The sequence below is a fragment of the Cibotium barometz genome, chromosome 28 (assembly GCF_041138505.1).
Source record: "Cibotium barometz isolate CiBa-2024 chromosome 28, ASM4113850v1, whole genome shotgun sequence".
NCBI classification, from domain to species: domain Eukaryota; kingdom Viridiplantae; phylum Streptophyta; class Polypodiopsida; order Cyatheales; family Cibotiaceae; genus Cibotium; species Cibotium barometz.
Genome location: NC_141073.1, coordinates 12,248,713 through 12,320,801, shown reverse-complemented (window position 1 = coordinate 12,320,801; position 72,089 = coordinate 12,248,713). Strand labels below are relative to the sequence as shown.

At 41.4% G+C, this 72,089-nt stretch overlaps 1 protein-coding gene across 1 annotated transcript; it reads left to right on the top strand.

Annotated features, from left to right (window-relative positions):
* Positions 1-28,092: 28,092 nt before the first annotated feature.
* On the top strand, positions 28,093-31,379 carry LOC147622491 (uncharacterized). Its single transcript, XM_086822064.1, has 4 exons — positions 28,093-28,676; positions 28,799-29,632; positions 29,743-30,087; positions 30,266-31,379. The coding sequence occupies exons 2-4, from the start codon at positions 29,270-29,272 to the stop codon at positions 30,884-30,886; spliced, it is 1,329 nt and encodes a 442-aa protein (XP_086678190.1). The 5' UTR covers positions 28,093-28,676; positions 28,799-29,269; the 3' UTR covers positions 30,887-31,379.
* Positions 31,380-72,089: the final 40,710 nt, after the last annotated feature.

The following is a 72,089-nucleotide window of genomic DNA, read 5'->3' as shown; positions in this document are numbered from 1 at the left end:
GCTTGCAGCTTGGGAGCGATTTTGCATGTCACTGAGGATCACTGATGCATGGCAGCATGGGACCTTCTCCCGCTCTCAGGACAGTCTTAGTTTCTCTCGGTCGCGGATCGCCGGCGGCAGGGAGGGACTAATCTATCATGGATTGATCGCTTTTATGTGGGCGACTGGTTAGGGGAGCGAGGGGGCTCCGTTGGCATTCTCGCTCTGCTGGCACCTCATTTTCAGATCATGTGCCAGTTATTTTGACACTTGAGGAGAGGACACTGGAGCCCAGCTTGCAGTTGAGGATCCCAGAGAGGGTACTTACAGATCCTAGTCTCGCTGAGGACATTGAGAGGATCTGGCATGATAGTCAGTGCTCTGACCAGGATGCAGCAGGCCAGTGTGCCCAGGGACTCATCGAGCTTAGCTCTTTTCTGCACGCTGCAGCTTTGACACAGCTGGGAGAGATTTGCGAGCGGGAGCATTGGCTGCGAGATGCAGCCTTGCTTCGCTTCAGCGCCTTCAGGAGCAGCAACCTGCATGTGAGTGGGTGGCATCCCAGCTGAGCCAGGCACGCCAGGAGGTTAGAGAGGCAGAGGAGCAGAGACATGAGTTTTACTATCATCGCCAGGCCTCTCAGTGGGGACGCAGCTTGGTGATAGAGTGATTGGGGAGTTTTTTGAGATTACTGGACCCTGCCATGCTTGAGCAGGAGTCCGTCAGCTTGGGAGGCCGGACGGATCGGTAGCTACTGAGCCCGGGGAGATCAGAGCCATTGCCACTGGGTTCTATAGAGACCTGCTTTCAACGGAGCCAGCCACGACTGAGGCTTGGGATGCTTGCGGAGAGACTGTGTGGGCCCATGTGCAGAGGAGGGTCACAGATCGTATGCGTACAGTTCTTGGTGCGCCTCTTTCAGAGGTTGAGCTTGCTGAGGCCTTGAGGGTCCTGCCGCGCCATAGTTGCCCAGGGGAGGACGGACTGCCTTTTTTATGCGCTATTGGGACCTTTTGGGGCCAAGCCTCCGCAGGGGCTTTCAGTATGTTTTGGACAGTGGGGTGATGCCACAGAGCTTTTCAGAGGGCTTGATCTTTCTTATCCCCAAGGGGGAGGGAGTATCAGATGATATTCGGCATTGGAGACCTATTATGATCCTCAATAAATACTGTCTACAAGGTCTTAGCAAAGGCCTTGAGTTTGAGGATCCAGTCCTTCCTGGGAGAGTTGATTCATGCTACCCAGACAGGATTCGTCAAGGAGCGTAGTATCCTTGACAACATTTTCACCTTCTGGGAGGCGACGGCCCGAGCTAGATTTCTTGGTGAGGACTTGGTCGTGATGCTTCTCGATTTTGAGAAGGCATACGATAGAGTCGATTGGGGTTTCTTAGAGGGCACTATGCTTCGCCTGGGCTTTGAGCCAGGTTGGATTAGAGGGGTGGCGGCTCTATATTCCACAGCTCGTAGCCAGGTGTTGTGATTGCAGGACGGGGGCCGAGTTTTGAGTTGACCAGATCAGTCCGTCTCAGGGGTGTCCCCTCGCCCCTTTTCTTTTTCTCCTCTTTGCGGAGGCTATGAGCATGTATTTGACGGCAGAGGAGGTCTCCCAGTCCGGGGGGAGGACCTGCTCGATGCTGAGTTTGCTGACGACACGGGATTATTTTTGTATGGCCAAGAGGCCAATCTTCTTCGGGCAGAGTAGTCGCTCCAGGTTTTTAGTGCAGCTTCGGGAGCATTGATCAATTGGCGCAAGATAGTGGCGCAAGACAGTGACCTTTTGGATCAGTAGCGCTCCCACTCCGGCATGGAGCCCAGACCCCAATTTTAGATGGATTCCTCCTGGCACAGCAGTGCGGTATTTGGGATACCAGATTGGACTAGATTTGTCACCTGAGCAGCGGAAGAAGCTTTTGTATTGGAGTACAGCTCGACTATCCTTGGCTGGGAGGGTGGTGGTGGAAAATCAGGTGCTGTTAGTGACCATGTGGTACATTACGTCTTGCCAGATCTTCTCGAGCTCTTGCTTTAGAGGCTGATCAAGAACTTTCTTTGGTCTGGGCAGGACGGTCAGCCAGCTCGGGCAAAGGTTGCATGGGCAGTTATTACACTTCCGCTAACTTAGGGAGGCTTGGGCATTATAGATCCAGTTGATTAGAGTAGAGCCTTATTGGGGAAGCTTATTGTTCGAGGGCTGCTTCCAGGCACGCTGAGCCTTGGAAAGAGCTTCTCTTGCAGCAGCTCTGCAGGCTTGGGCTCCCCCAGCAGGGGGCACTTGGGCACCAGAGATTTGATGGATCTTCATAGAGATGAGGAGGACAGGCTCAGTAGAGGATGGGAGGACAGATTTGCCTTGAGCATCCTGAGAGCTTGGGAGCTGCTGAGACCGGGGCTCTCTCAGCGATCTCCTTCTTGTGTTGAGGAGCGGGCCAGACAGCCGCTCATCTGGAGCCCAGCGGTTCGCACAGAGAAGGATCTTATGCTGGGTTCTCGGCCTCGTCTAGCCTGGGGACCTTTGGCAGCAGGCCTAGCACATAGCTTTGGAGACTGGCAAGCCTTCTGCAGTCTCCCAGAGGAGATCTAGGTGGAGAGGCTGAGTCACTTCAGAGAGGGGGGTTGATTATGAGGGATGGCATTCACAGAGGAGTGGTTCACGCCTATCGAGCTAGTGGCCCCACTGTGGATGGGAGCCTTTACACAGTTGGAGATCCTGATTGCTGTCAGAGCTTGCACTGAGGATGGCAGATGCCTCTACTATGAGATTCAGGATGAGGGTAGACTTCAGAGAGTGGAGGTGGAGTCGCCTTTGGTTGCAAAGTGCACCTTTCAAAGGATACGGGTAGTGGCCGCCGCTTCTCGGAAGTGGCATATTGACCCAAACCCTGCAGATGTGCTCCCGGATTAGCGCATATGGGCATATGCAGTGCACCCCTTGGCCCCTTGGCCCACCAGTGAGTACGAGTTGCATGATCCTTATGTATTCCTTGAGGCCACAGAGATTACCTTTTTTCAGTATAATGTTCGGTTGGGGCGGCATATTTTGACGGCGAGGAGGATGGTCTCTCCAGCTGCAGCGGGGCACTGGCGGCTACAGGGACTCTTACAGGAGTTCCTGGAGGATTTTTGGGCCCGGCTCTGGGCTAGTCGTCAGGCCCGCAGGATCTCGACTTTCCAGTGGATGGCAGGTCGCCCACAGGGGCTCAACAGTTGGCACCTGGCTTGTCTACAGCAGTCTTCCGGTAGCCTGTGTCCGATGCGGCCACCCTATTGAGAGACAAAGACATTGCCTATGGGACTGCCCTCAGGCGTAGCAGATTTGGCTACGGATGCTGCGTATTCTGGCCCCCCTCTCTCCAGAGGATATGTATACGTGGGGTGCCGCTGCTTGGTCGACTTCGTCAGGGCCTGCTATATGGGGGCTATGAGACGGAGCAGGACAGCCAGGCCATCAGATTCATTAGGGGCCAGCCTAGCCTTGTTCCTTTTTCTCGTCCGCCAGCTGGACACAGGAGAGGGATCTACGATGGGAGCTCCTCGCAGCCTCACCATCTGGTTCACCTGGAGGTCCCGGTGTTTCAGGGCCTGGAACCACCAGCAGAGATTGTTCGGGGGATTTGGCACCTTGCGAGGACAGTATGACCGCATCTGGGGCAACTCAGATTTACGGCGCCAGGCCTTTCACACCACCTGGGGCAACGGCCCCTTCTATACCCTACACGCGGGGTCCCCCGTTGGCACTACAGGCCACCTGTTTGGCTTTCCCCCCCTCCTATTGTATGATATAGCCCCTCAGTTCTTTGTACTGATACTTGTACTTTTCAGCACCTAGGGAGAGTCTCCCTGGCTGCCTTGCTTTGTTCTCTGCTCTGTTTTTCTTGTGAGCAAGAGAGGATCTTTTGTAGCCCTACGGGCGTTTTTTTATAACTAATGAAAGGATCTTTTCTCGAAAAAAAAAATTTGACTTGGAAGCTGGATGAGACCAGGTTGATGGCATCACATGGGCTCATGGTTGAAAAACTACGCAGGAAATGTTGGTTCGACAAAAACCTCAAGCAAAAAGAACTGGAAATGGGGACCCTTGTCCTCACATGTATGGTGTCGGTAGCACCAGGAAAAAGAAACTTAAATACTGAGGTCTGGGACCGTTCCGAGTGTCGAAAATCACACCTCAAGGATCTGTCCGAATTGAAACAATTGACGGCATCCAAATGGAGGGTTATGTCAATGGAAGTAAACTAAAAAAATATTTTGGACCACTTACCCTAGAGATGTTCTTACAACAAGAACATCTCTTAAAACAACAGAAACAGCTTGCAAAAGAAAAAATCCAGCAAGCGCAACAAGAAGAGGCTAAGGTTAGGGAGGCCAAGGCCAAACAATTAACGCACAAAAGACTAATACATGTCAACATGGCATCTGTTACCCTTTTGGATGAAGGGGAACTGAATATTAAGCCAGCACGACTCAAGGTGGGAATTGACTGTACCTAAGAGCCATGCAACAAGTATTGCAGTAATCGATACAGGGTCAAGTCATAACTTGATCTCCTATGAGACTTGGGTAGCATTAGATAGACCACATCTTGAACCCACTGATGCACAGGTTTGTAGCGTTCATTTGACTACCACAAAAGCCGAAGGATATTTAAATGTTAATATTTCCATTAGAAATAATTCCTTGGTCGGAAAGGTGTTTGTCATGCCTATAGGTTCCATGGAAGAAGAGATGATTCTAGGACGATCCTGGATCTGTGCCAGTAAATGCAATATCCAATGGGAAGAGAGAACAGCATTGCTCAGCACAGGTGAGAAGGTCATGTCCATACCCTTATGGAACTCGACAAACAAAGGGAAGCACATCATATTTGATAAACAAATACCAAGTACAAAGGCAACACATCAGGAAACAGCACCAGCACCCGCTCCAAGAAGCTCACCCTCACAATATCGAACATCTAAGGGTATGCATAAGTGGGTGCCTAAGAACCTACTTAGGGGTCAACCAGTCAAGAAGGACACCATAAATAGTATAAAAACCCAAAGAAGAACCTACACACAATTCAAAAGTCTCACCTTGCCAACACAAACCAAGTGGAAGGACTCCAAGCACCCAAAGAAAATCCAAGGATTCCATAAGCAATGGGTCCGAAAGGACTTAATGCAAGCACAAGGCTACTATCGAGGCAATGGAGCAATATGGGTACCTAAACCCAATCCAGTGGGTCAATACCGTAAAAAGTTCAAATCATCAACAAAAGGATGGTAAGGGTGTGCAACATCAACTCCCAACCCAAGCTAGCACCACGCCAACTCTTGTGTGGAGGAAGAAGAAAAATCAGCCAATTGGGATGAGGAGGGCCAAAGCAATAGAAGTACCCACCCTAGCTACAAAGCTAAACAAGGAATCCAAAGATAAAGGCAAGGAAGTTCAGCAAGGATAGGCAGATAGAAGCCCAGAAGTTCAGCAGGGAGATGCAGACAGAAGCCCTCCACAACCAGAAACAATGACAACATTGTTCAGTTGGGTGGAAGGAACAATAAAAAAACTCTCACATGGAACTAAAAAGACTACATCAACGAATGCCCAATAGAGCCTAGGTGAACCCTTGATTCTCATGGCAATAAACAAATAGGTATCCAATTTTTGCACAAATGGGTATAAGGTAAGCTCTATATCACTCACTCATCATGTGCATGATTGATTGCTTGTTGAGCATAACGAAAAAATGAGAAAAACTCGATCTTATGCACTTCGACATGAAACTGCAAAAAATGGTTTCACGCCGTGAAAAAGTCCAACAGGAAACTACAGAAACAATTCAAGTCGTGAAACGGTAATTTTCACGCAGTCACTCACGCAACGCCACATGGCTTTGTTCATTAAGGTAGCTGCCCTGCTGACCTACGTTATAAAATCGAATTCTCTTTCTTCTTTCATCATTTCATCGTTTGCGATTATCGTTCTTCTACATTGGATTGCGTGTGCATCGTGCTCCTATCCTCCTTACAATCTTCTCGACCATTCCCTTCAAGGTGGGAGCTTGACTCTTATTTTCTTTTCTTTTCTTTTTTGTTTTTGTTGTTTGTGAAGAATCATAGGTATCAATTATACTGTGGAAAACATCATTAAAACGTTTCTCACTCTTTCACGATCGCATCACATATGCACAAGAAAACTCATAAAAGTATAAAAATGCTAAATGTAGATTCACAAACAATGAATTTTAGTTACACAGTAGGTCTGCACTTTCATGAGTTTGCAATTTCACGACCTTACCATTTCATGGCCCACCATTTCACGGCCCACCATTTCACGGACCACCATTTCACAGGTCTGTAATTTCATGACCTTACCATTTCATGGCCCACCATTTCACGGACCACCATTTCACGGGTCTGCAATTTCATGACCTTACCATTTCATGGCCCACCATTTCACGGACCACCATTTCACGGGTCTGCAATTTCACGACCTTACCATTCAACGGCCCACCAATTCACGATCCCACCATTTCACGGGTCTGTATTTTCATGGACACCCATAATGCACCATTTCACGGGTCTGCATTTTCATGGTGGCCAGCCATTTCATGGCCAACCATTTCACGATGCACCATTTCACGAGTTTGCACTTTCACGGGTCTGCAATTTCACGACCTTATCATTTCACAGCCCACCATTTCACGGACAACCATTTCATGGCCCATCATTTCACAGGTTTGCATTTTCACGGACAACCATTTCACGACCCACCAATTCACGGCCCACCATTTCACGGGTCTGCACTTTCATGGGTCAACCCTCTTCACACCCTGTGGCTTCACGTTGACTACTAACATAAAATTACTCCTGCACTAACGAACTCTCTAACCTATTCCACATCAAAATATATCTATATAAACATATGTATATACAAAAAAAGAAAAAGAAAAAAAGGAAAAGATGGTATCAAGCCCCACCAGTCATGAGACTGATACCTTGTGACTGATGGTATCAAGAAAAAAAGGAAAAGATGGTATCAAGCCCCACCAGTCATGAGACCGATACCTTGTGACTGTACAGACGGAGTCCGAAGCACACGAAACTCTGGCCGCATCACAAGATACAAGTGTTACGGGATCCCTGCCTAGCCGGAGAAAAAGGAAAATATATAAACCAAAGCTGAATTTCTTGGGTCCCTATTCCCAAGCCTTCTAGGGGACCATCATCACCAGTGAAATGCATACGCCCCATGGAAAAGTAGCTCTCCACTACCACAGCCCCAAGTGTCTGAAGATATTGGAAGAACCTGAAGTTCAAGGAAAGCTAGAAAAAATCAGACTAAGTGCAATGGCCCAAATTCTTCCCCGAACAATCGACACAGAATTATGTGCAGAGTAAAACCTACAATAAGGGAACCAAGAGAGTGAGAATTACAAAGGCCAATGGCACCACTCAAGAACTCCTCATCACCAACAAGGACTTGATAATAAAGGGAGGCTCTACACCTTCCAACTGCAACTAGACACCATTCACACAGCATTGATAAGATACCAATGGAGGACATGCTCAAGAAGATAGCATACAATTCAAATGGTGCTGAGTATGAAAATATTAAAGATGAGGCAATAGAAAAAGCTTGCAGAGCAATATCTTTGATGCTACAAATAAAGCCAGTAGATAGCTACAACATGTGAGCCTCCACAGAATCACCAAGTGAAGAGAAAGAGGAAGATTGGGCATATTACCTCCACAAGAGATGGAAAACTATTTAAAATCTCACCAGTCAAAGCTAAGTAACCTATACCTCCTCACATAGGTCCTCAACCATGTAGCAAAAAGGCCTCTCGAAGAGCCCGAACCAGAAGAACGACTGTATAGTTAGCACTACTACAGGACTAGCCCAAGGTAACAACTAGAACTGAAGAAGAAGGACAAGCCATTTTGATGGATACCTAGGACATCTTAAAGCAGATCAAGAAAGATTGCAAAAAGAAGATAGCTAAAAAGATGCGAGGGTTCCTCACCGATGTTGCAGCAAAATCACAAAGAATAGAAGAGGAAGTCGTAATCGAACTTACCAGGAGGCAATACAGGAAACCATCTTCACTCAGATAACACATGAACCCCAGCAAGGTCCCACAATGTTCTCTATTAATTTCGCAATACTCTTAGCTTGAAAGATAGAAACATCCAATGTAGTAGTGTATGTTGTTGGACAATGGGCACACTGCAAAAAAACTTAAAATTATGTGTGTAAACCATGAAGAACATTTTCTTAACATGCACTATCTACGTAAGCTATTTATCTAGATAAGAAAAATTGGATACAAATTTAATCACAATTTCCTGTTGATTTATCTACGTAAGCTATTTATCTAGATAAGAAAAATTGGATACAAATTTAATCACAATTTCCTGTTGATTTCTACACACCCCATCAGTTGGAAGGTCTAAAATCGTATTTAGCATGATCTTGGCCTCCATCCACAAATGTGGCCATTAGGTTGCAATGCAACTTTGGTCTTAATACATCTAATGTCACTAAAATCATCTTATGTGATCGCTTCCTAGGAACTTGTAATTTTAAGTACACTCTTGCAATAGAGGTCCTTTAGAATACCTAATGGGAAACCAAATGGATGAGACTTTTAACCATGAAATAAAATCACTTACTGTTTGACATGGCCATGGATACCCACATCTGAATTTAGTAGGTAGTATTTTCTATCTGCTGGAAGATAAAAAAGAACCAAGCTCCAATGGGAACTACAATTGACATGTTAGGCAGTCACTGAATTTGTGATGAAATGGTGAAAAAAGTACAAACTCAGCACTTACTCTTCATGGTATATTAAAACAACAACTCGTGTGTGCTCAAAATCTATATACTAAAACCATATTAGTATGTTGAGATACGATGAGTTATTGGAATGAAGGTGGCCCAAAAATAGAGGGTCTAGAACCCACATGCATGGTTGCGTCAAAATTGGAAGGTCACTGATAATCAGAATATGTAAACAGATGTACAATAGTAGGCTAAGCAATGTGGGCTAACTTGCATCAAATTGGTAAATTGTGTAAACATTGTATAATACTTAATTTAAAATAGATAAAGGATAGTGTAATTAACCTCTCTCATGTCATTCTTGAGAATCTTTATTTTATCCTCATGAAATAGATAAAGGATAGTGTAATTAACCTCTCTCATGTCATTCTTGAGAATCTTTATTTTATCCTCATGAAATGGGAACCAGCCCTATTTCCTCCAATCATCAATCTAACCATGAAGCTGGGCCCTAGATACTCCAACACAACTTTGTTTTCTTGCATTATCTCCCTATAGGCCTCCATCTTCAGCTCTCGTTGCCATGCCTCCTCTGCTACCTCTGCCTCTACTTGTTGCTATCTCCTCAAATCCTCATCCTCTCTTTCTTGAGCTAATCTCTTGCCCTTTATATGGTCACTTAGCGTTGTGTGCCAATCGTGAGTGACCTCTTCTACTTCTACCGCATCCCTCATCCTTGTGAGAGGAGGAATCTCTAGAATTTGCCTCATCCTTCTATCAGATATGGCCACAGGCAGCAAGAGCAGACCCGGTGGAGGGAGTCCATATCTCTGGTCATCACAATAGCTATCTTGAAAGACCTTGACAAGGAAGTTTTTTGCTGCCTCTTGCAAGCAAGTAAGGGCAGATGCCTACTAGCGTACTCCAAGGCCATGAGACTCACATATCTGTTTGACAAGCCTTTGGAAAGGTAGCTTTGCAATCACCATCTCCATGCACTTTTTTACTTTGCACAACTCCTTGAGCACGTAGCTGTGCTACTCAATCCTTCTTCTTTTGGATGACCCTTGCAGTTTTGAAGGCTTTCAAGATGCCTTTGCTGCTGCTAGATCTAGATTCAAATTCTCATCACCTCTTCTTGCCGTCTTCTTTGTGTGTGCCATCTGGACACAAATAGCCCAATAGTAAACATGGAAAGCAAATGTGAGATTGGCCTATGTAGGGTTTCACCATAATGCGAGACAAGCCCCTCCAAGCAGCGTGCAAAGTCCCTCTCACATTGTGGTGAGTCCCTCTTGCATTGTAGTGAAACCAACATAATAACTTGAGATGTTTTAGCATAAGGTGAAAGGGCCCCCCAAAGGGTGTGTGGAGGCTCTCATGCTGTGGTGAAATAAACAGACTCGCTTGAAAAGTTTCACCACAATGTGAGGGTTTTCCCTCAAGGGGGATGCAGAGTTGCTTTCATGTTGTGGTGAAACAAACGGATTGGATTGACATGTTTCACTACAATGCGAGGGGTGCCCCTCAAGGGGGGGTGCGGTGTCCCTCTCACATTGTGGTGAAACAAATAGACCAATTTGGTAAGTTTCACCACAATGCGAGATTGGCTCATGTGTGAGGCTTGCGAAGCATTTCAACAAAATACTAGTCGGCGAAACTGAACATAAAACTTAACAACATATGCAATGGAGCACTAGATAATTGTACCTATATGTACTCAGCAGCTTGAAAGGTTTCTTAAGGATAATGGATTGTTGCTTGTCAGTGTGGAGAATGAGAGTGAAACCAGGGAATGATAGTGAAAGAGAGTGAGAGGAAGAGTATTGCCTTTTCAAGATGGTGCACACATGGCTAGCACCCAAATATATTGATGGAGCAGACATGGCCATTGGGGCTGCATGTAGTGTTGGTGCTACTTGTACGGTTAGTCCATTTAATGCATATGGGGCACATCGCATACATGCAATGATGCATGTATAGACGAACTACTTTTTAACACATGGCAGAAGGCTTGACTCAGTAACTATATAGATCACTTTCACCTCCCGTTTTTGGTTTTTTACGTAGCTGCTCAAGACGTCCCCCTTGCTCTCTCGACATAGTTTCGTTGTTGCATCGCTCCTCCTTGTTTCGACGTGTTCTATGGTCTCTCACCTAGTGTCAGTATGTCATTCTATACCTTTCTTAGTTTGTAAAAACGTGTTGTTCCTTTCACATTGTGGTGGTGAGTTTATCTCATTTGCATTGGATTGTTTCACAGAATGTGAATAGCCTCTCTTGGCCACACTACTTGGTTGTTTTCGTGTTGTGGTGAGTTGATTTCACTTGCATTGGATTGGTTCACCATAATGCGAATAGACTCTCTTGGCCACACGGCTCTGTTATTTTCACGTTGTCGGATTTCACCACAACGGGAGAGAGGCCCCTCCAAGCGGCATGCGGAGTCCCTCTTGCATTGTGGTGAAACAAGCGAAACAACTTGAGATATTTCAACATAACACAAAAAGGGCCCCCCAAAGGACATGCAGAGTCCCTCTTAGATTGTGGTGAAACAAACAGACCGACTTGATAAGTTTCACAACACGAGGGGTGCCCCTCAAGGGGGGTGAGTCCCTTTCGCATTGTGGTGAAACAAACGGACTGGCTTAATAAGTTTCACGACATGTGTGGATTTCATTTCGCATTGTGGTCAAACAACCACCCCGGCTTGATAAGTTTCACAATGCGAGATTGGCCCGTGTATGAGGCTTGCAAAGTGTTTTGGTAGTAAAATAGTCAGAAAAATTGAACATAACAAAACTTAACAACACAGGCAATGGAGCACTAGATAGTTATAGTACCTATATGTACTTGGTGGCTTGAAAGGTTGCTTGAGGATAATGAACCACTGCTTGTTGGTGGAGAACAAGAGTGAAAATAGGAAGCATTAGTGAAAGAGAGCGAGAGGAAGAGTATTGCCTTTTTGTGATGGTGCGCATGCAGCTGGCCCTCGGACGTTGCCCTCGGACATATTGATGGTGCAGACATGGTCGGTGGCTACATTTAGTGTTGGAGCTACTTGTACAGTTAGTTCATTGAATGCACACGTGGCATAGCATATGCATGCAATGATGCATGTACAAACAAACTTCTTTTGAACATGTGGCAGAGGGCTTGACTCAGCAAACTATATAAACCACTCTAACCTCCCATTTTTGTTTTTTTACACAGTTGCTCGACATGTCTCCCTCGCTCTCTCAACATAGTTTCATCGTCTCTCAAAATAGTTTCATCGTCTCCCTCGCTCTCTCAACATGTCTCCCTCGCTCTCTCAACACAGTTTCATCGTCTCATCGCTCATCCTTGTTTCGATGTGTTCCACGGTCTCTCACTAGTGTTGGTATGCCGCTCTATACCTTTCTCAATTTGCAAAACTATGTTGTTCCTTTCACATTGTGGTGAGTTGGTCTCACTTGTGTTGGATTGTTTCACCACAATGCAAATAGCCTCTCTTGGCCGCACCGCTTGGTTGTTTTCGCGTTGTGGTGAGTTGATTTTAGTTGCATTTTGGTTCACCACAATGTGAATAGCCCCTCTTGCCACTCGACTGTGTTATTTTTACATTGTGGTGAGTTGATCTCGCTTGTATTGGATTGGTTCACTATAACGCGACTAGTCTCTCTTGGCCGTTTGGATGTAATGTTTTTGCGTTGTGGTAAGTTGACTTCTCACACATTGGATTGGTTCACCACAACACATATAGTCTCTCCTGGCCTCACAGTTGTGTTTTTTTCGTGTTGTATAGAGCTAATCACTCTTGTTGTATTAAACATTCTTGCATGTGCAGATGAATCCAACACCCCTTGTGTTTGAAGAGGAGGATGATGACACCATGCTTGCTCCATCGGAGCTTTTGCATGAGTTTCTACACAAAGTGAAGCAGCACGGTTGCTATCCAGAGATGTACAAGATGTTCAACAATGAATTTCACGTTGGTGAAATCCTCAGATCTATCCGTCTCTGTATATTTGAGAGCAAGAAGAAAAGTTCTCGAGAATATCCAAAGGGGGTGCTATGACTATAGGAGGTAACCAATTTGTTCATGTCAATGACTTAAAAGTATACCCTTCTAGTAGTGTCTCCCATAAGCAAAAGAGGAATATCACACAGAAATTGAAGAGGAATCTACTCAAGGTTCCAACCGTAATGAAATTTTTTGAAAACAAGTGCCCCCCCACAATTAGAAATGTGAGCTTGTTCGAAAGGACCACAAATTGATTTTCTACTTGCAGCTTCTCCATGAAGAAGGTGGCATGCAAGGATGTAGGAAAAGATGTGCATACAGGTTCTGATGGACATCCGGGATGCAGAAGATGAGGAACCAGAAGAATCGAAAGAATAGGAAGCAATAGACCTGGTTATGGAGAAGAATGAATCTCAATTGTTGGATATTGAGAGACTCAAAGAAGAAACATTGATTAGGCTAGAGGAGGAGAGAAATGTGGCAGAGGATTTAGACCTTCCAACACTAACACTTCCCACCTTCACTATTGGCAATTCCCAATATGTGCTTTTATTAGATATTCAGTCTGTTTTTGACATTAGGGAAGACTATTGCCTCGCAGGTGTTACACAGAATCTTGGGGTAGATAAAAAAAATTGTGTCAGAAGAGATTGATAAGTACCTCCGTATTGACTCAAATGTTAAAGACATCGAGTTCCTGGGTGTTGCAGACACTCTAGTAATGATTTCCAGAGATGTTAATAGGATGCCGACTGAGAAGGAGTTCAAAATATACAAAAAAGTCTCAAGATTTATGACATGGGGAATAATGTTGAGCGGGGTGAATCCTCATTGTCAAGGGGGTGCCTCCTCAACAAAATTGTGGACAGAGAAGCTGCTTATTTTGCCGATTTGAAAATCAAAAGGTACTTATGAATAAGTCTATTTTGTGTTGTATAGACCACTAGATCTGCTGAATCATTTTATTGCTTGTGTTACAGCTCTTTGTTTATGAAGATTTTGTCGGTCGAGGCAAAGGGAAACATGTCGGATTTAGAAGGGACTTTTCATTGGCGACCTATTTGTCAGTTTTGAAGTTTCTGCAATTCATTGTATACCACCATAAGCTCTCCAATTATAATGCAACCTTCCCCCTTTTTGCTTTAAGCATCCTATCTAGATATCTAGGCAGGTTTATCATACCATGGAATTGCGGCAAAGTCATGTTTTTGAAGAAACAGACTGCTTTGCACACCTTTGGTCAAGGACCTAGCACTTATGCCTTTAGTAGTTATTGTCTTTACATATACAACATATGCACATTCTGGCAAAACACAAACTATTAAGATATCAGAAGCTTGAGATTTCTTCTGAATTTTGAATAGAAGACAATGTAAACAATCATCTATTCCCCAAAAGAACAAGGTTTTCAGTTGTAACTTACTTTCTTTTCAATATATCCTATAGCATTTTGTGACTTTATGAATAATGGCGAGATAGAATGAGTAGAATAATTTTATTGCTTTTATAACACAAGTTAAAAAATGAGTCTTTGTGTCCTAATAGTACAACTGCATCTAGGATGTAATATGCAAGTCATAATTTTTTGTAGGCACGAGTTTTTGGTTGTGGTGATGCTTCTCCTCTTGTTTTCTTCCTCCCCTTTCCTGGTGTGGAATGTACCTTCTCCTTTACGGCATCACCTACAGATCAAAGACTATTTTAATATCAATAATAATAGTAATTAATAATATTCAGATTGCCAAAATATGTTTGAATCCTACCATCAGTAGATGCATTCTTCGACCGCTTCTTGCCATTTCACCTAACATGCAATCATCGTGTCCGTCCACGTCTTGCGATTTGCATAATCCCTGTTTGACAAAACAAGACTTTTTAGGAGTTGCTGGATTTTCTAAGAAGGTGTGACATCAATTTAGAGTTAAGATAAGGACGACTATATATTTGATGATACTCACCTTCTTGGCACTACTCTTCAGACATCTTAGCCTGTTGCATCAATTCACCTAGTGATAATTGGTTATCTGAAAACACACTTGAATTCGTTATACTCCAAATAATTTCATAAAAGACACGGACGTCTAGAATGTAGTTTATCTACAGAAAACCTTGACACTATTCTTGCATCGTCGATTTTCATTTCATCCCCACTCTTGCTATCTACAAATGCATCACAAGTTATTCAGTGTGGGGAATCTTGGTGTGAGGTGGTAAAAAGAAAGGAAAGCCTGCCTATACAGCCCTTCCACCTCGCAAACTTGGAATACACACACGAACGGGGGCACCACCAGCCACCGGCTGGAGCAATTCTCGCACTTCACCACCCAACCCACGCCAGACAGACTGCATAAAACAGGGGCACCGTACTCAAAGTAAACACCCAGCAATTTATATTCCCAGATCAAAACATTTTACAAGCTTCTCCCGACACAGAAGCTTTACTCACACAACTCACAAACAAAACACTCAGGCCTGTCAGCCGAGGATACACCACATCCCTGATCACCACATGATCACACGCCTGCCTGCTGTACCAACTACACCAGAATGAACCCGGCCACTCTCACTCCAGAAGGCGCCCACACCAGCTAACCCTCGAGTCCCCTGCGACCCATCACTTCTGCATGTGTCGTCAGCAGCAGCTACACCATCATCTCTCTCACTCTCTGTGCTGATCCTCTGCCAGCTTCACAACAAACTGAGGCAGCTTATCTGCCCTGCTACCGGCCCACCACCAAGCAGCAACACTTGTCCCTCTCTGTGCTTCACTCGGCACCCACTCTGTCCACTGTCCTGTCTCCTAGGCGGCCCACACCAGCCACCGGCTTTCACCATTCACCTGCCCTTCAGCAGCTGCACCCCACTTCACTCCCACTCGAGCTACATACTCTTGCTGTCCACGAAACTCCAAAACCCAACAGCTCCATGGTGCCTTCCACTTCCGGCTTCAGCTCTCTCTCTGCTTTCGAAGCCACTGCCCACCATCTAGGCAACCTCCATGTCCTTTGTGGCGAACCTGCCACCACTGGCCATCAGCAGAGCTGCACACTGGTCCTCTCTGTCGCCTTATGTGTCTGTGCTCCACCTCAAAAGCGACCTCCCAGCAAGGTTACCTCACCATGCTTTTGGTCTGCGCTGCAGTTGTTTCCCTTGGCTCTATCCACTCACAAGAGCCAACTGCGCCTGTCTTGCTCATAGGCGGCCTCTACACCAGCCACACCCCAAGGCGATTTGGCCACGCCAGCCACTCCAGCAGCTCTTCGACGGCTTCCACACGGCCCACACGTCAGCGTCTCACCAGCTGCACTCCACGCTGCCAGCACCTCTACGCTGCACTTCTCAACTGCTCTCTGCTGCGCCAATCACCAGGCTACCGGTTGCGTTTCACTAACCTCTCCGTTGCCAACGCCCATTGCCAGCAGCTCGGCTTCCTTGCCTTCCACCTGCAGCGCCTCACGCACCGACCACCAGCCCGCCCACGCACTCTTCACCAGGGAGGCCCAGCAGCCTCTGCAGCCCGTTTCAGCAAGGCGACGACCCCAGGCGCCTCTCACTTCAACTGCGCTCCACAGCTCCAGAGAACCCCCGTCTCAAAAACAACACGGCCTTCGCTTTTTCTTCTGCAGACTCCGCTAGCTCGACACCACGATCCTCTGCAGCTTCTGGAATTGCACGTTGGCAGTCGTTCACGCCTCCATGTGGCTTTCACACTTATGGCCACGTTTTATCCCTTTTAATTTTTCTCCTAAGGCCACCCTTCCATACCATTTCACACCAAGTGCCCAAGGCTACATTGGCCCCATTACCTCTAAATGCCCATGCCTTCCACACTTTCAAACACAGCTTCTAGTGCCCACTTTTTCTTTGGGACGCCCACACACTTCAAGCCATCGAACGGCTGAACAACTGCAACTGACCATCTTCCAGACAAACCTGTAATAAACAGGCTCAAATCCAAACCGATCCACACTACACACCTGGCAACGCTCTCCTGAGCAAAACTCTGCACAACTGCCATGCACCCATATGTACACTGACGAAAAAGACCACTCAGAAAAAAGCCTGACACTTGGTATAAGGCAAGATGGCATGGAAGGTAGCTAGCTGGTGGTGGGGCTAGTTAGCTGGTTCAAAAACTAGTGGCTTGATTAGGAGCCTAGTTAGCTCAGCTATTTAATTGGTTCAAAAATGAACACCTTCTTGGCACTACTCTTCAGACATCTTAGCCTAGGGCATCGATTAGGCTTTTGCGATACTTGATTGTTTGAAAATACACTTGAATCTGTTATTCTCCAAATAATTCAACAAAGACATGTATTTTACCTCCTCTTGCATCATCAAACCCTTTGGGCCACACAAAATAAAGAGATTTTATTATCTTTTGTTTGGTTCGTGGCCCCAGCTTCATGGTGAAAAACGTCAGAAATACTACTTGTCGCTTCGTCTTTGTGCCACTGTGGTGAAGGAGTCTAGGGGAGAACTTGAAGCTGCCCACCTCATCCTTGGCTGCCAAGGTCAGCGTGGCAAGCAGGGTGGTGGCAATCAGGGCTGCGGAGGATACCTTTGTCACCATGTTAGTCATGGAGGTTGAGATAAAGAGGAATGGGCACACGAGAGTGACAAGAGGCATCTCACAGCTCATCTTGGTGCTTGTCTTCGCTACAGCTTGTAGGCGGCAGAAGGAGCAAGGCACTGTTGTGCGAGGGAAGCCATTGTCTTCTGTCTCAGACTAGGGGAGCTTGCTATGAGCCTTCGCTTCTCTCCCACTGGTGCGCTACTTAAAAAACACTCCCAACTAGGGTTTGCTTCTGCTTTCTTTCTCAAGGAGGCAAAAATTGGCCAAGAGAGTTTTTACCTATCCTAGTCAAATTAGACCTACTTACAAAGAGCCTAGTCAAATTAGACCTACTTACAAAGAGCCTAGCCCCTAGGAGGCTCTCATACCATGTTAAAAATACATGGATCTAGGGTGACTACTAATAGCAAGTGATTAAAGTCATCTTTAATGACTAATAAGATGATTAAAAAAATGATTAAGATATTAAAAACACAATGGCAATGCTCACATAAGAAAACCACACAATGTCATTCCATTAGAGTTGATCCAAATACATCTTTTTATAGCCCTCATGGAGCTCCCAACTCACAAGATTTGTGCACCCTAGTGCCAACCATATGTCCATAAATGCTCACACTACATGTGTCTCCTTGCACTTTCCATGTGCTACTTTTTTGACCTTTGACTTCACCTTTTACGAACGACCATACAAATCAACCTTTGCCAATGTACCCTTAGTCTATTCCTTTTCTAATGTGCATGCTCGTCCCCTTTTTCTACACATGTTGCACCCTCACACATTACATTTCTCAACACCACAAAGGTTAATGAATTGTAGGGTAAGGATTTGGGCAGCAGGGAAGTTCATGGTGCATTGTAGGGCAAGGGGTAGTAGGGTAAGGATTTGCACTGTACTACCATGAATTATTAGTGCCAAGCTTAAGCATTACTATCAAAGAAAGGTTGACAAGAAATGTCCTGACCGATCGATTGTTTGGACTTGAATGCTTAAAAGAAGCTAGATTGCATGCCATGTACAAAATGATAGTCAAAAAGTTAAGGTGCAAGGAGTGGTTTGATGAAAAGCTCAAAGATAAAGATATCAAAGTCAAGGATATGATTCTCATGTACATTACAAAGAACCGAAATTACAAGCTAAAGTACAAAGGGATGGGACCATTCCTTGTATGCGAACTCACCCCATAAGGATCCGTATGCATTGAAACACTTAATAGTGTGGAAATGAAAGGATTCTTCACAATGGTAGAAAACTTAGATGCTACCATGGCCCTTGATTGTGTGAATGCCTTGAAGGCCACCATTCATTAGAAGAAAGACGAAAAAATAAAAGAAGTTGCAATAAAACGAGAGGCCCAATAACAAGATAAGGCTAGACAAGAAAAGTTACACAACTACCACGTTTCTGTTAACATGGCCCAAGTCATTGACTTAGAAGAGAAGGGCTGTGAGGTGAAGCCCGCCACACTTTGGTTGGGCATGACCACAAAAAATTGTCTAGAATAAAAGCTACCTTGGCCCTCATTGTGGTTGTTGTCTTCTATGAAGCCTTGCACTTGCCCCACGCTATAGAGCCCTACTAGAAACTGAGTGGAGCACAAGGGATGATCAAGGATATCATAAGGGGCCCAGTTAACAAGGATGGGGTCAAATGGGAAGATATTTCTTGACCTGACTTGCTTATCCAAGCTTGAGTCCTCACCATGCTGACCAACCTTGGATGGACAGACAAGTACAAAAGTAATAGGTGCAACCTCTCCCTCCTCGCCCATCTCAAACAAGGTTCTCAAACAAGGTCTGCCAATGAACTGGGGTGAAAATTTTCATCATGAACTCCATAGCATATGTGCGAACCTGGCTGGTAATTTCAGAGTGGCCATGGTTCTTACCAAGGTCCTTCATTACACTGTAGGATGGAAAGAGCTTCCCGAACCATATAGCTACCAGGATGCAGCCACCTAGAGCAACAAGCCTCTTCCACAACAAGCCCAAGTAGATCACTCTCTTGAAGGCTAGACTATCTTAAGCTCAAGAAGTAAAGGTTAGATTAGGAAACAACTGCCACCAAGGCCTTTGCAAAATTCCAGGAGACAAGCCTGATAGACAACCCACATGGCCACGTCGCCAAGCCCCTGAAGAGCAAGCATAGTTTGGTGGCCCACCCCACAAATCATTCCCTAGGGTTGAGGAAGTACAGGGAAGAAGTGCTTTGCACTGCACGGTCCATTTCAAGGATAACAAATTCTTCATTTCACAAGAGGCAGAAGTAGAATATTATTGAGACACAGGTGGATCCAAGAAGGACATCTCACCTCAGGAGAAAGCTTCCCCCACGCCATCTTAAACTCTGCGGGCTGCCTTTCAAAATTTCCCGCAACCGTTTCCTCCATTATCCAAAACCTTGCTAGGCACATGACCAAATTCATGGCACAACAAAAGGAGCAAGTGGATGTGGCCCAACAAGCGCTCCTCCTAGCATATGCTAACATTGCCTAGCTAGAAACTTAAAAGAATGCCGCCATCGCACTCAATGATAGGGTGCAAGTGTAGGCCCTTGAAGTTGACTCTAGGATCAATCATCTACAAGCAAGAGATGGAGGTACTGCACAGAAGTTGAGGGAGCTAGGGCTGCCAGAGTGCAAACACAAGAGAATCTCACCTAGGCTACCACTACACTCTAGAGGGATGGCACGCTATAGACAATAGCTCATGGACGAGGTCCATAACTAGATGTCCAAGTAGCATAAAGATTTTTGAAGGGGCATTGAATCCAAGGACCAAACCAGCTAGAACAATACATTATAGAAATGAAAGGTAGGTCCCAACAAGAGTAGGTCGCCTCTGAAACAGAGGAAGTTCCATAACTTGATGGATGCGGCTATTGACCTACCAAACCTCGCCATCCCTCCCCAACCACCCTTTGGCTACCTCGAACTATAGCACCGGACCCTCCAGATCAACCTCCTCAAACATAACATCTTCATTGATGAGGAGATTCCCACATCTAGCTTTTCCACAATCCTCTCCAAAGTCCCTTACGCTTCCCACTAAACACCCTCGCCATGCTCTTCTTCTAGAACACAATCTCCTTCATTGAGCCCTCCACCATCTTCTGTTTCCTTTACCACATCATCTACCTAAACCTTCAATCCTAGTGTGGGTCCTTAACTTTTCCAACCGGCTAGACGAGGGATACTACATCAAACTTTTTGTTCCCGTTGAACTATGTCCATACCCCACATCCATAGATATTAGCCCTGGCCATTCATAAGCGGGATGCACACACATGGCTTGCATGTTGTGGATGAGTCCTACCACCATCTCATTGTAGAGGCCAGCACTATCTAAGCATCCATTAGCATCCTCACCTTGTATCATAGAATTTGGAAGTAGTTGCAACTTATGAGAAGCACTAGCAAATGCCACTATTCAACACTATGCATGTGGCCTAACCCCAAGACATCTCAGATGATGAATACAAGGAGGCTCGCACATTGTATTGATCCATGAAGCCACCAAGGGCAAGGACAACACAGTGATGCATTTGGTAGAGCAAGGACATGTCTGAGGAAGATCCCCTAGTAGGATTAGCGGGGCTTGTGGGCCCAAATGAAGCTTTCCAAAACGACCCTTCAACATTAGGCCCCTTTTTAGCTCTACAAGCCTTTTATGATTCCACCATAGAGGAAGACTCCCCAATAATAGGATCAACAAGGCTGGTGGCCCCTGAGTGAAGCTTCCCATGGCCCTTTAGCATCAAGCCCCTCTTTAGTTCCACAAGCATCAGATGCTTCTGTTAAGGGCAAAGTAAAGGAACATACATTGACCTTCCCTTTCCTTGGACCAACCCTCAACATTAGTTGCCTCTTTTGTTGCCTTCACCTCACTACCTGCCACTCCTCCTTAAATTACCCCCTGCATCTCCAACGTCGCACCCACACCCTTCTCACCTCCCAAGCCAAACCCCACCACTTATCTCTCTAGGGGACTCCTAAATGGACTCAGCAAAGCCTTAACTTTTCTAGCCGATCACCCCTCTCTCACATCACAAGTCTCAAAAGAAGGCAAGATCCTAGCACCCCCTGTCAGAAAGCAGCAGTCATGCACCCCCCCATCAGAGAGGAGCAACAATAGATGCACCCCTTGACTGCTCAATCAATAATGTGATCCTCTCAAGATAGGATTGACATTGACAGAGCCCTTAGGATCATGAAACAACACCTCAACCCTACCCCTAATACTAATAGGATCATTGGTTGCCTTGATATATGTGTCATGAAGCTTTATCTAGAACCAAAGTTTGATTAATGGTTTATATCTCATTGCAAAAGGGACCGAGCTGGATACAAAATATCACAAGCTAGGGCAGCCCCAATAACGTACGACCTCATGGATGAGCAGCCAATGTGGTGATGGGGATGCCTAAACCTATTTGAGCAAGAGCTAGAGAAGAACTCAAAGCTACAGTTCAATTTTCCCTCGATACCTCTACCTCGACCACCCCTCCTTCTACATAAACAAAGGATGCTTTGCACATTGTGCAAGTTCATTCAAGATTATGATGCAGTGCTCGACCCTAATATGGTCATTACCATCCACTTTTTTGCCTCATCATCGTCTTTTGGGTAGAGTTTCCAGAATGGCATTTGATGAAGGTCAACATGGCATGGCCTTTGACATCAACAAGAACCCAACTCTATAAGTGAGAACAATGGGTGTAAGGTTGGCACATGCTCACATTCGAAGATAATTTTTGAAATGGCCTTTTGGACATACTTCAAAGCCTTTTATCAAACCACCCCAAGACACGAAGTCCCACTTTGACTTTTACTAGAACTTCAGAGTAACTTCTACCACCACTAATCTCCCACTGATCTTCACTACCGATTTTGAGGATGGAATCGTGATTAGGGAGGAGGGTATGTTAACCAAATTGGCTAACATTACTCATATCATCAGTACATGCGACAACACTTTGAAGCCATATTTTTGTACCATCATGCAATGTGTTTTATGTAAAATGATTATGGGAAATCTTCAAGCTTAAGACTTGTGTAATGCCAAAAGATGGCCAAACACCAAGCTTACGACTTGTGTGATGCCGATAATATAGAATTAGACTAGGAAATTAGCCTAGACTAACTTATTAGGCCCCCGGACCATATTTGGTCGGGCATTGTATATAAGATATTTTGACTAATGATAGAAAACACATAATCACATTCTCACAATTGAGTTTGAGTCTTCTTGCTCTTGTGATTGAAGTTTATTGTATGCTTTCTCTTCTTCTTCTTAGTTGCATGCATGCTTAGGGATTGTGTCAATGAGTGATGGTGTTGATGCATGTTCTCTTCTCCCTCCCTCTTTCTCTTGTCTACTCTCTCATGCTCTCACTCACCATGGCATCGAAGTAGAGGTTAAGCTTTCCATAGCTCGTCTCTCTCTCTCTCTCTCTCTCTTTGCTCCCCACCCTCCCTCTTTACCTTGTCTACTCTTTCATGCATGTTCTCTTCTCCCTCCCTCTTTCCCTTGTCTACTCTCTCATGCTCTCTCACCATGGCAGTAGAGGTTAAGCTTTCCATAGCTCTCTCTCTCTCTCTCTCTCTCTCTCTCTCTCTCTTTGCTCCCCACCCTTCCTCTTTCCCTTTTCTACTCTCTCATGCATATTCTCTTCTCCCTCCCTCTTTCCCTTGTCTACTCTCTCATGCTCTCTCACCATGGCATTGAAGTAGAGGTTAAGCTTTCCATAGTTCTCTCTCTCTCTCTCTCTCTCTCTCTCTCTCTCTCTCTCTCTCTCTGTGTGTGTGTGTGTCTTTGTCTGTGTCTCTGTCTCTATTTACTCCCCACCCATTTGCAAAGCTCCTTTGGTGAGGTGACAAAGGAGGCAAGGTTGAGGACCCTAAGTCTCCACAAGAGAGAGTTACTCTACCAAGAGTGCGGCTAGAGGTACAAGTCACTAAGACCCATGCATTCTCCTCTCCTTCTTGTAAGGCTCAAGTGTTCTCAATTGGTGAGAAAAAGGAGTGGGAAAAACTAGTGAATTATAAAACCCAAGGAATTGCTCCTATAAAGCAAACAAGACAACAATTTTACAACTCCACGACCAGGCATTTAAAATGCTAGAAGTAGGATAAGTATACCCATAAGCTCATGTTAGAACTGGTTGAAGATAATTAGGAGCTTCTATTAGAATAGGGAAAAATTACAATTAACACTACCAGCCAAACTAGTAGTGGTGGACAAGTTTCTTGGATTATTTAAATGGACATCATGTATACATTAAGGATGACATCATGAATACTACAATCCCATATTAAATGCTTGCAAAATTCACTTCATGAGAACCTTCAAATCACTTGCATTTAAGGGGTGTTTTAAATATAAAATATTTTTATGAATTATAATGTTTTAAATTAAGTTTGTTTCAAAATAAATTAGGTTACAATTTGCATGATATTTATCAAAAAGCGCATACTGTAAATCATCATTTATATGTTGCTTTTTTCCCTCTAAAATCATACTAGAATTAGTTAATTTTTTTAACTCTCTTTTCCTATATGTAACTTTAGAATGACAACTGATTAATATAGGCTAAGCATAACCTATTTATAGTTGGTTTCACATCATTTGAGACCACTATAAGCAGCATATTATAGACATGATTTCCTTCATTTTGAAGTTAGCGTATAATTGAGAAAGAGTGGAGAATGACTAGTATGTGATATGTATACTTTTTTTGCCAAGGACTATAAGATATTGTGCAGTTTCACAAATTTTGTTATATGGCCAACTATGATATCACCTTTTTAAAATTTTAAGCCATGTAATTGTTCTTTTTACTACAAAACGTTGCTAGTTTATTGACTTAAATATATCTTGATGAAAAATCACACATGAAAAATGTGATATTTATGCAAACACACTATGAGAAACCAATGTGTAAAAAATTGAAGTTATTAAAACTGGCAACTTTTGTTAGGTTGTAGGAAAAAAAACCTTCAAACTTTATAAAGTTTATTTAGCAATACTTTCCTTATTGTTTAGATGAAGGTTTGACACTTGAATACATTTTTTTGCACATTGTCATTGGGCACTCTAGTGGTGGCTAAGTACCACTACCACTATGTCACTTTTCGATGGGGCACATGCATGCACTTTCAAGTTTCAAGTTCCCACCAGTTTGAATGTGAAGCACATGCACATGGTGGAGGTTAAAGATTTAACATTAGAACTCATGGTAAAAGGTATATACTATATAGCTTGTAAACATAGAAAAGTACTTGGAGAGAATACAGAACCATGCTAGACTCCAAGGTAATGGTCTCGTTAAAGGTGATGAGTGTGCTAGAATGGAAACACTAGAAGAGAAAAACCTAAAGGTCTAACTTGTTGTAACTTGTTTGTTCTTCATGCCGCTACATTCTCTTCACCGATATACCCTTTAAACTATACAATGTAACTTGTTTGTTATTCATGCCACTAAATCTTATATACACTTTAATCTTACTGTCTAATTGACAAGTTATCATTCCCATCTAGGGAAATGATATTATAAATTGCATGCTTAGAAAAATCAACAAAATGAAGAAGTAAATATAATGTAAAAGCCTTTTGATGGATGATTTCTCAAAAAACTAAACCCTATGTATGTTGAATTAGTTGTTATATGTGTTTCTTTGCTCTTATTTTCGTTGTTAGTTATAGATTTTCTGATCTTATATACAAAGTGGATGTAATTATTTATCCAAAATATTCACACAAGTTCTCTTCAATCTTTAAACTTTAAGTAAAAAAGAAAAAAAGTTCTCTTCAATTTTTAAACTTTCAGTAAAGAAGCAACAAAGTTTTTTATTGTTTTGTAAATACCTTTTTGAGATCCTCATCACAATAAGTTGTTCAAAATTTTCTAAAATATATTTATAACAAGAATTATACACATGTATTTAGATATGTAAATACAACAATTCTTTTAGAGATGCAAAAACATGTAAAACTTTTATAGTACTAACTTTACAACTATAGCAACAAAGCTCATATAGATGCAAAGCCTTGACCGTTTCTTTAATTTTCTAATACCCCTTTTCTCGAGAGATGGAGATATCAATCAAGTTTTGGTGCCGAAATGTTACAAGAAAGAAGCCCTACATCTACAGAATACTTTTGAATGAAAATGGGTATCATCACTCTTTTTAAATTTTCTCTCTAGATGAGGTTGACAACTTTAAGCTCTATGTTACCACGATAGAGACCCATCATAGCTATTATTGGTGGAGGGGTGATCAATAATGGGAGGGAGATCGAAACGCACCCAAAACACGATTCTAGCCACAAAAGTTTAGTACAAATTACTTCCTACCTTACAAGCACCTTTAAGCCTGTAAAGATAGCTTCTCAATCCAGAGATGTGTAGCTCCCGGACCTACCCAGGGGGTGTTGTACCTAAACAAGAAGCGGAAGAGATGACGATGCTCTTACTCATGTACTGCTTCCTTGCTTGCTTTGTTCTTGCATCCTTAGATCTCACACGAACCGGAGCTCTAATACCATAAAGAGAATGCAGGGGAGAGGGAGAGTTTAAGTTCCTTACAAGCAAACACACACATAAGAGAGAGCAAGATAAGAGTACATACTATAAGGGAAATTCCTCTCCTACAATAACATAAAATGATCAGTAGTTGCAAGGGTCTTTGTCAAGTTTCTATGACCTTTTTGTAGCTGTAAGACTTTTTGTCAAATTTGCATCCCTTTTAAGTTTATGTGACCTTTTTGTGGTTGCAAGGCTTTTTGTCAAATTTGCAACAAGTTACCACTTCAATTGCTCGAGAGTCGAACTAGCAACATATTTTTGGCCTATTTTATTTCGAGCCTAGCTTATATTTAATGATGAAGGATTGATCACATCTTAAAAAATATTCATTAGGTGTTTTTTATCCTCTTTGCATCATCTCTTTTCCATTGGGCACAATCTCAAAACTGCTTGGTTTTTTTATTTTTTGAATGGCGTTGCAACTTTCCACACAATAAGTGGAAAAACAAGCCCTTGTTGTGAGGCTCGTTTTGTTACTGTGAGAAAAAAACCTAGGTTTAGGGTGATTGCAACTTTTAATTTTGAAAAATACATGTAAAAATGAAGGTTCGAGGTCTCGAAACTGGCAGTTTGTGATAGGTTATAGAAAAAATAAACAATATTTTAGAAATTTTATTGAACAATACTTTCCTTATTTTTTAAATACATATACTTTTTTTAAATTTTCACACACTACTCGATGGGCCGCAACTTTGGCACCCTACTAGACCCCAGTGGGCAAGTAGCATTGCCACCATGTCACTTTTGGGATAGGTCTGAATATGGGGCACATGCAGGCACTTTCAAGTTTCCACCAAGATGAGGTGCCCCGAAAGTGAGTAACTTCTAATGGTAATTATTCCTATGTTTACTACTGATGTGTTTACTAGGAAGGCTCATGTACATGGTGAACTTTGAACTTTGAAGGTTAGAAGTTTGAACCTTTGAAGTTAGAACGCATGGTAAAAGCATACTTTCTATCAATGGCTAAGGTATAATACCTTCTTCGACAATAGATAGGTAAAACATAGAAAAGAATTTGGGGGGAGGTTGCAGAGTAGGTTCTCTTTATCTTGGAGCTTGCTCAACTTCAGGAAAATCCGCCTCATTTTGAGAGAAGGAAAAGTGCGGCCTTCAATTTTTCAAAAATAGCTGAAAGTATGAAAAAAATACTTGCTCAAAATTACCTTTTCATGGTGAGAAGCAGTGTTTATTTTTTAAGGTTGTAGAGCCCTTCTAAGGGCAATTTGACCAGCTAAAGCAGTATGAAAAAGAATCGAGTATTGCTCTTGAAGTGCTATAAAAAAAATTTCCCCTTCACATGGAAGGGTGAAAAAAATTGAACCTTGCACATGAAGGGCATGTAGGTAATAGTTTGTTGCTTCTTTAGATACACATTACACATTAATTAGTTATTTTTTTGAAGACATTTGTTGATAGCTTATTGAGAAAACTGATGAAGCTTTATAGCAGAACCATGGTGATCAAGAAAAACAAACTTCATATAAGCAAAGTGATTGTAGTAGAGTGAGTCAATGGATATATTGTTACCACAATAGGTCAATGACATAACAATTTCATTTCATTTGTAAATGTTTTATCAAGGAACTTGAAAGATAACCTTTATGTTGGGCGTCTTTTGAAGGGCAAAGAAAAAAATATGCCTTTCATATTGAAAGACAAATTTGAAAGAGGCCTTCTTAGGAAAAAGCACACCCTACTTGCAAAAATAAACACTGGTGAGAAGGATTCATGTCCGGTAACATTGCTACGGAGAGGCCGGAACTTTGGAACCATGCCAGACTCCAAGCCAAAGGTTTTTAAAGTGATGATGACCCGAGTGTGCTGCCCACTCGGCCAAAAGCGCTTCCTTAAATGGCCGACAAAGTAGGCGTGGCCGCTAAAACTGTGGGCCACAAGATAAAGAAAGAAAGCAAGAAACGAAAATGAAGGGGAGGAGCGGCCTCTGCCCCGCCTTCGCCCGCCAGGCTCCGGGCTTGTGCTGGGGATGAAGGGGGTGGGCGGCGGCGGCGGCGCGAGATGATTGATTGGAGGGGACCGCCAAAAGTAGGTGCTCATTTTTTCATTCTCTTTTGGCGCTTTGGCAGCAGAGCCTAGGCCCTACAGGCGCTTCTGCTGCTGCTACTTTTGGTGGGCCTTGCTAATCATTTATAGTTCATCATCTGTTCTCATCAGCATCACGTTCTCCCATAGCCAGACTGATCTGTTCCCCCCCACCTCCAACGCCTTATCCCAATCATTTCCTCCACTTCTTCTCATTTTGGGCTTCTCTGCATTTTGATGAAGCTCCTCCCTGTGTGGGTAACCTCCAAGTCCCAACCCTTTGCTTCTGCACACTCTAGAAGCTACACTATTTGTCCATTGGATATTGTATTCCTAACACCCATTGGATGCTGCATTCCGATTGTCCATTGGAAACTGTCTCGCCACCATCATCCTTTTGCAAGCTGCTCTCTAACCTGAGAGCTCCATACAGTCTCCTGCAATTTGCTCTCTTTGACCTTTCTTTGCCCTTGACACTGGACAGGGTCTAAGCCAACTGCTTTCACCTAGAGTAGTGCAGTGACTACACACTTCAACAGTATTCTGACTTCTGCACCCTCTGGCTTAACAAACTTTGAAGCATTCTATTTCAAAGGCTAGCTAGCTTGCTTGCTTGCCTTTTGAGCTTCGCTCTCTCCTTCCTAGGACCAGCTTCCTAGCCTTCCTAGACAAGATACTGCAACTACTACTGTTCCATTAGGGGCAGCCTATACATGAAGGGTCAGTTTACTAGGCTTTTAACCGTTTCTTGTGCCTAGGCATGCAGAGCATCATTGAAGGGAATTTAATATGTTGTGGCTCCTTCATGCTTGTAAGGCAGCTCATTTTGTGAGTTCTTGCAGGCTCTTTGACAGGTGCTACCAATTTTACAAGGGAGTTCAGTGTGTAGGCTTTTCAAAGGGCATGCAGCTTGTGGGTTTTAGAATTGTAAGCATTGTGCCAGGGATTTCATAGTTTGCAAGCAATTTCAGGAGAACTGAGCTTGTGGGTTCCTAAACACACCTTCAAGCAGTTTCATAGGAACCTGCATTGTTGGGTCTCTAGTGCGTGCAAGCATAGGTGAAGAGATTTTTGCTTGTGGACAGTTGAAGGTTCTAGCTTTTGCAAGCATTGTCCTAGCTTATGGGTTCTTTTAAACTCGCATGCCTAGCTCAATCAACTCTTGCTTATGATTTCTCTAGCAGATCCTATGAATATCCAGATTGTGGGCTTTAAGTCATAATATTGCAAGCTTTTTTGAACTCAAGAAAGCTTAGCCACTTAGAGAATCTTGTCTTCTGAGGGTGTGAGAGGGTGAATAATTCCCATCAGCAATGACTTCTTTGATGATGATACTTAAGAGGAAGCAACAGACAGATGATGAGATGCAGGGTTGTGGCAGCACAAGGGGAGGGGGGGAGACACTGGCCCCACTGATGGAGGGGCCCACACCAGAGAATTTCGACAATGGGGGCAGAAGGGAAGGGAGGTGGGGGAGCCTCCAGTGGGTGAAGGGCCAGCTTCTCACCAAGACACCCTCCATGTCTAGGGCCATCTCCGGGGACACACATCCAGAGTCTTATTACAAACGCTCTGACCTTCGCCTGCTCTTGGGTGTGCTCGGGGCACCCCTTGCCCCTGTCGCGGTTGTCGATGCCGAGCCCATCCCATTCCTCTCAGTCAAAAGCATCCCCATGGTAAGTGTAGCCTTCCACTCCCTTGTGTGCTTTCCATTGCTTGAAAATGCTTAGTTTCTGCTTGTTTAGTATGAGATTTCTCTTACCCTGCCATTGTTTCACATGTGCAGGAGACTTCATCTGCCCAATACATAATTCAACAGTATGTTTGTGCAACTGGTGTAGCAAAGCTGAGCAATGTCAGAAATTCATATGCCATGGGCAGGGTGAAGATGTTGGCATCAGAGTTCGAGACGGCCACACAAGTGGTGAAGACGAGGAACTCGTCGAAGTCATCAGAGACGGGCTGTTTCGTGTTGTGGCAGATGATGCCCAACATGTGGAATGTGGAGATGGCAGTGGGGAGCAGCAAGGTGCATGCTGGCAGCAACGGCAAACTGGTGTGGAGGCACACTCCATGGCTGGGATCGCATGCAGCAAAAGGTCCTGTAAGGCCACTAAGAAGAGCTCTCCAGGTTTGTAGATAAAAACCGTGTATTAAAGCAATGTTGGTGGTTAAAACCCAGTGTAAGGCATGGTTGATGGCCTTAATTTGCAGGGAAATGTTGGTTAAAATCCAGTGTAAGGCATTGTTGATGGCCTTAATTTGCAAGGAAATGTGGTGGATTAATATTACGTTTTCATCTTTTGCAGGGCTTGGATCCAAGGACAATTGCCAATGTGTTCTCAGCAGCGAGGTGCATTGGCGAGAAGAAGGTGAGGGGGGAGGACTGCTTCATCCTAAAGCTCGCAGCTGACCCCGCAACGCTGGCCTGCAGGAGCGAGGGCCCAGCGGAGATCATTCGCCACGTGTTGTTTGGCTACTTCAGCCAAAAGACAGGGCTGCTGGTGCACGTGGAGGACTCTCATTTGACAAGAATACATGCAACGGGAGGGGACGCCCTGTTCTGGGAGACCACCATAGACTCGTCCGTGGAAGAGTACAGGTGCGTAGAGGGAGTCATGATTGCACACGCTGGCAAATCGACAGTCACTTTGTTCCGATTTGGGGAGGTGGCGATGAGTCACACGAAGACTAGGCTTGAAGAGGAGTGGGCCATTGATGAGGTGGCATTTGACGTGCCGGGCCTGTCAGCAGAGCTCTTCTTACCGCCGGCTGATATCCACGCTGCGGCCGGCACAGTCAGCGAGATCAGCGAGCTGCCCCATGAAGAGAAAGGAGGGGGCAAGTGCTTACTCAGCAAGAGCAAAGTGGCCGCCCTAGGCAGACCACAAGAAACCCTTGATAACATCATTTGGAGAGTGGAAGTGTGAATAAGATTAGTATATATCTAACTAGTAAACTACCTAGTTTGCCTTGCCATTCTCAATTTGTAACTTTGTATTATTCCTTCTTTTCTACACACAAGCCAAGTGCCAAGTGGTGTGGCCATCTCTCTTTCCCCTCACACATGCTGCCACGGACTTGATGTTGAGTGGCTCTTTGAGTCTTTATTGAGACTAGTGGGCTGTCCCGTGCTTCGCACATTTCCTCGAACCTTCAAATTCAAATTCTACCATTCCTCGAACCTCCTCCTCCTTTTCCAGAACCTCCAAATTCTTGCCACGTGACAACTTTGTGATACTCTTCCTTTATATAATATAGAGATAGAGATGAAGCTAGGCTTAGCCAATGCCATTGCGATCGTTTACTCTTATATGTACTTCAAATTTGTACTATGCCAAGCTCATGCATTTGGCTTGTTTTTCCAACTACTTGTACTTCGCTACTCATACGAGGCTACATGAGGCTTATTCTTAGTTCTTCTACCTTAGCCTATGTTTTTAGTGTGAAGTTAAGTTTGGTCCAGAGTTTTGCCTTTATAATATAATGTTATATAAACTTGTATATATTTGTTGTGAAGTTAATACAAATGTGCTCTCTCTCTCTCTCTCTCTCTAAAGTGGAAGCCTTTCCAATCTCACACCTATGAATTCTTTGAGCTTAAATTAGTCCCATGTGGTGCTTTTGAGCAATTTCATCACAATGGAATTCTAATAATGCAAGAAAGAGATTAGAGTTAGGGAAAAAATGCACTTAAGTGGAGTACAACACATATGTACTCAATGCACTTAAGTGGAGTACAACACATATGTACTCAATGGGAGTACTACCATAGCCAAGAGCTCAAGAGTTCTATGAATGTTTGTTAAAAGGTAATTTTCCATCTCTCCTAATTCACTTATATAGGCCCATGGTGTGTTTACATGACCTTATGGTTCATTATTTATTCACATGTTCGGGCGCCTATGGCTAATTGCCCAATTAATGTGTTCCCCTTCATTACAAACCATCCCCATCCGAATGTTTCATCCTCAAAACCCTTGATTGGAATCATATAATTATAAGGGTTGGGTACAACATTAGAGAAGGGTTGGTTGAATACCTAGCGGGATAGGTATTCAACCAACCCTTCTTCATTTAAGCAAGGCAATTCCTCATGAACAACTACTTCTAGCCCCACATAAGTTTTCAAGTGTGATACATGGAAAACATTGGAATCAAAAATACATATGAGCTAATTTGATATTAGTATTGCATTTGAGGGATCCATATCTTGATTTTGGCCACCTCATAAATACATAGTCGTCCTCCTTGAACCCTAAGTGCCTTTTCTATGCTTATCTGCATAATACTTTATACTCTCTTGGGCTTGCTTCATGTGCAGCTTGCATTGTTGAAGCAAAGCTTGCATTTTCTTAGTCTCTTCTTTTGCACTTTGATTCACCACATCTTACTTAATGACCATCATTGGCACATTCACTTTGTACCCATATAATGCTTCAAAAGGAGACATCCCAATACTCTCATGATGGGTGCTATTGTATGCAAATTCAGCAAGAGGCAACCACTCATCCCATGCACTTTGTGTCTCATAGCAAAAATGCCTCAAATAGGTCTTCACCCACTTATTCACCCTTTCTGTTTGGCTATCGATCTTTGGATGATAAATGGTACTCGGTGTCAACTTACTACCCATAATAGTAAACAATGTGCTCCAAAATAAGCTCATGAATTTGACATTTCGGTCACTCACAATCTCCATAGGCATACCATGCAACTTGAATACATGCTCCACAAATTGCTTGGCAACCAAAGATACATGCAACCAAAGATGAGTGAATCTAAAAATTCACTTTTTAACTCCGTGAAACTCAACCTTAAGACGATTGAAACTTTGTTGTTGATCATCACCCCAAGCAAAGTTGTGACCCTTAGATTTTAATTGGTCTGTCACATCGAAACTACTAACTTAGCATAATCTCGGATGAATTTACGATAGAACCCTGCCAACCCAAGGAATAGTTGTAATTCCTTGAGATTGGTTGGATGAGGCCACTTAAGGATTGTCTCTACTTTTGCAGGATCCATTTGAATTTCCTTTGTCGAGATTATGTGACCCAAATAATGGATCTCCAAGGCAAAGAACTCACACTTTCTCTCTTTAGCGTAAAGTGTGTTTGCCTTAGCAGATTGAACACTAATTGTAAGTGTTGCAAATGCTCTTCCTCGATGCGGCTAAAGATTAAAATATCATCAAGAAATACTACGAATCGACCAAGATAAAAGTGTAGCACGCTATCCATAAGCGTCATAAACATAGCTGGAGCATTAGTTATACCAAACGCCATAAATAAAAACTCATAATGCCCAAACCCGATACGAAAAGTTGTCTTACGGACATCCTCCATGCGGATGCGAACTTGATGATAGCCCGATCTTAAGTCAATCTTTCTAAAGTATCGTGCACCTTGCAGTTGATCAAAAAGCTCAGTAACTCATGGTAACGGATACTTATTCTTTATTGTGATTGCATTCAAACCATCATAGTCCATGCACAAATGCATAGACCCATCTTTTTTCTTCACCAATAAAATTGATGATGCCCATGGCGAGCTGCTAGGCCTAATGAAGTCCCTGGCGAGGTAGTCAGCAAGCTGGCGCTCACCTCACTGACTTCACCAGCACTAAGCTGACACAGAGGCTTGCACACTAGTTTAGCATCCTTGAGCACTTTAACGGCATGCTAGACATTGCGCTTAGGGGGAAAACCAGATGGCAAGTTGCTTGGAAACACATCACGAAATTCAAGCAAAAGACTTTGCAAGGAATGAGAAACTTGTTGAGTGAGTTTAGTAAAAATTTGAGCTTGTTCATTATTGTGTAAAGCACTAACATGTTGTTCACATAGGACAGAATTAAGAGATTTAATACACTGCAAATCATGAAGAGAAGTATCACTTTCCTTACCCTTGGTAGATATACACAAACTGGAATTAAAATTAGCACCGCTAGGATCATCATGAGACAAAATTGAAGGAGACATGTAACACAAAAAGAGATTTTCTATTTCATGAGCATGTACAAGGTGGTCCATTTCAGCAGAACAAATGAGTGGAGATGGGGGCACATCACGCTCACCTTGCAAACAAACTTGTTTACCATTGACCTTAAAATTGAAAGTACTATCTAGATAACTATGAGAAAGAGATGGTCCTAAATGAAACAACCATTCACGAGCCAAAGTAACATCACCTCTAGTAATATGCATAGCTTGAAAATCTAAGTGCATTTCATGTCCCTGAATAATGAATGGTACTTGTTTAATCCCACCGTGCCCCATACATGCTTATCATGCCCATTAGCAAGAGATACCATGTGTTTATGATTACTAGGGGTTTGTGGCAATTTTAATTTTTTAACTAAGTGATAATTCAGAAAGTTATGTGTAGCCCCATCGTCAACCATGACATGAACTCGTCATCCGTTGATGTGTCCATGCATTCGAACCAAATCATGAGGTCTGAAAGAGGGTACCCATATCGTGGAGGTTACACAACACTCATGCGTGGCATTGGTATGGCATACTTGAATCTTAGAAAACTTTTGAGAATCATCAAGTGGCAAGACCTACACCATGTGCATTGCCTTACTGCCGCCCTTATCGACATCCTTGCCACGGTTCTTTGGACAATTCTATTTATCGTGATCAGCCATGCAAATAAAACACAATTTTTCCTTTTTAGCTCACTCATAGTCTTACGGAGACAAGGGACCCCTTGGCCCCTTAGCCTTCTTAACTGCATCACTACCTTGTTTGGTCCCCTTCCATTTGTTTCCCTTAGAACTAAGGAAGTCGGATGCTCCAACCCAAGGTTTCTTGGCTGTGCGTTTCTTGTCAATATTATCATCAAAGATCTGTGCACTCTTTATAGCCTCTTCTAAAGTTTTAGGGTATTGGGTTTTAATCTTAGTCTTATATTGATTATCTAAACCACTCAGAAAACCTCATACTTTCTGAAAATCATCCAAACCCTCAAGCTTGAGAATTATTTGTGATACTTAGAAATATATTGGTTCAATGTAAGACCTTCCATCTTACAGTTGTCCCAAGCATTCCAGTTGCAATCCTTCTCATTCTCAAGTAAGAATTATCTCCGAAAAAGTGTCTCAAAAGCAGCCCATGACGTAGGTCAATTGCTCTCATCGAGGCTCATTCACCACTTGTGGGCCTTGCCCTCAAGTATAAGACTTTCCTCGAGAGCGCGAATAGCATCAAGAGAACACTTCAAAGGTGCAAGTCCGCCCACTTTTGTAAAAAAATGTTCACTGCATCTTTATTATGCTCCTTGTCTTCCCCGCAAAACACATGAGGCTTCATGCTCTTGAGTATAGCTAACCCTTCCTGATTCGTGAGCGTTTCGGTGTCTTGAGTTGACCCCCTAGGGGTAGTTGGAGTATCAACCAGGACACTCCGAAACCCTGAATTAGTGACCAACTGCTTGAGAGTCACTTGCATGGTCTGTAAACTTTGAGAAAGAACAAGTAAACTTTGTTCAATACGTTGTGTGCATGATTCTAATAAAGTGTATGTGTGTGTGTGTAAATCCACAAATCCATGATCACCTGCATCCAAATCAGCCATATTGGTATCCATAGCTGGATGGCCGCCATGCTGCTGACCCTCATGGTGCTCAGAAACTTCAGAGGTCACGGTAACAAATCAAATTCATGTGCAAGATGAAGACTAGTACCTGACCAAAACCAGCTCACCAAAAATCTGAGCAACGTACAGAGAGAAGAATGGGCTCACAATCGCGCGCATGAGAGAGGAAACACTATCTGAAGAGCACACCCTGCATTATCAGACATGCCTTGCAAGTGATTTTGATGCCACGCTCTTAGAAAATCAACACACTGCTATCTTTCTTTCCATAGCCATAGAGAGCGTTCTCGTGTGGCCTATAGTGCTTTTTTTAAACTTTCCTCATTGGTTGCATGTTGCATGTTGTTTGGCATGTCGATCGCTTCCTCTCGGCCTTATTGTTGACGTCGTGCAGTGCCATTGTGTTGGGTGGGGCTTGGCCGCTCTTGTAGTGCCAGAACAAGTAACGAGAGAGAGAGAGAGAGAGAGAGAGAGAGAGAAAATAGTTACTCTCCTCACGTGGCTGCACGTGGCTTGGCCTTGCTGTTGACGTGTTGCCACGGCATTGCTGTTGCCCGTTTCACGCGTGGTCTTCTCATGCATTTGTCATGGGTGGTCTTCCTGCCAGTCGTTCTTGGCACTATTGTGCCATGTTTGCGCTGCAATGGGGGTGGCTGTGGTGTGGTTTGTGGCTGTTGATTGCCGAATGTGGCTTGTGATGTGCGGTGGTTTCGTGTATTTGCATCTGATATGGGAGCTTCCTGTGGAGAGAAAGGTAGAGGATGGAGGAAGGACTGCGCTCTGATACCAGTCTAAGGGCAAGAGGTGCTAGCTCGCGCAACCTCCTAGAAGAGAATAGGCAACTCTCCACCGGGACTGCCGGATATAGACGCTAACCGGCTAACTATAGCCTTGGTCGTCCACACTAGTCCGGACTCCCCTGAACCACCCAACTCCCCCTAGCCTTACCCTTTTCCTGACAGAGTCCATTTGCCTTTGTAGAAGGTAATGCTGTAATGCCCTCTTTGTAGAAGGTAATGCCGTAACAAAGTCCATAGAAATGTGAGTCCATTTGCCTTTGTAGAAGGAAATGTCGTATAACAAAGTCCATAGAAATGTGAGTCCATTTGCCTTTGTGGATAGGCAAAGGTTGTAATAAACCATTTGGCTTATGAGTAGGATCTTTGCTGGCAAGGCATACACTTTGACACAAATGCATGATGTCCTTCCACATTCCCTTCCAAAAGAAGCTCTTTCTAATCTTGTCATAGGTTTTGAAGATTCCCAAGTGGCCCGCCATAGGGGTTGCATGCATTTCTTCCAAAACCTTTTGCTTTTATGATGAGTGAGGCATCAAGTAGACCTTGTCCTTGTAGTATATGAGACCATTTTGAGGTCGAAAATGTGGCAACTCATCATGAGTACCTTGCTGTAATTTCTAAAAAATCTAAGACATCTCCTCATCCAACAAGTACTTCTCTTGTATGTCTATATTTTAATCATTATGCACCTCACTAATGGTTGAAACCAAGCATGCCCACATTATTGAAAGTGCATCCTCTACCACATTTTCTTTCCCCTTGGTGTATATAATCTCTAAATCATACCCTTGAAGTGTATCCAATCACCTTTGAGAGCCTATATGGTGGCTTGTTAATGGGCTTGGCATTTGGTTCAAGCACTATAGAATGATCCACTTTTCTCCTAGGTGATAGACTCTTAGGCATTTGAAACACATCCTTGAACTCTTCCAAGAGTATTGACATGCCTTTACTCTCTTCTCTTCCACATTGTTCTTCTCTTGGCAAAGCTGTAAAGCATACACACACCCCATTTGCTTGAGCTCCTTCTTAAGCTTAGTGGCATTGATCAAAGAGACCTTTGAGAAAAACAAGAACCATGCAACACAACCTCTTGATCCCATACACAAAGCTCATGAATCCATGCTGTAAATTCATTGAGAAGGTCCCAAGTGTGGATAGCCAATCACATCTAAGAACACTGTCAATTGAACCCATGTCCAATGCAAGTAAATCCACATGGCATGTGTACTCATTAGAAAGCATGACTTATATCATTGTACAATCCATCATTGATCCATTATCCACTTGCACCATCATATGAAACTTTGAAAAGGATTTGGGATGAAATTTTAGATTGCCTAATGAACTCTTTGTAGCCATATTTGGTAGTGATGTGTGTGAACACACTAAGACTATGCGGGGTACTTTTTCTCTCTTTAGGAGGTTTTTTCCCTGTGGTAGTATACATCCATCTTGGGGTATACTTATCATCTTTGTATATCACACATCATTATCTATCGATCATCCCATTGTGTGCTACCTTAAGCTTCTCCACTGTGTGTGTGCGTGTGAGCTCATGCAACCCTGTTTCCAACATTTGATATCAAAGCATACACTCCTCGCCCCTGTTGTGTTGCTCCCTACCCTTTACCCCGAGTCGTTTGTCTTCTTGAATCGGATCAAGGAGACCTTTTGGGAGAAGATAGAGGACCTTGAAGTGTGGAGTACTTTGTACTGAAGTTTTACGACGATCAGATTTTCTTTTCGGGTGAATTTTGGGGCCCGTTCGCACGCAATTTTTGGCTTTTTGTTGCAGACATCTTTGGGGACCATATTTGCACTATTCTTCATTAGATTCTGGGGTAGTATTGCCAGATCTACTATAGACGGGTGTGTAGATATATGTGAAAGAATCATCAGACAATAGCAAACCAGATCTTGTTTACGAGCTACACTTCAGTGATATCGATCTCTACATCTTAACACATTTTATTTCCCCTTGGTGTATATAATCTCAAAATCATACACTTGAAGTGTAGCCAAATCACCTTTGAGAGCCTATATGGTGGTTTGTTAAATCAGCTTGGCATTTGGTTTAAGCACTATAGAATGATCCACTTCTCTCCTAGGCAATAGACTCTTAGGCGTTTGAAACACATCCTTAAACTCTTTCAAGAGTCTTGTCATACCTTTACTCTCTTCTCTTGGCAGAGCTGTAAGACATACATGCATCCCATTTGCAAAGCTCATGAATCCATGCTGTAAATTCATTGAGAAGGTTCCAAGTGTGGAGAGCCAATCACATCCAAGCACAATGTCAATTGAACCCATGTCTAATGCAAGTAGATCCACATGGCATGTGTACTCATTACAAAGCATGAATTTTGTATCCTTGCATATCATTGTACAATCCATCATTGATCCATTATCCACTTGCACCATCATATGCAACTTTGACAAGGATTTGGGACAAAATTTTAGATTGCCTAATGAATTCTTTGTAGCCATATTTGGTAGTGATGTGCCGGGGTACTTTTTCTCTCTGGAGTTTTTTTCCCTGTGGTAGTATACATCCATCTTGGGGTATACTTATCATCTTTGTATAGCACACATTCATTATTTATCTATTATCTCATTGTGTGCTCCCGTGAGCTTTCCCACTGTGTGTGTGTATGTAACCCTATTTCCAACATTTGATATCAGAGCATACACTCCTCACCCCTGTTGTGTTGTTGCATACCCTTCACCCCGAGTCGCTTGTCTTCTTGAATAGGATTAAGGAGCCCTTCTGGGAGAAGATAGAGGACCTTGAAATGTGGAGTACTTTGCATTGAAGTTTTGTGATCAAATTTTCTTTTCGGGTGAGTTTTGGGGGCCGTTCGCACGTAGTTTTTGGTTTTTTTGTAGACATACATGGGGATCAGATTTGCATTATTCTTCATCATATTCTAGGGTAGTATTGTCAGATCTACTACAGAAGGGTGTGTAGATACATGTGAAAGCATCATTAGACACAGCACACCGGATCTTGTCTACAAGCTACACTTCAATGATATCGATCTCTACATCTTACAAGTAAAATTTTTACTCTGCATTTCTTTCATACACCTTGTAGGTCTCCATTGTCAGTGGCCTTGTTAGCACAACCACCTTGGTTGCTTCAAAGGATCAGTTAGCACTTGTAGGTTGCGTGATTACTTGATTGGGAACTATCAAAAATGGTAGACAGTGATGTATTTTTAATGTTGTCTACTGAGAATAAGCTTGATGGAACCAACTATCTATCACTTTCTCAATCTGGTGTAGTGTCCCATTGTTGATGTGCTTTGGCATTGTACTGAGATGGTAGAAAATGCTTCTTTATTAAGAGGTTTTATAACTCTTTCCAGGTTGAAGGTCTATGTTCACCTTGTTTGATCACATTCCACCATAAGACAACACTTTCGATCAAGTAATTACAAGCACATTTAATTTTATCCTTTTTTGGGAACTTTTCACAAGAGAAATAGTCATCTAGTTGGCTAATCCATGCAATAAGAACTCATGCATCCTTCTTGCCATTATAATTTTGGAAAGTGAACATCTTTCGGTTGATTCGTGAATCTTTCTGAGAATTTTGAGCATGCAAGGTAGCTTTAACAGTGCGTCTAACATGATCACTTTTCTCCTCATCTAAGTCAGAAGATTTGGAAAAATCACGTTTGCGTTTGGAACGCTTCACTTGATGCTCTAATATGCGTCGGAGTTCTCGCTCACTGCAATTTGCTCTTGAAGTGCTAAGATTTGTTCTTTCACATTGGGTGGTGCAGGTAAAGAAGCCATTACAATTAAAGAGATAACGATAATGCAATTTAATAATACAAATAAATGAAGATGAAAGACTTAGCTCTTGAATTCGTCATCTAATAGTTGGCTTAGATACCGTCCTCCAAGAATTTTACGAAAGCCAATACTTCTTTGATGCTGAAAATTTAATAGCAAGAGGCTGCCAATATTTTAGAAAAAGAGTTGGAATCTTTTTTTTTGGAAGTTTTTTTGCAATCTCACAAAAAAAAATATGTTTGATAAAACTCCCTTCTTGGCTTTTTGAGAGCTTTTAGAAGCTTCAGGAATATAAGCTTTTATTAAGCTTATGTTATAAAGCGTTTAGGTATGGGCTTTAAAGCGTTTAGGTATGGGCTTTAATATTAAGCTTTGTGTAAAGATTATAAAGCTTTCTCTTTTTTTCATGGATCTAATTTTCTAGAAAAATAGAGTTTTAAAGAAGATCTACCTCTAGCTCTGATACCACTGTCACGGATCTAATTTTCTAGGAAAATAGAGTTTTAAAGAAACTTTGCAAGAATTGATTTAATTCAATTAAATCATCAAATACCACATGCTCAACAAATTCAATAATTCAGAGAAAAATAAATAAATAAAAATACTTATCTCACAAAGCACGACTCCAATACTTATCTCACAAAGCACGACTCCAAGATTGGGTGCAATCATCTCCCCTCATGTGTGTGGCCTGTTCCCCACACATGAGTATTTATGAGATACTTTATTCCAAAGTAAGCCATAGCCTCCAAAATACAAAAAGGTGCTTTTCTTGCATGACGCTCTCTTATGTTCAAAAATAAAGTTTCCATAAATTGAGGCTAGGGTTTAATGTATATCACGCTTTATAAAATATTAAAGCTCAAGTTTATGCTTGATAAATTAAGGCTTTCCAAGTAAATAAAAATGTGCACAAGCTAGCACATGTATACATAACGCTTGTTTACAAAAATGGTGTGCCAAGTAATAAATTTGTGCAATTTCTCCTCAATCTTCGGAATCCTCTTCACCTATAAAATAATCAACAATAAATTGGTGAAACAAATATTCCATAAGTATACAAACCATACCCACACACATTTTTTCCAGGCGTAACTAACCCGAGAATCACTCCTCCCATACAAACCAACTGAAACAAACATTGGAGACCCCAAACATACGTTAATATCCACCAAACATATTAATATTTATAATGGCATGTCCCATGATATTAACATAATTTGGCTTGATGCAAAGATAATCCAAGAGTCCCTGAATTATCTAAGAGGGTAGAATAATATTTTTAAGAGGGCTTAAAATATATTCCCATAACAAGAGTTCTCTCCTACTAGAACATACAAGGTTGGTCCATAGTGTGAACCCGACTACATGTTATAACTATACCATAACTCTAGTAAACCAAAGTGGTTATCACATAGCCTCCTGTAAACCAATCGCAACATATCACCTCTATAATCTCACCAACCATGCAAGTGGCATAAGTGTGGAGCTGTCATTCTAGCGTGTCATCCATATTTGCACTAGCTGAGCTCGATATCTCAATAGACCATGGTGGGCTTAACTGGCCCATAAGATGACCCATGGCATAGAGACCCATCGACTATGCAAGTATCTCCACAAGGTTAGTGCAAGCAACCTCTAATTTGACCATGGTGGGCTTAACTGGCCCATGGTGTGACCCATGGCCTAGAGACCCTTTGACTATATAAGTATCTGCAAGAGCTTGAGGTGGTCACTCAAGAATACGTGAATATATCACGTGAGTGCATAAAAAGGGTATAATTTATTTAGATTTTTCATAGAAAGAAGGGGCCTGTAAAAATAAATTCAAAAAAGTTTACAGATTGTATTGAAAAAGGGTTAATTTTAATCGTTAAAAATTCACAGATAAGGGATTTAAAAAATAGGCCTTGAATGCACAAGATATATAGGGTTTACATATAGTGACCCCCCCCCCCCCCCCCCCCCCCCCCCCGAGTGCAGCAAGAGCAGCCTCTACTTTGACTTCGATTCCATGCATCTACACCTTGCCCTAGTGGCTAACATATCTACAACAAAGAAGCCCACTCTCTAAGTATCACGTTGTGAGTTCTATGCATAATATCATGCCATGTGTCAAGAAGATCCGGATCACTATCTACCCATGCCCATCATTAATTGGTGGTTGTGGCATTCATTCCAGAAATCAAAGGGCACATATGAATTAGAAGGGCCAATACCATTTCCACAACAAAAGGAAGCCTTACGTGAAATACTTCTACTTTTTGCATCTACCTTTCATGCCACCTTGATATAAGATGCCTACCACTAGGGCTACCCGAAGCTTATCACCAATATGCCTTACATCTAGCTTATCCTGACCCTCACCAATATGCCTTACATCCAGCTTATCCTGACCCTCACCACTTAACCTTGCACGATGCCAAGTTCATGGCATATCATCCAAACCTTTCCACTAAGGTAGCAGTTTTACCACCTACTTGGATGATGCAAGAGGACACAATGGAAGAGGATAGGTTTAACATAGTTTCACTAGCTCGACCTACCATTTCCATCTTACTCGCTTGGATGTGCACTTATCTTTTGTAAGATGAAATAGAACATATAAAGCAGCCTTACCTTGAGGTAATGAAATTATAAGGGATTCATGTACATGCTTGCTTAAGATTAGTAATAGTGTTGAGACCATATTTAAGTTATTTGGCAGACCTAGTATGAAAACCAGTCGTCATGCTATATATAAGTCAATTTTGACACTAAGTAATACACATTCATTCCCTTGCATATAGAACATATAAAGTGGCCTTAACTTGAGATAATGAAAGTCTAAGGGTCTCATACACATGCTTGCTTATTAAGATTAGTAATAGTGGCCAGACCATTTTTTAGTTGTGTTTGGCTATATATAAGTCAATTTTTGACACTAAGTAATACATATTCATTCCCTTGCAAATAGAATACTTGAGCTCTTCCCTTCTCTACTCTTGATTTGCATGTATGCTATCAAATCTTTCTTGCTTGATGGATGCATGAAAAATAGATTTGTTTATAGGTTTCCCTCTTGTATTAGCTTCTTCTCCTTTGCCTTTTATGAGAGAGAACCAATGTGAAAACTAATCTCTACTTGCCTCCATCTAGGCAAAGAGAGCTCTTTCTTCACCCCCTTAGCAAGGGACATTCTGGTGTGATAACATAGTGAGAACATGGGCAAGACCAAATAACACATGATTTGGCAAAGTCTAAGGTAAGCCCTAGACATGAAAATGTTATTACAAAACACTAAAATATCAAGGTCGTGCTATTTTTAGAGTTATGTGTTATAATAGGAAGTGTAAAACTATGGTTTGCTAACACAAATAATATGGATAGATTTGATGAAAGCTATTTTTTGTGAGAAACAAGCAAAAAATGTTCTTACTCATGGGGTAGCTTTAAGCTCAAAGGATCACAAGTGCAAAGTTGGAAAGCACTTTAGAGAGAGAGAGAGAGAGAGAGAGAGAGAGAGAGAGAGAGAGAGAGAGAGAGAGAGAGAGAGAGAGAGAGAGAGAGAGAGAGAGAGAGACAACACATTTATATTAATTTCATGCGTCCTCCAGCTTGCATTCTCCCTGCAACACGAGAGAGAGAGAGAGAGAGAGAGAGAGAGAGAGAGAGAGAGAGAGAGAGAGAGAGAGAGAGAGAAACAACACAATTGTATAAATTTCACATGCCCTCCTACTTGCATTCACCTTGAAAACACAGAGAAAGGCAACAAGGTTAACAAGAGAGAGGCACTAGTTCAACAACAAAAACATGGGTTTTAAAGATAGAGAGAGGAGCTTTCCCTTGCCTTAGAAAGCGAGATAGAATACCTGCCACCATCAATGTCCCTTTAACTACCCTTCCCTCCCTAAATACATCGTTCTTGAGCACAAAACAAAAGATGTAGATGAGAGGAGAGGAATGCATGATGGCCACACTTGTCAAAATTACTAATTATCAAAATAGTTAAACATTCTAAACAAATCTGAGATTATAAAAGATTAGATACTATAAATGAAACCTTTGTTCGAATGTAAAAAGAGAGGGAATGATATTCAATTTATTAAACCATAAAAGAGCATTTTGGTCTCCTATTCATCACAAGGAAAAGATACAACATAAAATTGTAAATACAATACCCTTAACTTGACCTTAATCGTGGGTTGACATTAAAAACATAGGCTAAGGTAGTACAACCACCCAAAGTAAGAATGGGCCCCATTGCAAAGTACAAGTGGTTGGAACAAGCTAAATGCATGCACTTTACATTGCACAAAATTGAAGTACATAAGAGTTAAGGATGGTATTAGTGGCGAAGCCTAGCCTCATATCAATAAAGAGCCACCAATAGCGAGCTAGTTGTGTAATAGGAAGTGAACAACTATGGTTTTGATAACCCAAATAACATGGATTTATTTTTCCTCAATGAAAGAGATTTTTTCTTATGAGTAAAAAGTAAAAAAATGATGTTTTCAATGGTTGAGTTGAAGATAAGGACAATATCTTCAGGTTGTTGCAAAGACTTATTTGTAATGAAGGGGAACATATTAATTGGGCAATTAGCCATGGGCACCCGAACATGTAAATAAATAATGGACCATAAGGTCATGTGAACACACCATGGACCTATATAAGTGAGAATTAGGGAGATGGACACTTAATTTTTTACAAACATTAATACAACTCTTGAGCCCCAGCTCTTGGGTATGGCGGTACTCGTCGCATGTGTGGTACTCCACTTGAATGCATTTTTTCCCTAACCCTTATCTCTTTCTTGCATTGGTATAAAAGCCTAGCTCTTGATCCATCTTTTTCTTCCTTTCATTCACTTCTTGCAAAAATAAAAAATAAAAAATGTATGGTTCTTGAGTTTGTTGATCCTTCTCCAGCATTTTCTTGAGAAATTGGGTGGAAGAATGGAAAGGTTTCAAGTGGAGCTAGGTACCTCGTAGTAGCTGGAATGACGTTAATGACTTTAGCAAATCACTATGAGATTAGTGGATTGTGCTAGCAGATTCCTGCTGTTAACACTTGACCAGTGGATCAAGTTAAGGGATGTCAAATTAAAAATCTGTATAATTGAAAATTTCCATGAAGGATTGTTCGATAGAAAATTCGTTCTAATGGACCATTATTGTGATAAGGATTTGAATGATACGATCTGAGTGAATTATTATCTGATGATGAGTTTTATATAAGGGATCTTCCAGGATTCTGTTGGGTTCACCAGACTATAAGGAACCCCAGAATTAGTTGGATCTTAAGGAAAAGAGTTCTCCTCTAATTTTGCGAGATGAGGACATCTCGCGTTTTTTAAGTGGGGTAGGATGTAAGATTCCTCCCTCCGGCTTTTGAGGTGTGCAGGTGTAAAAACCTCCCCTTCTGATCTTATAATTATTCCCCTCTCTGAAATAAAAGAAAGATCCTATTTTACCCTGTTTTGGCCTAGAGAGAGAAAATGTCTAGAGAGAGGTAATTCAAAATTGAGATATTTTTGGATATAAAAATCCTCCTAGTGTCTAAAATGGTTTCCCCTGAAACAGATATTCAAAAAGAAATTTCCAATGTGCAATTGGAATAAATTGAAATCAGGTAAAAAGGACCTTAGCCTAAGGGTCCAGATTTTCTAAAATTTTTGAATTAAGGTTCCTATGGAGGACCAATTAGATTAATCCAAATGTAGGGAGGAGATAAATTGAAGAATAAGAGGAAATCCCCCTAAAAATGAGTAAATACTCACATAAGATGAAGAGTTGACTAAGGACAAGGTTATTAGTTAAAAAAGAAGAGATATTAAAAAGAAAAAATGATGCATTTTTGACACCTCAGTGTGGGGGAATTCCCCTCATGAAGGAGGCACCTATTTCACATGTGTGGTTGAGTTTTAAACTCACAAATAATGAGATATTTTCATCTCTCCTCTCTCCTGCGTCAACTAGATCCAAAAAGTAAGCTAAATTGACCTTAGAAAAATGGTCAAAAATTGACCAAATTGATCTGGAAAATTCTAGAATCACTTTGCTTGGTTAGAGGCTCACTTTTTCCTATAAACGTAGCCTCCCCCTTTGTAAATGGTTAATAGTGTTTTATGCACTGTTACTCTACTTCTCCTAAGAGCCAAAAACAGTGAATTTATTGATAATTCACTAGTTTTTGACCATTTCCTCTTCAAAAGAATTTATTGATAATTCATTAGTTTTTGACCATTTCCTCTTCAAAAGAATTGGTGGCCACTCTTGTTGCAAACAAGAGTAGATCCCTCACACCATCAAGCCAAAGGAAAGCTCACAAAAATTCATGTAATCCTATTTTTTCTTTATTCCATTTAATGATTTTCTAATTTTTGTTTTCTTTAAAATGAAAAATGATGCTATGCCTTGTTGGAAAGGCTTTCCCCCTCTCTTCATTCTTGAATTCAGCCTTTCTTTATCCTAGATGTGTAATCAAATTGTTAGAATTAAACTTTTCATATTGTTTCTCTTTAAAAAGTGGAATTTGATTAGTTTAGAATGCTTTAAACCATTTGGGATAATTTCTAAGTAACTTGAAAATGAAAAAATTTAAAAAATGGTTAGCCATATGGTAAAATTTTCTTAAATTTTGTGAAATAAGTTTATCTTTTATTATTTAAAAAGAGTAATCCCCACCGCTTGTGTGTTCTAAAAGTGTTATTTTTATTCTATGCATAGAAAAATGCATATTAGAAATATTTTTATAATAAAAGTGTTATTTTCATTAGAATTAATGTCTATGCATAGAAAGATGCATATTGGGAATATTTTGATTATAAAAGTGTTATTTTCATCAAAATTGATTTTTATGCATAAATAGATGCATAAAAGAATTTTTTTATTATAAAAGTGTTACTTTCATTAAAATTAAATTTATGCATAAATAGCTGCATAAAAGAATTTTTTTATAAAAGCGTTAGTTTCATCAAATTTTGAATTTATGATTAGAAAGATGCATAAAGAAATTTATTTTTATTTCAAAAGAGTTATTCTCATCAATTTTGATTTTATGCATAGAAAGATGCATAAAGAAATTTATTTTTATTTCAAAAGAGTTATTCTCATCAATTTTGATTTTATGCATAGAAAGATGCATAAAGATTTTTTTTATTTCAAAAGAGTTATTCTCATCAATTTTGATTTCATGCATAGAAAGATGCATAAAGAAATTTATTTTTATTTCAAAAGAGTTATTCTCATTAAAATTGAATTTATGCATAGAAAGATGCATAAAAGATTTATTTTTATTTCGAAAGTGTTATTCTCCTTAAAATTGAATTTATGCATAAACTGATTTTTATAAAAGTGTTATTTTCCACTGAAGTTGTTCTCATGCATAAATAAATGCGTAAAGAATCTTTATATCAAAAATAAGAATTCTCTTACATTCTATAAATAGATGTGATAAGATGTGATATGAATCAGGTAGATGAGAATGAATAGAGGATGGATGCGGGCGATGAGAATAGGAATGACAAGAATGTGAGGTGAATAGATGTGATGAGATGTAAGAATCAGATAGATGGGAAAGAATGGATGTGATGAGAATAGAAGTAATGAGAATGAAAGGTAAATAGATGTGATGATATGTGATGCGAATCAGATAGATGGGAATGAATGGATGGATGGATGTGATGAGAATAGAAGTGATGAGAATGAGAGGTAAATAGATGTGATGAGATGGGATGCGAATCAGATAGATGGAAATTAATGGATGGATGGATGTGATGAGAATGAGAGGTAAATAGATGTGATGAGATGGGATGTGAATCAGAAAAGAATGGATGGATGGATGTGATGAGAATGAGAGGTAAATAGATGTGATGATATGTGATGCGAATTAGATAGATGGGAATGAATGGATGGATGGATGCGATGAGAATAGGAATGATGAGAATGTGAGGTGAATAGATGTGATGAGATGTAATGCGAATCAGATAGATGGGAAAGAATGGATGGATGGAAGTGATGAGAATAGAAGTGATGAGAATGAAAGGTAAATAGATGTGATGATATGTGATGCGAATCCGATAAATGTGAATGAATAGATGAGATGTGATGTCATGTGAATCAGGATGTAAATGAATGATATAGGATGTGAATAAATGTGATAACATGTGAATCAGGATGTGAATGAACGATAAGGGACATGAATGAATGTGTTAGCATGTGAATTGGGATGTGAATGAATGAGATGTGATGTAAAATGGATGTGATAAGATGCGATGTAAACTGGATAGATGTTAATGTATGTGAAGTGATGAGATGTATGGGTAGATGCAAGTAGATGTGATCTGATGAGGATAAATGAGGAAATAAGTGATGAGATAGAAAACGATCTGATTAGATGAGAATGGGAATACTTATGAAATGAGTGTGGACTGATGTGTGGGCAATGTGGATTGATGTGGATGGATGAGTGGATAATGTGGATTGATGTGGATGGATGTATGGATGATATGGATTGATGTGTGGGCAATGTGGATTGATGTGGATGGATGAGTGGATAATGTGGATTGATGTGGATGGATGTATGGATGATGTGTGGGTAATGTGGATTGATGTGGATAGATGAGTGGATAATGTGGATTGATGTGGATGGATGTATGGATGATATGGATTGATGTGTGGGTAATGTGGATTGACGTGAATGGATGTATGGATGATGTGGACTGATGTGTGGATAATGTGGATTGATGTGGATGGATGTATGGATGATGTGGATTGATGTGTGGATTGATGTGGATGGATGTATGGAAGATGTGGATTGATGTGTGGAATGATGTGGATGGATGTATGAAAGATGTGGATGGATGTGTGGATAATGTGGATTGATGTGGATGGATATATGGATGATGTGGATTGGTGTGGATGATGTGGATGGATGTATGGATGATGTGGATTGATGTGTGGATGATGCGATTGGATGTGATTTGATGTGGGAATGATGTGATGTGATAGGGATCGATGAAGAAAAAAAAAATTGTGGGAAGATGAGAAAAGATGGGGACTAATGTGAAAGGATGTGGAGTGATGAGAAAAAATGGAAATATTGTTAGAATTGTATTTGTATGTGAAATCTGTTTTTAAATGACTATTTTATGTCAAGAATGCTGAGGAAGCATTTTGACTGTCTTGTGAATGAGGTCGTGTGGAGACCTATCTGTTAAAGTTGCAACTGCTGACCGAGAGTCAACGGAGGATGTCTCGTGTAGCAAGGTCGGCCGAGGTCTTGACCAGCCTCGGTTTGATTTAAATGGTGAGCTTCCGGTACAGTGGATGAGGGACCAAGGAAGCGGCCTATGAGTGAAGCACTAGGTGACCTGCGAAGGATCCTAGACGGTGCAGACCATACGGTGCTCGGGCTCTGGGTTGCCGAAGATACCCACACGTACATCGGGGAAGATACCCACATGTACATTGGGGAAGATATTGGAACAAGGAGTAAGAGTTGTTTTCTGAATTCGAGCATGGATCTGGTTGGTTGACCTTGCTGGTCCTTAACGGATGAGTCCATGGCTCTTTTATATGGATCCATTGGTTGATCTTGCTAATCTTCAACGGAGATTCCATTTTGATATGTGAATATATTACCGGTTACTATGAGCTAGGAACTATCGAAAAGGCCCCTGAGTGAACAGGTGGTGAGCGTTCTGGTTGCCAATGATGCCATAGGTACACCGATGAAGGAATGATTGGAAATAAGGATTCAACCAGAGATTTTGAGGATTGTGATCAGTGACACAATGGTTTTGTTAAATGGTTGTTTTAAAGATGATCCTGAGAAAAAGGCAATTTCATATTGGGTGTGTAAGTGGTGTGACTAGTTTTAAGTTTGCATGCATATCCGGCTAGGGGGCCTGGGAACTCTTTTCCCTCGTATCCGGGATAAAACCTAACCAAATTCTTAATTGGATCCCATCACACTCAAGTAGTTTATTCGAGGTTTAGATACTACCATTAGGTACCCAGTGAGAAATTTTAAGCCTTAGACTTATGCACGAGCACTGACCCTCGCTCAGAATCAGGAGCTGATGCTGAACGGAGGTAAGCCCAAGCAGGTACAGTCTTCCCAAGAAAGATTCTACGCCCAAGAAGACTCCTGAGGAAAAAGCTAAGGAGGGAATCACTGGAGAATATCTCCAGCCAAATGATTAGACACGGTACAAGACAAAGAACCATTGTTTCTTTTGTCACACTGTGGGACACGGGAAGAAAGATTGCACTAAGTTCTAGGGTGAAAAGTCTGCTAAGACATCCACTTTCACAGTAGGAACCGTAGAATCATCACACACACCTCCGCCATCAGCCTCAAATGTCATTCAGCTTTTAAGTTATTCTTATCCAGCTTCTCACTAACAATCTGATTAATTTCGTTAGACATGTTTTCCTGCAGAAATCAAATAACCTACAAACAAACAGCTCATGTATGCAACTTGTAATATAGTAGTATCTCTTGTAACTGCTGCAGTAGCGGTACTTCAACATAGCCTGTGTGTCACCAAATGTGACCAGAGTACATGTACATGCACTCAGTATAAATAATACATGTGCAAACCCTGTCTGAACTTCCAAAATGCGTTGCTGCACTCAGTATAAACAATACAAGTGCAAATCCTTTCTGCACTTCTAAAATGTGTTGCTGCACTGCAATAACCAGAGTTCGAGCACAAACAGTTCTCTTCCAGAACTTCTAGAAAGTGTCAAAAATATCCTACAGTGAGGAAACGGGACGTAACGCACTCGAAACGTGAATCTGGCCGAGAAAATTTTATCCAATAGGAATAGGACAATATACCTTCCCTGTAGCTCCGCTCGTGTTGTGAAGACAACTCGTCAATTGGAGATGTGTAGCTCCCAAAGCTATTGAGGGGGTGTTGTACCTGAACCAAGAAGGGGAAAGAGATGATGGTGCTCTTACCCTTGTAGTGCCGCTTCCTTCCTTGCTTGTTCTTTCCTCCTTCTTACCTCCTTAGCTCTCACACGAACCAGGCTTTGATACCATAAAGAGAATGTGGGGGAGAGGGAGAGCTTCAAACCCTAGCGATGTGAGGCTTTTGCTGCTTCTCTTTCTTATTTGTTGTAGATGTCGTGTCCTTATTCACATTGTTAAATGCTTATTGGCTCTTGGTCTTTACTCTTTGGCTTGACTCTTGGCTCTTTGATGGGTTCTTTGATGTGGACCTGGTTCTTCTTGTTGCCACTTTGTGCTTTGTGCTTTGATTCTTCTTCCTTAAGTTCCATACATGTGGTCACTTCATGCATGTATGCTTTTAGCATGCTTAGGAGAATGTCATGTGCAATTAGATTATACTTTGTGAGATGCTTGATATCCTCAGAATATATCCCTTCCCTGATGAACTTCCCAATATTTATGCCATGCATGAGGGTCTTACCATTCATACGTTTGTGACAAGTCTCTATCTTAGTTTTTATACTCTCTTACAAGATTTATCTTTGATTTTTCATGCAATGACTGATTTCAAGCTTATAAAGACAATTTAGATGCAAACTATGTACTAAAATTAAGCAGAATATTGCGATAAATGCTCAAATTGAGCAATGAAAATGGATGATATGGACTTGGATGCAAGAGAGGGCTTCCCACTTTACATTTACACTCTAATTTTCCAATTTTGAACCTTAATTAGCCTAATTTCTGCTAATAATACACTAATGATAGTGATTAGTGCTTAATTTGAGTAATTAAGAGTGAGAGTTTGGAGGCTGAAATTAAGCTTGAGGAAGGAAAATATGACGGGGCATTTTGCATAAGCTTCTTGCCCTTGATGATGAGCTTTGGATAGAGCCAAGAAACGAGCTCAAATCTCCACAAAACAACTGAAAACGTGCATAAGGGGAACTAACTAGTCTTTTGCTTCTCCCGACTCATATACTACACCAAATTATTTAAGATTTGGATTGTGGGGAAATTGTACCGAGTAGAGACCGAGTAGTAACTAACCCTAGAAGGGCTTGAGCTGATTATTCTCAAAGGCGTCAAATGGAGAGACATATGGCAATGGCCATACGACAAAATTCGAGCTATGGTGCTAATTTTTTGTTGATTCCTTGGAGTTGTAGGGTCGTCTAGGGTTAAGAAATATCCCCCAAAAAGGATTTGGCAAATGGTTTCTTGGTTGGGGATATCTAGCTGCTTCAAATTTCCTCCACTAGAAAGGCTTACATATAAGATTAGGATTAATGAAAGTTGATGAGATTAGCATTAACTAGGCAAAGATTGACTGATGAGAAGCTATGGGGAGAGGGATGGATCTGATACCATGTTGAGAATCAAGGATCAAGCTCTCCTACTGACAAAACATCTACCTAATCATACACTAATTTTATGCTAATCACAACACTAATCTAAGGTGGATAGAAATGAAATAAACTCATTATGATTGTGTCCTAATTAAGTTGCACTCATGGATCAAGCTCTCCTACTGACAAAACATCTACCTAATCATACACTAATTTTATGCAAATCACAACACTAATCTAAGGTGGATAGAAATGAAATAAACTCATTATGATTGTGTCCTAATTAAGTTGCACTCATGGATCAAGCTCTCCTACTGACAAAACATCTACCTAATCATACACTAATTTTATGCTAATCACAATATCTACCTAATCATACACTAATTTTGTGCTAATCACAACACTAATCTAAGGTGGCTAGAAATGAAATAAACTCATTATGATTGTGTCCTAATTAAGTTGCACTCAAGTATAATTAGACATTAAGATGAATTAGCTTGGATGCATAAAGAGACTTGAGATAAGTGCAAATGATATGTTCATTGCTTGAAATAGCCCCCTTTTTTATGAGAAGGTATACCCTTGGGCATGTACATCAATGTGGGATAATTCCCTTTGCTCATGTGGCTTCATGCTAGACTTTGCTCTTTCTTGGCTACTCATTCTCACTCCCTATCTCTTTCTTATGCTCTATGCCACCACATTTCTCAAAAAAAAACTTTATGAGTGGGAAGAGAGTAGCCCCATGGGCCCACTCAGAAAGTTTCATCCCCCCATCGGACGTCACATGGGTGTGATGTTCTACCCAAACCCACTCTTTTTTACATATAGGTCCCCTTGGGCACTATGCGAAAAAGAGTGTGTGGAAACACACCATCACACCCATCCGGTGTCCGATGGCGATAAAACTTTGCAAGTGGAGGGGAGCAGCCCCATGGACCCACTGGAAAAGTGTCACCCCCATTGAACATGAGATGGGTGCAATGTCCTACCTAAACATGCTCTTTTTTGCATAGGGGACCCCTTGGGTACATGCAAAAAAAGAGTGGGTAGCAACACACCATCACACCCATTCGATGTCTAGATAAAAATTTACGAGTGGGGGGGAAGAAGCCCCATGAACCCACTCTCAAATTTTCACCCCCATCGAACGCTATATAGGTGTGATGTCCAACACAAACCCGCTCTTTTCTGTATAGGGGGGCACTTGGGCGCTATGCAAAAAAGAGCGTGTGTGGCAACACACCATCATGCCCATCCAACATCCTGCTAGGGGGGGTGAAACTTTATGAATGGGGGGAGATCATCCCCATAGACCCACTCACAATGTTTCACCCCCATGGGCATAATGTACTACCCAAACCCGCTCTTTACAGTGGTTGGGCGGTTGGCTAACTCACGAGACTGGATGGCTGGACTGATGGATCCTTAATTTGAGACTCAATTCTGCTATGGTACGATGATAGATGAAGTGAATCCCGGACAAAAATTGTTCTATGGAAAAGAATCAACGGCTGTGCCTCTCAATGAGGAAAAAAGCGTTGGTCTCTATGATCTAAGTGCAATCTTTTCCCTGATCTGACTTGGGACTTACGGGTTTGGTCAGATCAGTTTAGTTAGTTAAGGCTTTTGACTACGTTAGAGAAAAGTTATCCTGGAGGAATCGCTCGTGCTTTCTGGGCAAGGGAAGTTTTTCTGGGATCAGTTTTGAAAGAAGCGATGGATTAGTCTCTTGTCCGGATATCCGTGGGGGCGAGGCCCCGTGTGAGACCCTGGCCTGCACAAGAAATGCTACTTCCGCTACTAGAACCCCTGAATTCGTTGCACGGTGGGGATAGGGACCTCACAGATATAAAGGCATTCAAGGATTAGAATCAAGGTGCAAGAAAAGTCTACTGGCTCTTTCAATTAGTGTCAGAGACACTATGATAAGACACATATAGGATGTAAACACTCCAGCAGTTGCATGGCAGAATCTTGTTCAGATGTTCCAGACTAACACAAAGGCAAAGAAGTTGCAGTTAAAGCAAGAGTTGCATACTGTGAAAAAGAAAAGCATATCCATCAATGAATATGCCTTAAAGATCAAGGGCATTTTTGAATCCCTTGGGTCTATCAATGTATCAGTGCAGTATGATGAATTGGTGAGTGTTTGTTTGAATGGGCTTGGCTAAGAGTACAAGTCATTCAAGACATCCATTGCAGTTAGGGAGAATATTTCTAACTTTTAGGACTTGATATCTATGCTGATCATAGAAAAAAAGGCTTTAGGTGAGGATTCTTCTTCACAAAGCAAGAACACATTAGAACAGTCCTTCTACTCTAATTCCAAAGGTAGAGGCAGAGGTAGAGGCCGTGGTCGAGGCCAAGGTGGTGGCCGGGCCGACAAGGAAATTAGAATTCTAGACAACAGTCCAATGATTCACAACAGCAATCATACACAGGTGGAAAAGGCCAGTCAAGAGGCAGGGGGAGCCAAAGAGGCTGAGGTGGTTGGCAAAGAAATCAAAATGCAAATAGCATAGAGTGCTATTACTATGGAAAACCAGGACACATGGCAAAGGACTGCTACAAAAAGAAGAATGGCATTAAAAGTGGGAAATTGCAGCAAGGCAACTATGCATCATCTAGAAAACATGGAGGTGATGATAGAACTGAGCAGCTATTTGTGATGCAGCACATGCTTAGTTCTATAACACGGGATGTGTCAAGATCTCAAGATATATTATATGTGGATTCTAGTGCCTCTAACCACATGACCAGTCATGCTCAGTGGTTTAGAGATATGCAGAAAATGGAAAAACTAGGTTATGTAGAAACAGGTGATGATACTGCGCATCCCATTGCGCATGTTGGTAAAGTGCCATTGTCTACAGGATGGCAAAATGAAGTACTTGGCTGATGTACTTCATGTTCTGAATATTACAAAGAACCTGTCTTTAGTTGGACAGATGGTTAAGGGGGGTTTGCAAGTGAGGTTCAATCCTCAAGGATGTTTTGTGGAAGACTTTAAAAACAAGTGTCGCTTGGTTGCAAAGGGTAACAGAAATGGCAGGATATTTACTTTGGATGTGAACATGCCTGAGATAAAGGCAACCATGTTTGTGCATGGAATAGGTGTCATTGCAGATATTGACATATGGCACAAGCGCATTGGTCATGTGAATGTATAGCGTCTGAAGTCTATGCAGGCCCAAAATATTGTTGTAGGTTTGCCAAAGTTTAAGGTTGATGGTATGCATAAGGTATGTGAAGCATGCCAACTTAGTAAGCAGGCCAAACATGCTTTCCCACATGAAAGTATGTCAGTGCAAGGCCATTGGATGTCATACATTCAGATGTATGCGGACCGACCAAGATTGCAACAATTGCAAGTTGCAGGTACTATGTTACATTCATTGATGTGATCACACTAGGAAAGTGTGGGTTTATTTCATGAAGGAGAAAAGTGAGGTGTTTGCTCACTTTTAGAGATTTAAAGCCTTGGTCGAGAAGGAAAAAGGCATGAAAATAAAATGCCTAAGATCAGATGGTGGGGGAGAATATTTCTCCAATGAGTTCAACGATTTCTTGAGAAAGCAGGGAATCAAGAGGCAGTTTACGTGTAGGTACACTCCGCAACAGAATGGTGTTGCAGAAAGGAAAAACAGGCACATTGCAGAAGTGACACATGCCTTGATGGCTGAAAAGAATATGCCACATTACTTTTGGGCAGAAGGAGTAGCAACTGCTCTGTATATTATGAACAAGACACCCACTTCAGTTGTTCATGGTATGATCCCTGAACAGAAGTTTACAGGCATAAGACCGGATGTGTCTCGCCTGAAAGTGTTTGGGTGTATTGCATATGTATATGTTCCTAATGAAGTGAGAACAAAGTTGGATCCAAAGGCAGAGAAATGCATCTTCATTGGTTATGCTATGGAGAAAAAAGGTTACAGATGCTATAACCCTACCACTCGTGAGATGCGAATAAGCAGAGATGTTGTCTTCGATGAGATGAGTAGCTGGTATGCACTAGTAGTGAAGGCAACAAAAGATGCAGATGTAAGAAGTGCTGATGTTGCACCACATGTAGAGCAGCAATCACAGGTGCTGAGTGGACCTGGGGAGTCCTCGAGTAATGGATCCAATGTTAGCCCATGGTCAGGTAGGTTGAGGAATGATGCAGGTACACATGTATCATGGAAAGGGAAGGAAAAGGTACATAAACCTTTTGTGCTTGATTTGTCAGAGCAGGTCACTCATATGTGGATGGTGACTCTAGTGGCTCTGAGCAGAGCCTTGATGAGGAGATTGGCATTCCGTCTATGGTTACTCCTAGTGTAAGGAGAACTAGGGCTGTTTTGAGGACACCTGACAGTGACCCAGGTGTACGTAGGTCTACGAGGGTTAGATACCCTATTGATAGGTTGAGATATGATGGATATACAGCCCATCATTATGCTTACATGGTAAAAGCAATAAAGGAGGTTGAGCCCACGCAGGCAATTGGAAATAAGAAATGGGAAGATGCCATGGATGAGGAGATGGCAACATTGGATGCAAATGCAACATGAGAGTTAGTGCCTTTGCCTAAGGAAAAGAAGGCAATTGGATGTAAGTGGGTGTATAAAGTCAAGCACAATGCTGATGGTTCAGTGAGCAGGTACAAGGCAAGATTGGTTGCCAAGGGCTATGCGCAGACTTATGGCATAGACTATGAGGAGACATTCAGCCTGATTGCAAGAATGGGAACTGTGAGAGCTGTCATTGCTATGGCTATAGTACAGCGAAGGGTTGGTCTCTACATCAAATGGATGTAAAGAATTCTTTCTTGCATGGTGAAAGAAGAAGTATACATGATGCAGCCACCAGGTTATGAGAGTGATGCACATCCAAATTTTGTGTGCAGGTTACGCAAAGCCTTGTATGGCTTAAAGCAGGCACCCAAAGCATGGTCAAACAAGATCGGGGAGTATCTTGTTACCATTGGATTTCAGATATCCAATGCAGAGTTTTCACTATATGTGAAAAAGATAAATAGAGGGGGATCATGCTATTAGTCATCTATGTGGATGACTTGATTATCACTGGTGATAGTGATGCAGACATACATGATGTTAGGATGCTTTTGAAGCAGAAGTTTGAGATGAAGGATTTGGGTGAGCTGCGGTATTTCTTGGGCATAGAGGTGGTGAGATCACCTCATGGCATTTTGCTATTGTAGAGGCAGTATAGCTTGGGCATGTTGTCCAAGTATGGTATAATAGGCTGTAAGCCTATTTTAGTGCCATTGGAGCATAACACAAAGCTTTCCGCAGATACAGGTGAGTTTTTGGAGGATCCCCACTACATACAGACGCATAGTGGGTAGTTTGATCTACATGACCATTATAAGGCCAGACTTGAGCTATGTTGTTGGACTTGTGAGTTAGTTTATGCAGGCCCCTAGGAAGCGACACTTGGATGCGGCTAGATGGATCCTCAGGTACATAAAGTCCACAGTTGATTATGGACTTTTCTATGAGACTAGTACAGAGATACAGTTTGCATGGATACACAGATGCTGATTGGGCTCGTAGTATTGCAGACAAGAGATCTACCAATGGTTTTACGTTCTTATTTGGGAGTGCTGTTATGAGTTGGAGAGCAGTAAGAAGCAGCCAACAGTTGCCTTGTTAAGTAGAGAGGCAGAGTACAAGGGTGCTGCTATGGCAGAGTACAAGGGTGCTGCTATGGCAGCTTGTGATTTATCTTGGTTTCAGAGCTACCCTACTTGGTGACATGGGAGAGCCCGTGGATAGGGCAGTTGTCATATATTGTGATAACATGAGCATCATACAGTTGGCCATTAACCCAGTATATCATGCTAGAATGAAGCACATTCAGGTACATTATCACTTTGTGAGGGGGAAGGTTCTAGTAGCAAGAGATGTAGATATGGTATATGTCAGCACAGAGGATCAGGTAGCTGACATCTTCACGAAAGCATTGGGCAAAGAGAAGCTCCACAGGTTTAGGAGCTTACTGGGAGTGCAGTGTGTGGAGTTGAGCTCGAGGGGGAGTGTTGAGATATCGAGCTCAACTAGTGCTACGGGGCATGTAAGATTCCTCCTGAGCCTGAATAACAAATAAGCCTCTACTTCAATCCCTTGTAATCATTCTATGCTTTCAAGAAAATATTATTTTTCCTTGTTTGACCTAGTGAGATAAAAATTTCTAGAGAGTGGTAAATTAATATTGGGATATTTTTGGATAAATAAATTCTACAAATATCAAAATTTTTTTTTTTCCTGAAATAGAAAATCAAAATAGATTTTCTAAGGTGCAATTGGAATTAGTTAAAAATGATTTAGAAGACCTTAGCCTAAGGGTCAAGATTTTTTTAAAAATTTTGGATTAAGGTTCCTATGGACCAATAAGATTAAGCCAAGTGTTGGGATAAGATAAATCCAAAGAATAAAAGAAAATACCCAAAAATGAGTAAATGCCCACATAAGATGAAGAAATGACTAAGTGCTAGATTTGTTAGTTAAAAACTATGAAGTATTAATAAAAAAATGAGATATTTTAGAGTAATCATTCATTTTTGATACATTGGTATAAGGAGAAGGGGGCCCTTCAAGGAGGCCCCTATTTCACATGTGTGGATAAGTTTTAAACTAAAAAATAATAGGATATTTTTATCTCTCCTCTCTCCAAGATCAAACCAAATAAAAAAGGGAGCCAAACTGGTCTAAAACTTGTCCAAATTCAACCAAACTGAAGCTAGAAAATTCTAGAACTCAGTTGGACTCAGTTAGTGGCCTCCCTCACTTATAAATAGACACTCATTCTTTTGTATTCTCATCTGTGAACTAAACTATGCCGGTATTACTCTAAGATAGGCTTATTTTCTATTATCCTCTAAAAATCCTCTACAAATTGAAGTGATTGGAGCTTCTTTCTCTCTTCAATCTTCCTTGGAGACTTCATCAACATACCAAACCAATTGATTGGTTGGGGGCCTCTGCTTTGATCAAAGAATCAACCAATCTAGAAGGTAAAATGTGGTTTATGGTCTTTTTTCTTTAATCTCCAAATGTTTCTCTCTTCTCAACCCCTCTCAATCTTGAGAAGCATTCAATTGAATGGCTTTTGAATACAATTGAAATTCTTTAATGAATTGTAGTGATAAAACACATAAATTTTCATTTATGCTTAAATTATAATGTTTTTTAAGCATTTCTCTCTCTCCCCCAAAGAATGGTCATTCCTATGACCTATTCTATATTTAAATGAAGCGTCTCATGAAGCAATTCTGTAATCTAAAAGTAATTTCTATGCTTGTCAAATTGAGGCCAAATAAGTGGCTTTTTAATGCTTTTATGCTATTTAATTTGTGAAAAAATTAAGAATTAAGTCCATAATTGGATCTTGATCCAATTATTGGTTATTCTAATCATAGGGATATTACTAAAATTTATGCTTTCAAATTATTGAGAATTATCAGTATAATAGCAGCAGCGGAGCTATGGTAAAATTTTTGAAAAATTAACACATAAATCATTTTCATTCATAATATAAAAAGAGGACTTCCCAACCATATTCTAGGATTAATCATCCTAGATTAATTGAATGATTCTCATTATAATCATGGAAAATTTAATTTTTATGTTTATGCATAAATAGTTAATTATTAGGAAAAAGAAAAATTTTTAGTAATTCATTTTTATGTTAAAAGAGTAATCCCCATGACAGTGGAAATCCATGTATTCCAAAGAAGTAAGAGAGAAATTGGGATGCTAAAATAATGTATATTTTATTTAAAAATTAAAGAAAGATTTTAGTTAAATTTATCTTTTTGCATAGATAAATTTAAATGATGAAAGAGGAATTCCCACCATATTGGAATTCAAATATTTAAATGAGGAAAGTGTAATTCCTAGTGTAAAGAAATTAATGGAGATTTTCATTTAAATTTTAAGAGAAAATTTAGTTAAATTTATCTTTTTGCATAGATAAGTTTAAATGATGAAAGAGGAATTCCCACCATATTGGAACTAAAATATTTAAATGAGGAAAGTGTAATTCCTAGTGTAAAGGAATTAATGGAGATTTTTATTTAAATTTTAAGAGAAAATTTAGTTAAATTTATCTTTTTGCATAAATAAGTTTAAATGATGAAAGAGGAATTCCCACCATATTGGAATTCAAATATTTAAATGAGAAAAGTGGAATTTTTAGCTTAATGAAATTAATGGATATTTTTATGTAATTTTTAAGAAGAATTTTAAATAGATTTAATTCATGGTAAAAGAGGAATTCCCATGATAATTGGATTGCACTCATTAAATGAGAAAAAGAGGGATTTTAAGTTTATTCAAAAAAATAGGTATTGGTATTTAGTTAAAAGAAGATTTTTTATGATAATTAAGAAAAGATGGATTTGAATTAAATTTTAGTGTCAAAAGATGAATTTCTACCATAATTCTACCTAATGAATTAAGGTTGAGAAATTATGTGATAGAAGGAATATCTTTGGATATTTTAATTGGTAAAATCACTAAATGGATATTTACCCAAAACTAGATGTTTATCTGAAGGGAATCCTTGTAGAACTAAACCGAATGAATTTGGTTAGACTACGAGAAAGGACGGATAGTAAACCTACTCGTCCATCTCTCGATCTGAATCAAGTAAAAACTTCGTGTGACCAATTCCAGTTTCTAATCACAAAGAATAGACTACCAGAACTAAACTAGTTTTTCCTGACCGAACTCACCAAGAATCTAGTTGGACAATCAGACTGAATGATGGGTAGATTACCCTGATGAGAGATCAAGGATCCTCATTATGAAACTAGGAATTATGGAAAAAGGGTTTTTGGAATCAATCTCAAACTGGAATTTTACTTGCATTGGAACCTCTGTTTTTTTTAATTCAAAGGATTGTTTTACGCCAGAATACTGGAGGGAGCATTTGGCTTATGTTTTTCTAAGAGAAGGCTCGTTACAGCTGGTGGGGAGCTGTTAAGGGATGTTGCTTGTGGGGCAAAGCTTGCCGAGGTCTTGACCAGCCTTGGTACAGTTAAAATGGTGCGCTTCCGGTACGATGTGCGAGGATCGACGAAGCGGTCCCTGAGTGAAGTGCTAGGACACCTAAGGGGGATCCTAGAGGGTTCTGACCAAGCGATGCACGGGCTCGCGGGGCAGTTGCTAGGACACCCATGTGTACGTCAAGGAAGATTTTGGATGGACTAAAAGGAAAGATTTTTGGAAACCAAATTTTGATACTGGATCTCATTGGTTGGCCAGCTGGTCTTCAACGGAGAGTCTAAAGGATATTATTGTAATACAATGGACTCGGAATTTTGGAAAATAATGATTAGAAATATTATGATTTCTATTGAAAGATTGTTTTAAAGCCAGTCGAATCTATTATAAATGGTAATTTCATATTTGTGGTGTGTACGTGGTATGCCTACCTTAATTTTTGCATGAATCGCCGGCTAGGGGGCCCGGGAACTCTTTTCCTCTCGGTACCCGGGCTAAAACACAACCAAATCTTTATAAAAGAATCCCACCAATACAGTGGTCGGGTGGTTGGCTAACCCATGGGCCGGATGGTGTCATCCCAACAGTTGGATTAATCCAATTGGCCCATTGGAACCTTAATTGGACCATAATCCATTTTTTTTTGAAAACGTAGACCCTTAGGCTAAGGTCCCTTATACACATTTTCAATTAATTCCTAATGCACTTTGGAAAGTTCATTTTGAACTTCTGTTTTAGGGGAATCCATTTTAGACACTAGGAGGATTTTTATATCCAAAGATATCTCAATTTTGGATTATCTCTCTCTAGGTATTTTCTCTCTATAGGCCAAAACAGGATAAAACAAGATCTTTCTTCTATTTCAAAGAGGGGATAAATTTCAAGAACAGAAGGGGAGGTTCTTACACCTTTACACCTCAAAAGCTAGAGGGAGGAATCTTACATCCTACCCTACTTGAAAAATGCGAGATGTCCTCATCTCGCAGCTGGAGGATAAACTCTTTCACCTTAAGATCCAACTGATTTTGGGGTTGCTTATAGTCTGGTCAACCCATGTAGAATCCTCGGATAAAGATCCCTTCTTCAAGAGGAACATATAGAACTCATTATCAGAGAACAATTCATTCAGAACATATCATTCATATCCTTAACACAATAATGGTCCATCAGACCAAAAATTCTATCTGAACATTCCCCACAAAAATTTTAGTTATGCAAGTTCTCAATTTGTCATTTCTTAATTAGATCCACTGGGTCAAAGGCCAAACAGCGACAATCTATCACCACAATCCACTAATCTCATAGTGATTTGCTGAAGTCATAATTTTCATTCCCGTTATTAACAGCATCCTCACTGGAATTCGTCCTATTCATTGTGGCTTTGTTCAACTTATCTTCTTTCAACCAGAATTCAAAAATCATCATCTTTCAATCAGAATCCAATTCAACCTATTCATTCATCCTATTCATCCTCATTGTGGCTTTGTTCAACTTATCTTCTTTCAACCAGAATTCAAAAATCATCATCTTTCAATCAGAATCCAAATCAACTCATAATTCTCAACCAGAATTCTAATATCATATCAACCAGCATTCGAATTCATCCTCTAGATAGCATTTTTGCTTATAATTTCAAGGTCTTAGATTTACTCATATATATTGCCAGTTAAAGAGTTACAGTTATACCCATGGTATATACGGGAAGTGACGATTCTTGGAGTTATAAGGTAAATACCATCATATCTAGGCCTCAAGCAAGTTAGAGAGACTCCATACAATTGCGGTACTTCAATCTGAAGACCCAATTTCCAATTTATGAATCTTCATTCTGAATATCAATTTGTACAAATTTCATCACACAATTACAATCTTTTACTGGTACTTCATAAATTTTTCATAATTACAATCTTTTACTGGTACTTCATAAATTTTTCACATTTCTTGCTTCTTCGTTGATCCACATTAGCCAATTGGCTCTGATACCAGCTAAAAGATCCCTGCCCCCTTCGTGCAATGAACTCCGGGGTGCTAGCAGCAGAAGTAGCACTTCTTGCGCAGGGCAGAACCGGGGTGCTAGCAGCAGAAGTAGCACTTCTTGCGCAAGGCAGAACCTCTCACTCGGGGCCTCGCCCACGGATATTCGGAGAAGAGACTAATCCCTCGGTTCTTCCAAAACTAACCGGAAAAAACTTCCCTCGCCCAGCAGACATGGGCGATTCCTCCAGGATATTTATATTCTAACGTAGTCAAGAGCTTTAACTAACCAAAATGATCCGACCAAACCCGTAAGTCACATGGTCAGATCAAGGAAGAAACTTGCACTTGGATCATAGAGATCAACGCTTTTCTCCTCATCAAGAGGCAGAGTTGTTGATTCTTTTCCATAGATCAAAGATCATCCGGGATTTACTTCATCTATCATAACATAACAGAATTGAGTCTCATTTTAGGGATCCATCAGTCTAGCCTAACCCCATCAAATCCCATGGGTTAGCCAAACCGCCCAACCACTGTAATGATAGGATCCATTTAGAAATTTGGTTATGTTTTGCCCCGGGTACCAGGAAAAAAAGTTTCGAGGCCCCCTAGTCGACGCTTCAAGCAAACTTTAAGGTAGTCACACCACTTACACACCCAATATGAAATTGCCTGTTTCACAGATTCAACTGTCTTTAAAACAATCTTTTAATGAAACCATAGTATCACTGATCATAATCCTCCAAAATATCCAGCTTGAATTCTAGTTTCCAATCATTCCTTCATCGGTGTACCTATGGCATCATTGGCAACCAGAACGCTCACCATCTGTTCACTCAGGGGCCTTTTAATATTTCCTAACTCATAGTATCCGGTAATATAATCAAGTATTCCATTCATTTCTTCCTCAGCGTACCTATGGCATCATTGGCAACCATAACGCTCACTGCCTCCTCACTCAGGGGCCTTTTCAATAGTTCCTAGCTCATAGTACCTGGAATTATAATCACTTAAAAAAAATCCAGATGGACTCTCCGTTGAAGATCAGCAAGATCAACCAACAGATCCATATAAAAGAGCCATGGACTCATCTATTGAGGACCAGCAAGGCCAATCAACCAAATCCATGCCTGAGTTTAGAAAACAACTCTAACTCTTTATTCCATTTTCTTCCTCGATGCACGCATGGGTATCTTCGGCAACCCAGAGCCCGAGTACCATATGGTGAGCACCCTCTAGGCTCCTTTGCAAGTCACCTAGCGCTTCACTCATAGGCCACTTAATAAGAAATAGAAGAGGGCAATACATAGGAGACACACACCAGATCTATATTCTAATCATCAACACAAGCTAGAGAAGCACCATAGCTTTGCTTCATTATTCTCCACACAAGCTACACTCACATAATGATGTGTGTTCACACTAAACCTAGACTAAATGTCCACACACTCTAGCCATTTGGGGTCGGCCATTATTGTCCACACACTAATGTCCTAGTGTGCACACTATGCTAATGATATCAATTTGGCGGAGTTGAGCTTGATATCTCAACACTCCCCCTCAAGCTCATCATGTCCATCTCATGCACTCCAAGCATGTCACGGAAGTACTCATACTTCTCTCTCCCAAGTGGCTTTGTGAAAATGTCAGCCACTTGCTCATCTGTCTTCACATAAGACAAGCCAACCTGTCCATCCAATACCTTCTTCTTGATGAAATGATAATGGACCTTTATGTGTTTGGTCCTCCCATGATAGACAGGGTTACTTGCCAACTGTATGCTACTCATGTTGTCACAATGAATGACAACACTATCACCATAATGCATACCCAAATCATCAAGTAGCTTTTCTAGCCACACCACTTCACATGCAGCCATAGTTGCGACCCTGTACTCTGCCTTTGTGCTAGACAAAGCAATTGTGGGTTGCTTCTTGCTGCTCTAACTCACTGCAGCACTACCAATGCTAAAAGCATACCCACTGGTCGATCTCTTGTCATCAAAAGAACTTCCTGCCCAATCTGCATCCGTGTATCCATGCACATGCACATCTCCCCCATGCTCATAGAATAAGCCATAATGGGCAGTAGTCTTAACATACCTCATGATCCTCCTGATGGCATCCAAATGAGGCTTCCTGGGACTCTGCATAAACTGACTCACTAGTCCCACTACATAACATAAGTCAGGCCTCGTGATAGTCAAGTAGATAAGACTACCAACCATTTTCTTGTACATGGTGACATCTTCCAACTCATCACCCAAATCAGCCCTGAGCTTCACATTTTGCTCCAATGGTATAGACATAGGCTTGCATCCTGTCATCCCATACTTTGCAAGCATGTCCAAGGCATATTGCCTTTGCACCAGCCATATGCCATGTGATGTCCTAATCACCTCAATGCCAAGAAAGAATGTCAGCTCTCCCAAATCCTTCATGTCAAACTGGCTGTTCAATGATGCTTTCACATCTGCAACATCATGCCCATGATCACCTGTGACTATCAAGTGATCCACATAGATGACTATCACCATAATGCCTCTCTTTGTCTTCTTCACATACAATGAAGAATCTGAATTTTCCACATGAAATCCAATGCTAATAAGGTACCTACTTATCTTATCACTCCAAGCTCGAGGTGCCTGCTTAAGCCCATACAAGGCTTTCTTTAATCTGCATACATATGTGGGAAACTCTAGATGTACATATCCCTGTGGCTGCTCCATGAATACTTCCTCTTGCAATTCACCATTCAAGAAAGCATTCTTCACATCCATTTGGTGCAACTCCCAACGTTTGAGTGTAGCCATAGAAATCACGGATCTCACAGTGGCCATCTTGGCTATTGGACTAAATATCTCATCATAGTCAAGGCCATGAGTTTGTGCATAACACTTTGCAACTAGCCTTGCCTTATGTCTCTCCATAGATCCATCTGACTTACACTTCACTTTGTACACCCATTTGCAACCAATTGCATTCTTGCATTTTGGTGGTAAGGCAACCAACTCCCATGTCTCATTGCTAGACAATCCATCCATCTCCTCATCCATGGCACTGTCCCAAACCTGTTTTACCAATAGCCTCCTCAAAATGAGTAGGCTCAACCTGTTTCACCATGGAAGTCATATATGCATAATGCATAGCATAGTTCCTGTACGTCAATCTCTGAACAGGATACTTAACCCTTTGTGACTTCCTCATAGGCTGAGGGTCACTACGAGCTCCATGAGCTCTCACATGTGGTGGAATGTACCTATCTTTCCTTACACCTGGAGTCCTCACCACTGGGATGCCCAACTCTCCATCAAGGCTCTCACTGCCAGATGAGTCATAACCTGCATTTCCAATCCCAATGCCTTCCACCTTCTTTTTTCCTTTGTCCAAGGCACTCCCATTTGTGCTCACATCATGTCTTAGTCTCCCAGACCAAGAACCCACATTCTCACTAGATGTATCACGTGGTCCAGACATGCTAGTGGACTCCTCCTGAATAGGCAAGTTCACATCCAAACCTGCATCAATGTCATCAACCATGACATCCTCACTATCATGGTACAAACTAACCATCTCTGAGAATATTACATCCTTGCTAATGACCACCTGCTTGGTCATTGGATTGTAACATTTGTATGCTTTCCTGTCCTGTGCATACCCAATAAATATACATTTTTCGGCCTTTGGATCCAAGGTTCTCCTCCTCTCATCTGGCACATGCACATATGCCACCAGGGATTTCATTAACGTCTTCACAATTTCGTGATCACGTTAACAAAACCTATTGTTAACATATTAAAACTTGTGATCACAATGTATATTCACACGACCTGAGAAATGACCTGCCGGAACCCACTATTCCAGTAATACCTCCGGGCTTCCACCATTCCCGGCGGGCCCGCCGGGGTATGAGGTTTTCCCGGCGGGCCCGCCGGGAAAGCTAAAAGCCCGGCGGGCCCGCCGGGAAAAACAAGAAACACCGGCGGGGTATTATTCTGTATATAAACACTGCCCGACACCCGTCGTACAACTTTTGGGAAGATAGTCCTTGTTTTGGGGGCGTGATATCTCTCCTCAAAGTACTTGTAGAGCTCTCGAGTTGCTAGAAGTGTCCTCTTGGGAAGAACGTCCTTATTTTAGGGGCTGTCGTCTTTTCTTGTAGGCACTCCTAAGGCTATTGGGCCACTCGTCCTTAGTTCTTTGAACTGGGGGCAGGGTGTGGTTCGTAGCTAATACTTGCGGAGATTTAGGGACAAATTTGGAGTCACTCAGCTTTGCATTTGAGCCACGTACGTAATCTACCTCATTCTGCTTTATGAATGGTTTGATGGAGCCAAGAGTCCTGCTTAGGGGCTTGTATTGGTTCTTGATACTTGATATAGTTTAGAGTAGACAAGGGTCTATTGTCCTATACTAGAGTATTGGGCAAGCATAGATCTTTGATTTTTTTTGTGAATGTTAGAGAAGGTCTATTGTCCTATACTAGAGTATTGGGCAAGCATAGATCTTTGATTGTGTAAAGTATCCTTAATTGGGTACAAAAGGCATCCTTCATTGGGGGTGCAATGTGCATGATAGTTTCGAAGTAGTTTTGTAGTAAGACCTTGCAAGATAGTTTGAAATAGTTTTGTGTTATGTGATGATCTTTTGTATTTGTCAAGATAGTTTCGAAGTACTTTGTCTGCAGATGTATGTTTTGTTATACGTGAGTGATTTGTTGTTTTTTCATTTGTGTATTCATTGTTATATGCTTGGTTGAATAGGCTATTTGTTGAGATGGAGGACAATGTTGGATCCAGTGGTACCTCCAATAGAGTCCAAATTTCAAATAGCAGGAAAAAAAAGGCACCTGGGATAGAGTGGCAATATGCAATTAACGTTGGTGATCGATTCATAGATTGGGAGTGTAAGCTATGCCATGCAGTAAAATCAGGTGGGGCGCCTCGACTAAGAGAACACTTTTTAGGCGGACCGAAGAAAAAGTCATGTACCCACCCCTCTGCACCTATAGTGGCCAAACGCATAAGAGAAGAAATTCAAAAGAAAGATTCAAGAAAACATGACACTCCTCCCGTTAATGTATCAAGGCAGCAAGAACACTGTTCTTCTAATCATCAAACTCCCGCTACATCGCCTACTTGTACCCCGAACGGCAATATGCAGCCAGAAAGTAATCTACCCAGTGCATCTTCTTGCAAGCAAAACTTTGACGTAGGAAATATACCCATGCGTCAAACTTCATTGCAAGAAAGCCTACGTCAAGGTCGACTCGATGATGCACAACTCGTCCTTGCTGAAGCGATTTACTTTTCTGGGAGTGCTATGATGATGGTGGACAGTGAGCATTGGAAGAGAGCATGGAAGAAAATTGGTGAGTTTGGACCAGGGTTTTCACCGCCTACGTACCATGCTATGCGAAATGATCTATTAGAGAAATGTTATGCGCAGGTAAAAGAACGTGTACAAAGAATTATTCTTAGCAATATAGAGCTTTCTGGATGTAGTATAGTAAGTGATGGATGGTCTAATGTGCAAAGAAAACCATTAATTAATGTAATGGTTATTTCACCTAGAGGTGAGACTTTCATCCGTGCCGTGGATTCAGCTGGTTCAATCAAAACTGGGGCTTACATTGCTCAAGTTATTAGCACTGTGATAGAGGAAGTGGGTGCCAAAAATGTAGTCCAAGTCGTCATGGACAATGCAAAAAATTGTAAAAATGCATCCAGAATCCTACAGCGACAATATCCACATATTTTTCCGGTAGGCTGTAATACTCATAGTTTGAATCTTGTATTAAAAGATTGGTATAAATCTGATGATACCAAATGGTTTGCCTCAATCGTCGACACTGCTCGCCAGCTTGTGAAATTCATGCTCAAGAGACAGAGAGTTTTGGATATGTTTCGACCTCGCATGTCAGTTATGTTAAAGCTTCCAGCGGAGACTAGGTTTTGCACTCACTTTTACACTTTTGAGTCTCTTCTTAGAAATAAAGATGCAGTTTGTGAAACATTTACATGCATGGCATTTCATGACTGGGAGAGCACTCAACTTGAAAAAGTGAAAGAGAAAATCAAAGTCTTGAAGGCAGCGCTTACGAGAAGAAGTTGGTGGAACAGTGTGATGGATGCATACCATGTAATGATGCCTGTTATGTATGCTGTACGAAGCCTTGATCAAAGAGCGCCTAATCTCGGAAAAGCATGGATGCAATGGTGGACTGTCCAGCGGAGTTTGGAGTGTCCTGAGAAATTAGAGCATTCAGTGGTGGAGAAGCAATGGCGTGTACCATTCTCTAGTAGACAAAGAAAAGTTCTGTTGAAGTACTTTCATGCTAGATGGATTGGAGCGCATTCACCACTGCACAGTGCTGCTTACATGTTAGATCCTGAATATTGGAATATGGATTTGATGTCCAACGTTGAGGTGGTGCAAGATTTTTATAAAGTGGTAAACACTTTCTATAATAATGATGATGATCGTGTACAGTGCATAAAGGAGATGACCTCATTTCGATTGAAAGAGGGTTTATTTTCCAACTCCCTTGTTCAACAAATGGCTAAAGAGCAACCTGCATGGAAGTGGTGGATGATGAATGGTGGTGAGCATTATGCTTTATTGCGCAACCTTGCGATGAAGGTTCTAAGTCAGTGCTCTTCAAACTCAGGCTCAGAAAGAAACTGGAGCATGTATAAATATATTCATAGTACTATTCGCAATCGACTTCTTGCGGATCGAGCAGATAAACTTGTTTACATGTACTGCAATGAAAAGATCTTGCGAGACATCGAAAGCGAAGAGTATGAAGAAGATATGCCCAGATGGATGTACAATTGTGAAGATGTAGACGAGAACTTTGATGTTGGACGTACGTTGTGCACCACCCTTGAGATAGAAGACAATTTAGACATTGACTTAGATGAGCTTAATTTAGCAGACGAGAGAGTAAACAGTGAAAGAATTTTGGAGCAAGATACTGACATGGAGGAAGAAGTCACTTCATTAATTTAATAAAAAGTACTTGTACAAATGATCATATTTGGAGAAATTATCAATACAAAAGTAGAATTTGTTTTTCTTAGCTCTCATCTTGAAATAAATTGCGAATTGCACTAGGAGTTGCATCTAAAGGTCCTGGTGGTTTATATTCGCTAGCCATGCCGAACACTGTATAAATACCTTGATTTATTGGGACACTGCACAATGCACATGTGGAAGTATTTTGCATTTGTCTCACTAAACATATTAAGTGGTAGTAGTGTCCACATGGTAGTATATACTGGCCGCTCCACCCATCGAATACTTTGTAACATACAGGACATTGGGGGGTGGAGGAACTTGTAGCCTCAGCAGAAACTCCCACAAGATCAGGATGTATCAAAAAATGAGAGATGTGATTTCCTTGGCGCACAGGAGCAATACGTGAAGAGATGCTCTGCACGTCTTGGCTGATCTTTGTTAGCTGCTCTTGAATTCCTCTATTGGCCGGGGGAGGAGTTGACGCTTGAGTTAATCGGTCAGCTTCTTTCTCCTTCTCTGCTAGCTGTGCCCCTAAGCTTTCTTTGACCTGGTTTAGCTCCAGTCCGGCGCCCTCCACCATAAGAGCAAGTTCTTCTCTTGTGAATGTAACTGTCTCTTCACGTATGTCGTGGGTGTTGACAGTGGCCTCTCTGGAGGCGAAGTCCACTGGAGTTTCCAGTACAAAGTGAGCATATAGCATTTTAGCAAAATACAGTGGAGCGTCGGCGTTATGGAGAGGACGGCCGTACACCTCCAAGAAAATGCGCTCGGCATTAGTTTTGATATCATTGTTAGTGCAACGAGAAATCTTCCATCTTCCCTTCTTTATCTCGCCATCTGGACATGGCCATATTGCCTTTATCATCTCTGTGGTTACCCGTTTGTTTATGTCTTTCCATTGGGCATAAGTTGGATTTGTCCATTTCGATAATCTGCACGCTGTTCTTGTAGCTTCGCGGGCTGTCAGGCCATGTGCAAGGGCCTTCATTCTCTCGTATGCCTTCTTGGCTAACTCCTGATGCTCGTTCGCTTGCGCTTGCTCCATATCTGCATGAACGTAAACGACATTAGGATTTTAATGAACTGTAAAGATCAACGTAAGATAAATTGACCATTGCTCTCAAAATCTTGAAGTCAAACACAACGAGAGGAGATATGTATTGCAAAGACTCGATGAGAAATATCCACTTGACTCCAAAAACACTTCAAACAATGCTCGCACATCAAATTTTAAAGAGAAAACATAAACTTAAACACCAGAAGAGGAGAGAGATATTGCAAAGACCCAATGAAGAGAGAAACAAAATTTTGAAACATTGGACACAATAAATTTTGAAGAGAAACAAAATTTTGAAACATTGGACACATCAAATTCTCAAATTCCTGAAACTTCATCTCTTGATACTGTATCATTACAAAGTCGGGGTGAATGCCACCGATAGCTCTACAAGAGGACGTTGTGCCCTCGTAGGGTCAGTATTTAGTGACCTAAAAAATTCAACTACTTGCAAAATTGATTTTCGCTCATCGCGATTAGGCAGAAACATCCAATTTTTGACTCTATGAATAATAGTATCCATGGTAACTTTGTCATGGGAACTATTATCCATCCAC

Bases quoted from the DNA above. Each gene is read 5' to 3' on its own strand.
- LOC147622491 (XM_086822064.1), top strand. From the start codon at position 29,270: ATGACTTCTTTGATGATGATACTTAAGAGGAAGCAACAGACAGATGAT. The intron at 29,633-29,742 runs GTAAGTGTAGCC...TCACATGTGCAG, and splicing joins CAGTCAAAAGCATCCCCATG to GAGACTTCATCTGCCCAATA. The intron at 30,088-30,265 runs GTTTGTAGATAA...CATCTTTTGCAG, and splicing joins CACTAAGAAGAGCTCTCCAG to GGCTTGGATCCAAGGACAAT.